We start from the raw sequence: 72,089 nt of genomic DNA, 5'->3' as shown, positions 1-72,089 counted from the left end.
TGCTTGAAGAATACCTAATAAAGCTTCATGTTTCTGAGTGTTTGATGACATTTTTATGTAAACAGTAATAATTTCTCTACAGAGATACAAAATGCAGTAAGTAGAATTGGGTCTTTTTAGTACATTAAAATAGCATGAGTGTTCTGGTTATGTTGCGTGTCCTGTACTCGGTAAATTAATTGCTACAGAATATTTCAGAAAAAAAAAAAAAAACCACCTGAAAGTTACTTCATTTTGCTTTAGTACTGCTTTAAAGACAAAAACACCGAGAAGAGCAGTGTTTCCAAAAAAATGTGTCTAATTACTCAAGTTCTGTTTTATAAACACATAGGGGAGGGCAGAGGGAGAAGGAGAGAATCCTCAAGCAGACTCCCTGCTGAGTGTGGAGCCTGCCCCAGTGCTCCACCCCAGGACCTGGACACCATGACCTAAGCTGAAATCAAGAGCCGGATGCTCTCCCAACTGAGCCACCAAAGTGACCCTAAATTTACCAGTTTCTTCTTCTTTTTTTTTTTTTTTTTTAAGATTTTATTTATTTGACAGAGAGATCACAAGCAGGCAGAGAGGCAGGCAGAGAGAGGGGGGAAGCAGGCTCCCTGCTGAGCAGAGAGCCCGATGCGGGACTTGATCCCAGGACCCTGAGATCATGACCTGAGCCAAAGGCAGAAGTTTAACCCACTGAGCCACCCAGGTGCCCAATTTACCAGTTTCTACAAGAATTTTATTTTGGGAGACAAAGTTAATGATAATGAAAGTGGATATTTAACCATTTTGGCTGAACAGACAAATTTTTACTATACCATTTTTTGACACAAAAGCAATTTAAAAACCTAACTATAGATATATTATTTAATCTTTGACTATATATTTGTATTAAATCATCCTGTCGTACAACTTACTTTGTTAAATGTCCATTATATCAAAAAGGTTGGGATTAAAGAATTTTTTTAAAAATTGGGCTAAGGGGTGCTTAGATGGCTAAGTCAGTTGAGAGACCAATTCTTGATTTCAGCTCAGGTCATGATCTCAGATTCATGCGATCAAGCCCCAAGTTGGGCTCTGAGCGCAGCGGGGACTCTGCTTGAGATTCTCTCTCTCCCTCCTTCATTTCCCCTTCCCGTCTATATATACTCTCTCTCTTAAACAAATAAAAAACTTTAAAAAAAAATAAAAAGGGTAAATTTATAAATTACTTATAATGATGTGTTACATTTCTCAGAGATTCTAGGAAAGTCATCTTCTAGTCAATATTTGGGGAAAATTTTATGGAATTTCAATTATTGGAGCACTTCATCATTCTGTGTGACAGAACAAAGTATAATCATGAAGTATCAATGTCCACATGGCATTTCTCATTTGCTTGTCATACTTTCAAAGATTCTAGAATATTTTCTTCATGATAATACAGAAAAAGGGACACAAAGAAAAATTAGAAATTTGTAAAATGAAACTAACACACACCATCACTATACTTAAAATGTTTAGCTACCAGAATTTTGCAATTTCTCTTTGGTATCAAATAAGCCAACTTCCCTATCACAATGAATGGTAAAATCCTGCATAAGAATTATATCTCCCCCTTAGTCAAAGGTTACAAAGTTGTGGAACAGCCCAATATCTGTAAATGTGTACAGTATTCAAATATGTTTGAAGAAATACATCAATCTCAGATTGATGTCGTTAGTTGATTGGGTAATTTTTGACCAAGTGACAGATAATAGAAATTTTGTTATAAAATTAGGTCCAGAAATGTGCCCAAAATGTAATACTAAATTTATGTATGTTAGCATAGATTTGAAAACCAAGCTTCTACCTCTTGATCTGGCCCTTTTGGTCTGATGACTAGTAGCCTTTCACCATTAATTAGATCAAGTAGAATTCTTGAAACATGCCTACATCCAGACCTTAATTACTTTAGAGAACTGATCCTGACCTGCTCCACTTCCCTCCTACTCCTGGAATGCTCATCGTATCTCACCAGTCCTGCTGCCCATGAAACCGGAAGAGAGTCTTTTACTATCTAAGGAAGTTTAACAGGTGTGCTTTTTGTAGACCTTTCCCATCTCAGATTACCACAAATTTCAGATGTAATTTTCAAATTTTACTTGTCTCATTCTTCCTTGTACTCCTTCTGTTCGATTTACTTGCATTTATTGTAAAATTTCTAACCTTTTTCACACGCTCTCTTTACATGCCTGCAACACCTTCTAACCTGTAAAATCTCTCAAAGGCAGGTAGCATATTTGTGATTACAGGTAACAAGTGTTTACTTAGCACAAGAAACAGTGCTTTGTATAGGTTCAGCACCCAACGACTTAAATGTCTTAAAGCTTAAATGTCTTAAAAGCTTAAAAACTTTTAAGAGCCACCTAGAACATGACTGGCTGGGTGGAATAAGGTCTTCTGAGGGTTTCTGCAGATTGCAGCAGATCTCTAGAACTTGCTCTCTTCTCAAATCTAGTAGCTAATAAACAGAACTCTGGAGGTTGGAATAGAAATAACATTTTCTTCAAATACATAATGAGTATTTTCTGAATACATCTGAACATACTCTGAATTTGAGTATAGACTCACCCATTGTAACCACCACCAAATATTCAAGGATCTCCCACCTCTTCTCCCCCACAAAGTAGGCCTAAATCATCCCGTCAAAAGGTTTTTCATGTAAATTCAACTATAAAACTATGGATAGAATTGTTAGGCTTATAACTCCTTATAACAAATGCAAACAAAATGAAGCAGATGGACTCCTTCCTGTCCATTATTGGATTTCTTACTTTCCTTTTCTCTGTCCAGAGCCACGCAATACTCCACATGATCCATAAGGGGATCTTGGAAGACAGGTCTCGGACTTGATATTATCAAGGGAGAGCAAGTGAGAAATCCACTGTCTTTTATCAAGCAAAGACTGGGAGTCCTGCAACATAAGATAAACTCAATTTTCATAAAAGGAGTGTAAAATGAAAACACACATGCGCGCGCGCGCACACACACACACACACACACACACACACACAGAGCAGTGGCTCTGAAAGTGATGTGAACCAAAATTTAGTCCATCAGAAGACCTATAGGTGTCAACATCCTTTTTATATTATCCAGGGATGTATTTGTTGACATTTTCTGGTGAAATAAAGTAACAGACTCTGTTATGTTGAGAAAGGAAGGCCTAGCCCCAACTCCTCCTGATGGCAGTTAGACCAGAGATGTGCCCTTGGAGAAAGAAAACAGCCAAAGGTACAGAAAGAAAAGCAAAATACACATACAAAACATAATGACAAGCCAACCTTTTCTGTTGCTTCTGACTTAAAAAAAACTATAAAAAAAAAAGTCAACAAAACTTTCAGATACCTTTTCTACTTAAATTCCAAAAAATAATGACCTAGAATGAAAATAACCACATAGAATTGTGTTTTCAGTGCTTTACCATGATTTGTGCCACAACCTCCCCCCAGAAATTCCTGTTTTGAAGTCTTAACCCCAATATAGCTATGTTTGAAAATAGAGCCTATAAGATTTAGTTCACATTAAATGAGGTTATAAGAGTGGGGCCCTGATAAGATAGAATTAGTGCCTTTATAAAAAAAGACATGAGACTTTTCTTTCACTCTTAGTCCTGTTTTTTTGTGATCAACTGTGAACTTTCTAAATTTAACTGACCTATTATTCTCAAATGTACAATATAATGATTTGACATTGGTATATTAGTAAAATATCACCCTAGTAAGTCCAGTTAATATCCATTATCATAGATAGTTACACACATGGTCCACTCAAATAGAAAATACAGTATTATTAACTATGGTCCCCATGCTATACTTTATATCACCATGACTTACCCATTTCATAACTGGAAAATTGAATCTTTGACCCTTTTACTGTTTCACTCACTCCATACCCCCTGCTTCTAGCAACCGCAGTCTGTTCTCTATATTCATAAGCTCAGATTTTGATTTCATTTTTCTGGATTCCAAAGAAAAGGGAGATGGTATGGCATGTCTTTTTCTGTATGACTTATTTCACTTAACCTAATGCTTTCAAGGTCCATACATATTATTCATAACTGAATATTTTATTGTATCTACACACTACACTTTTTTAAATCCATTCATCTGTCAACACTAAGGTATTGTTATGTCTCTGCTATTGTAAAGAATGCTTCAGAGAACATGGGGCTCATAGATCTATCTCAGTGTTTTCATTTTTTTAAATGAATACTCATAAGTGGAATGGTAATTTAATTTTTAATTTTTTGAGGAAACTCCATACTGTTTTCCATAGTGACTATAGTGATTTACATTTCTACTTTGCATGAGAGTTCCATTTTATCCATATCACTTGTTTTGTTGAGCATGTGTTTATTGGTTGGTTTTGTTTGTTTTGGTAAAGGCTATTCTAGGAGGTTTAAGGTGATAACTCATCACAAGTGTGACTTGTATTTCCCTGATGGTTAGTGATGGTAAAGATCATCTTATGAAACTGTTGGCCATCTGCATATCGTATTTTTTTAATACAATTTTATTTTTTTCAGTGTTCTAAATTCATTGTTCATGTACCACACACAGTGCTCCATGAAATATGTGCCCTCCATAATCCCATGCAATATGTGCCCTCCATAACCCATCACCAGGCTCACCCCTCCCCCCACCCCCCAAAACCCTTAAGTTTGTTTCTGAGTCCACAGTCTCTCATGGTTCATCTCCCCCTCTGATTTCCCCCGATTCAATTTTCCTTCCCTTCTCCTAATGTTCTCCGTGTTATACCTTATATTCCACAAGTAAGTGAAACCATATGATAATTAATTCTCTCTGCTTGACTTATTTCACTCATCATAATCTCTCCCAGTCCCATCCATGTTCATACAAAAGTTGGGTATTCATCCTTTCCGATGGTGACATAATACTCCATTGTATACATGGGATCATATCTTCTTTATCCATTCGTCCATTGAAAGGCATCTTGGCTCTTTACACAGTTTGGTGACTGCGGCCATTGCTGTTATGAACACTGGGGTATACATGGCCCTTTTCACTACATCTGTATCTTTGGGATAAATACTCAGTAGTGCAATTGCTGGGTCATAGGGTAGGTCTATTTTTAATTTCTTAAGGAATCTCCACACTGTTTCCCAAAGTGGCTGCATCAACCTGCATTCCCACCAACAGTGTAAGAGGGTTCCACTTTCTCCACATCCTCTCCAACACTTGTTCTTTACTGTCTTGTTGATTTTGGCCATTCTCATTAGTGTAAGGTGGAATCTCAATGTGGTTTTGATTTGAATCTCCCTGATGGCTAATGATGATGAACATTTTTTTCATCTGTCTGTTAGCCATTTGTATGTCTTCTTTGGAGAAGTGTCTGTTCATGTCTTCTGCCCATTTTTTGGACATGATTATCTGTTTTCTGTGTGTTGAGTTTGAGGAGTTCTTTACTGCTCTAGGCAGTATAGACATTTTAACAATGTTTATTCTTTTGATCCATGAGCATGGGATGCTCCTCTATCATTTTGTGTCTTCTTCAATTTCTTTCATCAGTGTTCTGTAGTTCTTTGGGTACAGATCCTTTACCTCTTTGGTTAGGTTTATTCCCAGGTACCTTATGGTCTTTGCTATAATAAATGGAATCTATTCTCTAATTTCCCTTTCTACTTTTTCGTTGTTAGTGTATAAGAAAGCAACTGATTTCTGTTCATTGATTTTATATCCTGCTACATTACTGAATTGCTGTTTGAGTTCTAGTAGTTTGGGGGTGGAGTCTTTTGGGTTTTCCATATAAAGTATCATGTCATCTGCAAAGAGAGAGAGTTTGACTTCTTCTTTGCCAATTTGAATACATTTTATTTTTTTGTTGTCTGATTGCTGTTGCTAGGACTCCTAGTACTATGTTGAACAACAGTGGTGAGAGTGGATATCCTTGTTGTGTTCTTGATCTCAAAGGGAAGGCTGTCGGCTTTTCCCCATTGAGGATGATATTTGCTGTGGGTTTTTCATAGATAGAGCTTATGAAGTTGAGGAATGTCCCCTCTATCCCTATACTTTGAAGGTTTTTATCAGGAACGGATGCTATATCTTGTCAAATGCTTTTTCCCGCATCAATTGAGAGGACCATGTGGTTCTTCTCTCTTCTCTTATTGATTTGTTCTATCACATTGATTTGTGAATGTTGAACTACCCTTGCATCCCTTGGTTAAATCCCACCTGGTCATGGTGGATAATCTTTTTAATGTACTGTTGGATCCTATTAGCTAGGATCTTGTTGAGAATCTTGGCATCCATATTCATCAGGGATACTGGTCTGAAATTCTCCTTTTTGGTGGGGTCTTTGGTTTGGGATCAAGATAATGCTGGCTTCATAAAAAGAGTCTGGAAGTTTTACTTCTGTTTCTGTTTTTTGAAACAGCTTCAGGAGACAGGTATTGTTTCTTCTTTGAATGTTTGGTAGACTTCTCCAGGGAATCCTTCAGGCCCTGGGCTCTTGTTTTTTGGGAGGTTTTTGATCACTGCTTCAATCTCATTACTGGATATTGGTCTATTCAGGTTGTCAATTTCTTTCTGTTTCAGTCTTGGAAGTTTATAGGTTTCCAGGAATGCATCCATTTCATCTAGGTTGCTTAATTTATTGGCATATAACTGTTGATAATTTCTGATGATTATTTCTATTTCCTTGCTATTAGTCATGATCTCTCCCTTTTCATTCATAACTTTACTAATTTAGGTCCTTTCTCTTTTCTTTTGGAGTAGTTTGGCCAGTGGTTTATCCATCTTATTGATTCTTTCAAAAAACCAGCTTCTAGTTTCATTGATGTGTTCTATCATATCCCTAGTTTTCTAGTTCATTGATCTCTGCTCTAATCTTGATTATTTCCCTTCTTGTATGTGGGGTTGGCTTAATTTGTTGTTGATTCTCCAGTTATTTAAGGTGTAAAGAGAGTTTACATATTCGGGATTTAAAAATTTTTTTTGAGTGAGGCTTGGATGACTATGTATTTCCCTGTTAGAACTGCCTTTGCCATATCCCATAGGTTTTGGACTGATGTGTCTTCATTCTCATTGGTTTCCATGAATTTTTTAAGTTCTTCTTTGATTTCCTGGTTAATTCAAACATTCTTAAGCAGGATGGTCTTTAGCTTCCAAGTGTTTGAATTCCTTCCAAATTTTTTCTTGTGATTGAGTTCCAGTTTCAAAGCATTGTGGTCTGAGCATATGCAGGGAATAATCTCAATCTTTTTTATATCGGTTGAGCCCTGTTTTGTGACCCAGTGTGTGGTCTATTCTGGAGAAAATTCCATGTGCACTCCAGAAGAATAAGTATTCTGTTGTTTTAGGGTGGAATGTCTGTATATATCTATGAGGTCCATCTGGTCCAATGTGTCATTCAATACTCTTGTTTCTTTATTGATTTTCTCTTTGGATGATCTGTCCATTACTGAGAGTGCCGTGTTAAGATCCCCTACTATTAATGCATGCATATCAGTATGACCCTTTATCTTGATTAACGGTTGGCTTATGTAGTTGCCTGCTCCTATACTGGGGGCATAAATATTTACAATTGTTAGATCTTCTTGGTGGATAGACCCTTTAAGAATAATATAGTGTCCTTCTTTATCTCTGACTACAGTCGTCAGTTTAAAATCTAACTTATCTGATATGAGAATTGCTACCCCGGCTTTCTTTTGAGGCCCATTGGCATGAAAGATGCTTCTCCATCCCCTCACTTACAGTCTAGAGGTATCTTTACATTCCAAATGGGTCTACTGTAGACAAATATGGAAAGGTCCTGTCCTTTTATGCAATATGCAACCCTTTGTCATTTTATGGGAGTATCTAGGCCATTCACATTGAGAGTGGTTATTAAGATATGTTTTTATTGACATGATGTTGCCTGTGAAATCCTTGTCTCTGTAAATTTCTGTTCTATGACACTCTTGGATTCTTTCTTCTTTTATAGAAACCCCCCCCCCTTAATATTTCTTGTAGTGCTGGCTTGGTGGTCACATGCTCTCTTAAAACTTGCTGGTCTTGGAAGCTCTTTATTTCTCCATCCATTCTGACTGTCAGCCTTGCCAGATAAAATATTCTTGGTTGCATGTTCTTCTCATTTAGTGCCATGAAAATGTATTGCCAGCCCTTTCTGGCTTGCCAGGTTTCTGTAGACAGATCTGACGTTATCCTGATGGTCCTCTCTCTGTATGTAGGGAATCTCTTCTCCCCCCCGCCCCAGGTGCCCTTAAGACATCTTCTCTGAATTTATGATTCATGAATTTCATAATCACATGTCTGGGGGGTCTTTCTACCCTCTTGATCTTGGATCTACCCTCTTGATCTTGGAGGGTATCACATGTCTGGGGGGTCTTTCTACCCTCTTGATCTTGGAGGGTGTCCTTTCTGCCTCTAGGACACAAACAGTTGTTCCATTCCCCAGATCAGGGAAGTTTTTATGTAGGATTTGTTCAACTATATCTTCTGATCCTCTCTTTCTCTCCACCCTCTCAGGGATCCCAATAATTCTGGCATTGGGATGTTTCATAGTGTCATTTATTTCCCTAATTCTGTTTTCATGGCTTGTAAGCTGTTTGCTCCAGGCCTCCTCTTGATCCTTCTTTTTTATCAGTTTGTCTTCTAGATCACTAATTTGATCTTCTTCCTCATTTACTCTAGCTGTTAGAATATGTCGATTAAATTGGATCTCATTAATAGCATTTGTAAGTTCTGCCAGATCAGCTCTCATTCCTGCCATTAGAGATTCTATGTTGCCACTAATGGTCTTCTCCAACCTAGGCATTTCTGGATAATTGTTACCATGAATTTTATTTCCAACATACTATTTATGTCCATTCTGTGGCAGAGGTCACGGTCTCTGAATCCTTCCTCTCTTGGGTGTTCCTCCTCCTAGTCATTTTGGTGAGAGGTGGTTGAGGGGATGTATAGCTGAATGTATCAACCATGATCCAAGCAAGGTGCACCCTCTGCAGTGATGATTCTCTGGCCCTGTAGAGATCCAGAAGTGTATAATCTTACATCTCAGGCTGATTTCGTGGGTGTTTAGAGTGCTCTGGTAGATATTTATCTCAATTCAGGGCACTGGTTGAAATATGGTCTCTTAATCCCCCACCATCTTGTCCCTCCCATCTTAAATAATATTTAAAGAAATCTTTTGCAGGAGCAAAAGTTGCTTGGTTATATGTATACAACCAGGTTGTAAAATTTATTTCTTAAACCTGGCACTTGGAGTGAGGAACTTAGATTAATAATGAAACTTAAGCTGTGTTCTCCTTTGAAAATTAAAAATGTAAACTTAGCCCTTAATTTAGAAGGACACTGCCATAGGAAATGCTGTCAGATATATCTAGTTAATAAAGGCAAATATTTAAGTCAGATTACTCTGATACAGGAAAATCTGTATGGAAATAGCTTGTAAATTAATTCGGTAAAAATGTGTGCAGTATTATATAATCAGTAGATACCTTTATGGAACCCATGGATTCCTATGGCATGTTCAATTTAGAGAGAACCCTTCTCAGCATTATCATCTGTCATTATGAATACAGTGGAAAAACTCACAAAATAGAATGCCAAGGTTATTTATTAGCTATTGGACTTAAATTTGCTTAACACTATGTGATTTTATCATTGTCTTTCCTTTGATGGTACTATACAAGGTAAATGTAATACTTTTAAAAATACTATTTGAGTTGCTCTATGCTTGAAACATTTTTCCCCCAACAAAAATTGCTACATTATGTAGTCTTGATACTAAAGTACAAACATTCTGGCCATATCATCAGGATTATTGACATGAGTTCCATGCATGTGGAGTTAATAGAAAGTTATAAAATCTAATCCTTTTAATCTAGGAGTATAAAAATAAAAAGATGGGGATCCATAAATAAAGAATTGTTGTAAGTTTCCAAAGCTTTGTAAGGCGGGGGGTGGGGGGGTGGGAAGCATTACCTGCAAAAACGTTGGTCTCTTTGAAAAAAAAAAGATACTATACAGTAATAAGTTGAAGTTATTGTAATCTCCTTCCTTCCTCAAAGTGTTATAAATCATAATGTCGATGAACCAGAGCTTCACTCTTCTCTCAACATAAATAATGAGTTCTGGATGAGTAGGCAAGGGGCTATTTATTAGCCTATTGAAGTGCATTGATTTAGAGTAGTCAGTGAGCTCATAAAAATAAAGAAGACAACTGAAGGTAAACAGCATGAAACAGATACAATAATTTAACACTGGGTTATTCCTTTGATGCTTGAATGATATGCACAGTATATGGGTGAGGAAACAACACTGCCTCAAGAAAAGGAGGTGGTATTAGTCAAAGGCTTCAGTAAGACAAGATGAATAAGTCTTAGAGATCTGCTGTATAGAATAGTGCCTCTAGTTAACATAAGAGCTACTCTTCGAGCTAATTTTTCAGTGTACAATATTAAGTGTTATCACAAATACTAACAATAATAATACCAGCAGGAAGAAACTTTTAGAGGTGATGGATATGTTTATGGCATAGATTACGGTGATAGTTTCACAGGTGGATATTTATCTCCAAACTCAGAGTTATATGCATTAAATATGTACAGCTTTTTGTAAATCAGTAATACTTAAATACAGTGATTTTTTTTAAAGTATGAATAAATGCTGAGTAGGCTAATACAAAAGTCCATGTCATGCAGTATATTAAATGACCTGATGAATTAAACCTAAACAGGATAATTAATTTTCTTACAGATATATTTTATATATACATGAGAGCAAGAGTAATTTAAATGTTTTTCAAATATACATCATACTTTTAGTCTTTTTGTAATTTCTTTCCAGATAAAGACCTATTTTTGCATTAACATTTTTTCATTTGACATAATATTTGTGAATTCAGGATTATAATTTTTATCTATAACTTGTAGCTGCATATTTTTTTTGAGATGAGAAACAGTGAACTAATAAATACATCATTGTTTTAAAAAAAAGGCTTTGAAAAGAAACCAAGCATGGTATACATGATATACAATCATTGTATTAATAGTATTTAAATATATATGATCAGAATTATCCTGTTGACTAGTTTAATGCATAGGTAAAATATAATAGAGAAAGCTCATCTTAATAACTTAAAGTAAAACATTTTTAAACATGTGTATAATTATGAAATTAATACCTCTCACCCTATAGAGAACTCAGCAATAAAGTTCTTAGAATCTTATGCCACATTGGCCTCTGAGAACACTAAGTTGCTGGAACCACACATAATTCACTAAAAAGTCATATAACAATGAAAGGATAATCCTTTTTTTTTTTCTTTTTTTAACCCAGAAGGAATCAAAAGGCTGGAAGAGTATTAACATTGTGGAAAACATCTCCTTAGGTGTGATAAACCAAAACTTTTTTGTTAATTAATTAATGAAAGGAGTCAAAAGAAAGAGAAACACAAAAAACAGTGAATCAAAATGAAAGCATTTTTTTCATGATTTTCTATTATGAAGCAAATTTATAGTCAGATTATTATATCTAGAACCAAATTATTGAGATATTTATTAAGAGGTTTGTATTGGTTTCCTATTGATCCTAGAACAAACTACCATAAATGTAGTGGCTTAAAGGAACATAATTTGTTATCTGGTAATTCTGGAGGTCAGAAGTTTGAAATGGGTTACACTGGGCTAAGATCAGTGTCAGCTCGTGTATGTTCTTTCTGAAGTCTCCAAGGAAGAACCCATTTTCTTGCCTTTTTCAGCTTCTAGAGGCCACCTGTATTCCTGACTCGTGGTCCCATTCAGGACGATCTCTGTTTCCATTTGATAAATCTGATTGTGACTCCACTTCCTCTTTTTTCTTAGAAGAACACTTGTGATCACACTAGATTTACTGAGATAATCCAGGATAATCTCCCATCTCGAGATCCTAAATGCAGTCAAATTAAAAATTTGTGTGCGTGTGTGTGTGTGTGCCATGCAAGATAACATACTCCCAAGATCTAAAGACCAGAAGTGGACACCTCTGATAAACCATTATTCAGCCTACCACAAGCTTACAGCACTGTTTATTATGGAAAACAATGTGCTACCCTAGAGTGTTGTACATGGGAAAAATGCTGGCTCTAACCTCTGGCTCTGCTAGCATCTATCTAGCAGACACCAAGTGACACCTGCTATAAATCACTAATTCTGTGTATGTCTCCTTTTTCTAAACAATATAAACAAGTAAGAATGCCTCCTTTGATGAATTTCCAGGTAGGTCGTAACAGTCAAATGAGGTAACCTAGGTGAAAGCATTCTAAAAAGTAGAACCTAATTTATTTTAAAAAGAAAAAAAAGGAGGGCTTTATTCTGAGCTACATCATACATCGGGGCCTCTTCTCATTTTCAAATGCAGTTTGGGACTAGAATTAATAGATAATTAAGCAATCCATCCAGATGTGAAGTTCTCTTTTAAAATACATGAATGAGGAAGGACCTTATTGATACATTCTACGTATTTAAAGCAATTGGCAGTATTTCCAGTCCAGATTCTTGTTGCTGCTATGATGGTACCCCCAGAGGTATCTTTCTATCCTTTTCTTCTCATTCTCTTTCTCTTTTTCTTTTCTGACATGCTTGCCAGTGAAGAAAGGAATATTTTTAATAAACAGTACTGGAAAAACCAGATGAATATACACACAAAAAAAAAAAAGCCCTTAATTCTTATCTCATGCCAAATACAAAGAAACTTGAGTTACAATCTTTAGGTCTATGATCCATTTGGAATAAACCTTCAAACTTCTAGAATAAAAATAGGTGGGAAATTTACCTTTTACCTCCTAATATAAATTACAGGTACTAAGCTCAAAATATAAAATACTAGAAAATGTTCAAAACTAAAGGAGGAAGACCCATTTAACAAGCTACAATATGAAGGAATCCTAAGAGAACTACTGAATTTAATTACATTATGTTAAACTTTTTTTAATAAAAGTATGTCATAAACAAGTTTTTTTCTTAAAATAGAAACCGACTGGGGAAAATATGTAAAGCTTATGTAAGAGAAAAAAATTATGACTGAAAAAATCCCAATAATTGGGAGAGTTTGTAAATACACAAACCACAAAAAAATACATTAAAATTACTTTTAAATATAAGCAAATACTTAAACTAACATGCTTTCTGGGAAGTAAAAAGGACAACGATTTTTCCTTCACCACTCTATGCAGTAAAAATGAAGGAAAACATACACATCTAAGATATTTGGTAATGCTAAGAATTGGCCTAATTGTTGGAAAAGTTTCATGGATATTTCAACAGAATATTAATTGGTGCAACATTTTTGGAAAACAATAGCATGATAACTACTTACATTTAAAATGTCCTGTGATTTATAGATTTCAGAACTGGAAGCCTGTATCTACACTCCCCATCACCCCTTTTTCCTTTTTTTCTCTTCACCCATTTTGCCTGTGACTCTACCCTCCTTCCCCTGGCAACCCATCAGTTTATCTTAATCTAAATGGATAATTTGTTTTTTCATTTGTTCTTTAGATTCCACATATGAATGACATCCTATATATTTGTTTTTCTCAGCCTGACAGAATTCTCTTATATACTCTAGGTCCATCCATCTCATCACAAATGGCAATATCTCATCCTTTCTATGGCATTGTAATAACGCATGACCTATATACCACATCTTCCTTACCCATTCATCTATTGCTGGATAGTAAGTTCCTTCCTTTTCTTGGCCACCATAAATGCTGCTGAAATAAACATAGGGGTGCATGTATCTTTTTGAATTGGTGCTTACATTATCTTTGAGTAAATATCCCGTAGTAGAATTATTGTATCACATTGTATTTCTACGCTTAATATTTTAAGAAAACTCCATACTATTTATCATAATAGTTGTATCACTTTATATTCCCACCACCAGTACATGAGGGCTCCTTTTTCTCCATATTCTCACCAAAAGTTGTGAATTGTCTTTGATTTTAACCATTCTGACTGTGTAAATTGATAGCTCATTGTGGTTTTGATTTGCGTTTTCATAATGTTAAGTGGTGCTAAGCATCTTTTCATGTATCTGGTGGCCATCTCTGTGTCATCTCTGGAACACTGTTATTCAGGTCCTTTGTCCATTTTTTAATTAGATTGTATTTTGGTGTTAAGTGTAGAAGTTCTTAGTGTATTTTGGATATTAAGTCCTCATGAGGTATATCATTTACATAGATGTTCTCCCATTTAATAAGTTGTTGCTTTGTTTTGTTGGTTTTCTCGCTGTGTCAAATCTTATTTCAATGTAGTAATAATATTGTAGTAAACCAATAATTTAGTTTTGCTTTTGTTTCCTTTGCTACAAGAGACATACCTAGAAAAATGTTTCCACAGTCCAAGTCCCAGAAATTACTCCTAGCTTCTCATCTAAGGTTTTCATGGTTTCAGGCTTTATATTTAGGTTTTTAATGCATTTGAGTTTATTTTTGTGTATGGTATAAGAAAGTGTTTAATTTGTCCAGTATTCTCAGCACCATTTGTGGAAGAGACTGTTTTTTTCCCATTGCATATTCTTAACTTCTTTGTCAAAGATTAACTGAGCATATAAGGATGGGTTTATTTCTTACTTTAGTCTTCTTAATCTTTGTTTTGTGGCGTGTATTTGGAGTTTGTTCCATGCACATTGAAACAATGTGCATTGTTATTGGACAGAATATTATGTATCTATTAATTCATTCTGGTCTAGTGTCTCAGTCAGGGACACTGTTTTGTTGATTTTTCTACCTGAATGATCTATCCATTTATAAAAGTGGGTGTTAAAGTTCCCAACCATTAATGTATTTTCAATTTCTGTCAAATTCTTTTGTTTAATCCCTTTATAATTATATAATGCCCTTCTTTGTCTCTTGTTACAATCTTTGTTTTAAAGTCTATTGTGTCTAAAGTACTGCTACCCTTTGTTTCTTTTTGTGGGCATTCAAAATGGCTAACTAGATAAGATTTAATAAACACATGCCTCCCTAGATGAGACGAATTGAAAAGCAAAGAAGGAAGGTCCAGAAAACTGGGCCTCCTTTAAAGTGTCTGGGCTGCAAACAGCTGGATCCTTATTGTGGCTCAACACACTCACCCAGGGAACAAATGCTTAGGGGAAGCGTTTATCTTCGGTGGTCACGCACTCCCTGTCTGCATGCGTGTTGTGAGAACAGCTTATTCTAATCACATGATGCTCCCTATGTCACAGTTGTGATTATTAAGGCTTCTCATTCCTTGTATTGATAACATTCACAAAAAAAGTAGAGGCAGAAGTTTGGCTTGGAAACTTTTGCCACTAGAGCACCTGGCCCCCTTGCTCTCTCGTTCTCCTACTAAAGTGTCTGGAGTAATCTTTCATCTGCTGCCTCAGGTTTGCTCGCCAAACCCAACATTATTTTTGCTTCCATTTGTGTGGTAAATGTCTTTCCATCCTTCACTGCTATTCTGTATGTGTCTCTATATCTGAGATAAATGTCTTATAAGCAGCATATAGAAGGGTCTGGTTTTTAATCCATTCTGCCACCCTCTAGCTTTTGAATGAAGCACTTGGTACGTTTCTATTTAAAGAAATTACTGACAGATACATACATAATGCCATATTGTCCACTGCTTTCTGGTTGTTGTGGTAGTTCTCTGTTCCTTTCTTCTTCTCTTGCTCTTTTTGTGATTGATGGGGTTTCATAGTGTTATGTTGGACTTTCTTCTTTTGTGTATTCCTTAAGGTTTTGGATTTGTGGTTACTATGAGGTTTATATATAACATCTTAAATATATGGTAGTCTTTATATATATATTTTTTACTTCTGCACATTTTTTAAAAGATCTTATTTATTTGACAGAGATCACAAGTAGGCAGAGAGGCAGGCAGAGAAAGAGGCGAGGAAGCAGGCTTCCCGCTGAGCAGAGAGCCCAATGTGGGGCTCCATCCCAGGACCCTGGGATCATGACCCAAGCTGAAGGCAGAGGCTTTAACCTACTGAGCCACGCATGTGCCCCTTACTTCTCCACATTTTATGTGTATACTGTCATATTTTATATCTTTTTGGTAATAATTTTCTTATATGTAATGATGGCATTTTCTTTTCTACTTTAAGATGTACCTTAACATCTCTTGTAAGGCTGGTTTAGTGGTGACAAACTCCTTCAGTTTCTCCATCAGTTCTAAATAATAAACATGCAGTTTATAGGTCATGCTTCACTTTTCTGACCTACCCATTTTCTGCTGAAAAAGCAGTTAATAATCCTACAGGGCTTCCAGTGTACATAATAATGTACATAATTGACACCTTAATTATATGTGGTGGGGGAGACCTCCTCGGGTTTGTTTGGAACTCTCAGTGCTTCTTAAACTTGGATATCTATTTCCTCCCTCGGGATAGGGAAGTTTTCAGGCATTATTTCTTCAAATAAGTTTGATCCCTCTTTCTCACTTCTTTTGGTGGAACTGCATAATGTCAATGTGTGTTCGCTTCATGTTTAAGAGATCCCTCAACCTATTTTATTGTTTAAAAATCTTTTCTCTTTTTGCTGTTTAGATTGGGTGCTTTCCATTGCCCTACCAGATGACTGTTACATTTTGGTGCACCTGCTAATCTCCTGTTGATTCTGTCTAGTGTACATTGCTGCTATGAACATTGGGGTACATATGGCCCTCTAGTGTATTTTTTTTTCATTTATTGCATTCTTTTTTTTTTTAAAGATTTTATTTATTTGACAGATCACAAGTAGGCAGAGAGGCAGGCAGAGAGAGAGGGGGAAGCAGGCTCCATGCTGAGCAGAGAGCCTGATGTGGGGCTCGATCCCAGGACCCTGGGGTCATGACCTGAGCTGAAGGCAGAGACTTTAACCCACTGAGCCACCCAGGCACCCCCATTTATTGCATTCTTTAACCTCTGCTTGGTTCTTTTTTAAATTCTCTGTCTCTTTATTGAAAGCCTCGCTGAGTTCTTTAACTCTTCTTTCCGGCCTGGTGAGCATCTTTACAATCCTTATTTTATTATTATTATTAAATAAAGTTAGTCACCGTACAGTACATCATTAGTTTTCTTCCCCCAAGATTTTATTTATTTGATAGGGATCACAAGTAGTCAGAGAGGCAGGCAGGGAGAGAGGAGGAAGCAGGCTCCTCACTGAGCAGAGAGCCCGATGCGGGGCTCGATCCCAGGACCCCGCGACCATGACCCAAGCCAAAGGCAAAGGTCTTACCCCACTGAGCCACCCAGGCGCCCCACATCATTAGTCTTTGATGCAGTGTTCCAAGATTCATTTTTTACATATAACACCCAGTGTTCCATGCAATCCATGCCCTCCTTAATAACCACCACTATGTTCATCCAGCCCCCTACCCCCTCCCCTCCAAAACCCTGTGTTTCTCAGAGTCCACAGTCTCTCAGAGTTCATCTACAATCATTACTTTAATTCTTTACCAGACATACTACTTATCTCCACTTAATTTAGTTCTTTTTTTCTGAGGCTTGGTCTTACTCTATCTTTAGAAACAAATTCTGTGTGTGTTTCTATGGATTTGTGGAACAGCTAGTTCTACACTTGAAGGAATGTTCTCATGTAGGGTTGTCCTCTATGAAGACTCTAGGTACTTGGTGAATTTTTTACTGGTTGGTTGGAGCCGTGGCTGTCCTGGGGCTCCACACACATTGGGCAGACTGGTAGGATAGCTAACGCTGAGTGGGTGCAGTCCAGGGAGGTCCCCGGATTCTGTATGCTGAAAGCACTCTTGGCAGAACAGCTGAAATGAAAGTGGAGTCACATGGGGGTTTCTTGGTGGGGGCAGCCGCAACCATGGCAGGCAAGGATTGGGGGTTCCTAGGGCAGTCACGGCTGGATCCAAAGACTATTTCAGCCAGGAGATACCTGAGCACTCTGTACCAGCGGTGCTTTAGCAACCCCCTAAATCCAAAATGGTAGGGCCTGTTCTGTGGTGCTTTGCATTTGTGCCACCTTGGCACAAAGTCTGGAGCTATGGCAAATCCTACCCCGGACTGTCCCTGTGTCCATGGCCCTGCGACAGCTTAGGTCAGACAGCTGGTGTTGCTGTGGCTAAGGACACAGGAATCACTGAGGTGGCAGGCTGCTTATGGTGCCGGCACTGTGCACTGGTCTATGGTTTCAAGGTAGAGAAGTGCAGACTGTCAGCCCCTCCCACCAAGTGAGAGTTTCAGCAGCTCCCTGTTTTTGCAGAGTTCTAGGACTGGCTCCTTCATATTCTAGTTGTTCTTTTAAATTGTAGCACTTTGTGTGTGTGTCTGTGCCCCTGGGCAGAGGTGGACTAGGGGAACTGGAACTTGCTGAGGCCACATATACATTATGGTGCCCAGATTCTGCTCCTTTTCGTGTTATTAAGGTGGTTGGGGGATAGGGGAGCTTAAATTTACCTTGATGTTCAACTAAATGTCCACTAACGGAAATGTTCTTTAAATCATGGGACAAAAAGACAGCATACTGTTAAAAAATCATATACAATGAAATAGATTAATATGTACAACCGAGGCAAGTTCTCCAAATCCTATAAGAAAAAACACACATAATTCATAGAAAATCACCCAAATCACAAAACTACAAGCTCTTTCATCAATGCTCACTCAGAGTCCCATTAAAATTCTGTATAGCTTACATGTGGTTAAATGTATTGACCACGTTTGGAAAATAGATATACATACGCCATCCTGTAACACTGGCTTTTTGAGAAGTAAAATGACAGTGCTGAAAAGGAAAACGTTTTTCATACTAATCACTGTCAATCCATTATAACTCTTAGGAGATAAAAACATACTGCATGAATGTTTACCAACTCCGGACTCCTATCAACCTATCCTAACCCCTAAGAACCTATCAACATTTTAACAATATATTGTAAAAAGACTTGATATGTGATGGGACAAGCATGTTTAAATGTGAAAGACAATAACAAATTAGAATTTAAAGGAATGCGAACTTCACATCCACTATTGTGTTTCATTCAGAATACCAGCTTGCATGATAAAGCATTTTCAAATATGTGAGGCTTTCAATACACAACAGGAATTTGATTTTACTACTCATCTTGCTTATCATCTCTCTGCCTGGAGGTTACAAAAAGCATTCTACTTTAGATTCTTGAATAAAAATGATAAATGTAAGATATTAAAACTCAGATGAGAAGTTTCTATATAATTGACTCTAATCAAAAGGGAAAGTATCCTTCCATCAGCTTACTGGGGGAGTCCTAAACTTGGGAACAAGCATTAGCAGGTTTCATAATGTCAAAGCTTTTCATGTTGCTACCCGATAGAGAAGAAATGGCCATAAAAAGCTTCTAGAAAGGAAGTCAAACAGATGCTCAACTCCTGAATTTAAGAAAATGCTTAAATTAAAAGTGTATTTAACACCTTTTAATTTTCATTGGTAAAAAGCATAACTTTAAAAAATCTTTTTCTTTTATTAGCACCTGCTGCCTCGGTGTTCCCTAGGAAAAGGAAAGCTTAATGAGATATTCTTATGTAACAATAGAGGTTCTTAAAAGAAAATTAGAATGCTTTCTCCTGAAGGGATTTACAGATTAATTTGCACAATCTCCTCAATATAAGGGAGGAAATGAAAGAAAACATTTTAGAAACGGGAAGAATTGCTTTTTCTTTCTTCCCCCTATGTGTTAATTATATAGAGAGCCTTGGCTGCCTTCTCCCAGTGTGCTATATTCTTAGGTTTTCGTGCAGGTGGCTCACTGCTCAGTCATGAAGGACGGGTAAGCATCCACAGTGGAATGTTATAGGCTGGTCAACATGCAGGTCATACTCGAGGTGTAGAATATAAGTCTTCAGCTCTCCCTATTGTATTTTTTACTTTTGTTTGGTCTTTGCTAAGGAGTGAGGGGGGGAAAAAAAGTATAAGATATTTAGAATTTATCTGTCATTAGTATCCCCTCCTGGTATACATACAGGCTGTGGACAGCTTGCCCCAAATCTAGGAACACACTCCCCTCACACTACGCCCACAGCTAGTGACAGGGGAGAACACAAAAAAGAAGAAAACAGAATCCCTGATTCACAAATGACCTCAATAATCTCTATTCTATTATACATTAAACTGCATCCATTATACTGGATTCTCTGTGGTTATGAAACTGTTTTCTCCTTGGCCTCATTAAGCCTTTTTGGTTTCTCACTCAATTTTAGGCTCTGTGGTTACCAATATTTATGTCCAAGAATGTCATTTGAAAAGCCACACTGTTTTAACATTATCATAAGCCGTCTTGGTTATGACTTGGGCTGTAATAATTGTCGATCCCTGTGACTCTTGCTCTAATCAGCCATGATACAGATCCCTGGGAAATTGTCTTTGGTGAGATACAGCAATGCTTTGGTGCAGCTGACATCACAGAAAAAAAAGGCAACTAAATATGCTATGTGAGAGACCCAGTAGTCAGCTACCAGCCAAATTTCCTATACACTGGAAAATTGGGAGTTTGAGAAAGCCACTGGAGAGCTCTATTAATAAAAATAAAAGGAAAAAGTTCTCTGAAAAGGAACATAATAGGTACAGAAGGGGTACCGAAAAGGAACCGAACAGGTAGCGTAAGTAAAACTTTTTGCTATATACCTGTTCATCAATAAGTGCTACTTAGTCTAAGGTAAGTTTTTTACCAAAAGGGTTTTATAAAGAACTCATTTTGAGAAAGCCCAGCAAACTCATGAAGTCATTCAAACAGAATCATCTAGGAATATTATTGTATTTTCCATTACTCTGACCAAATTAGAATACAAGTACATTTTCTCAATGCCTGCACTGATAGTATTAAATCATTAACTGTACTTGTAACAAAATTTCCAGTTCACCCCTTCTGAAAGTAGCAACACCACCAACTGTCTTCAGTTTAAACAGCATCTATCTATATTCATATCGTAAGAAAAAGTGAGAGAACACTGCCAGGGCACTTATTTTATCTTCCTAGTATTTAAAAGTAGAAAAAATGCCTGTTTCAAAAGATAATGTCTATGTTTTAGACACTCAAGATGTGTTCCATTATAACCTAAATTATATTCTTACCTCCTGTACAATTGTTGTGAGGCATTTTGACTCAAATTAATGTTCTAGATATAAGAAACCATTCACACTACAAAGCCAAGGGGCTAAAGGATACTTAAAACAGACAGCTTTCCAGTAATAGGTGAGATCCTTGAGAGCTTCCGTCTGCAGGCATCAGGATGGCACTCGCTTATTTGTCCTATAAGAACCGCAGGTCCGACTACTACACATTTACTGTGTTAGTTTTGTGGGTAAGTGGAGGGATAGGTCTTTTGAGAATCAAGATGGTGACAAAGACAAATCTTTGTCAATAATTAAACCCTGACCAAATGTGAATAAAATAGAGGTACTGCAGCTCTGAAATATTTTTCTCTTGTTTTTAGGACATAGATCTCATTTTACAATATCCATGAATATTGTACAATTACTAGGTTCCAGGGGAAAAGATCACATGTCCCTGCAGAAACTATTCTGGACAGGACCTTGTAAAGAATTCTCAGCACTGACCCAAAGTCTGGATAAAAACATGTGGCAAGGGGTGCCTGGGGGGCTCAGTGGGTTAAGCCTCTGCCTTCGGCTCAGGTTGTGATCTCAGGGTCCTGGGACTGAGCCCCACATCTGGCTCTCTGGTCAGCAGTGAGTCTGCTTCCCACCCCCCCCACCCCCCGTCTGCCTCTCTGCCTCTTTGTCTCTGTGTCAAATAAATAAATAAAAACTTTTAAAAAAAAATGTGGCAAGATGGGGCCTGTTCTAGGAAAGAGAAGTCAAATGTCATTATACCTGGTGGTGTGCCACAAGTCTCTTAAAAAGAATTTAAGTATTAAGATGAGGATATGTCTGTAGGTAGATGTGTATACATATGGATTTTTTTTTTTTTAGCTCTTCTCCTAGGTGATTACTACTGTTGCATATCCTCTAATTGGCTGTTTGTTCCCTCTACTGTATTTTTCATGTCATTTATTGTATTCTTCAGGTCTGATTGGTTCTTTGTGAGATCTGTGAGCATCCTTATGATCATTACTTTTAACTCATTACCAAATAAACTACTTCCAATTCATTAGGATTTCTTTTTGTGTGTGGCATTTTATCTTCTACATTTGTTTAGAAGTGAATCCTCTGTCTCTTCCTTTTGTTTGCCTTTCTGTGTTGGCCTTAGGCAGAACAGTTACCTACCTCTCTCTCTGTCTTGAAGCTATTGTCTTGTGTCAATCTTGGGCCACTGCTACTGCAGCGTTGGCCGGCCTACCGGGGCATGCTGCATTGGGGCCGCCGCAGCATCTGGCTAGAGTTCAAGCAGACATGAGCTGGGGCTACCTGACATCAGTTCAAGTCTCAGGGCACATGGGCCTAGCCCTAGTAGGCTGGCTCGAATGCCTGGATCCTGTCTCTGTTGACAGTACTGAGTGCCAGCATCTCCCAGCCGATTTGGCAGACAGTCCAAGATTAATGAGTAGATTTCCTTCAATTACAGTCTAGTTGCCCTTCTAGCTGTTGGTTTCTTGTGCTGTCCCAGTGTAAGGGAGTCTGGGTGTGGGCCCCTCACTAATAACCCTCCCTACTGCAGGTTTCTGCATTGGGGATGGTGTTCCAGTTGCTACCATGTCTCTCCTACTTTTCTCTACGTGGCCCCTCTGTTGCTGCTGTATAGACAGATGATGGTTTGTTCAGATCTCAGTTCTACTTCAAGAGGAATTGCTCTAAATGTAGGTGTAGATTGAGTGTGTCTGGGGGTGGACATGAATTCAGGGTTTTCCTCCACTGCCATCTTGGACTGCCCCTGTATCTGGACCCTTTAAAAGCTTCCTTCTGGAGGTGCCCCACCCATTGACTCCAGGAAAGGAGGAGACTGGAAGGATCCTCAGGTAAAGCCAAAAGCAGATCCACGTGGTGGGACTGAGGCTGCAGTCAAGGCACCTGAGTGCCATCTGCATGCCTCTACTTCATATGCCCTCACCCTCTCCCTACTCCCAAGGAGGAGACGGAGCAGATACAGAAGGTTGAGGTGGCCAGGTAGGATGAACACTACAATGACACAGCCACCTCCTTGAAGGCAGGGATAAAATAAGGCTGTCCAGCAGGAACGGTCACATGCTCCCAGTAGCCTACATGAACATGGTGGGGATAGAGGACCCATTCAGTGCTTTTTCTCCAGCAAGGACCAGAAAACAGATCCTCCTACAAAAAGTTGCCACTGATAAAGGACTGTCAGGACCCAGTGGAGTCCATATGCCTCATGGTGTTTGAATTGTTGGATAAGTATTTGAAGCCAATGCAACTGGTCCAGAGAGTAATGTCTTCTATCTGAAAATGGAGGGATATTATTCCTAGTACGACTTGTTGAAGCTGCAAAGGGTAATGATCAGAAACAAATAAGTTTCCAGGAGCATACCAAGTGGCTTTTCTTAAAAGCAAAAAAGAAAGGCAGTCTACACACACAATCCGCCCGGGGCTGGCTCTTAACTTTCCTGTATTTTACTATAAGATCCCTAATAACCCAGAGGTTGTCTGCACACAGGCTAAAATGACTTCTGATGAGGCCATTGCAGAACTTGATAATCTGAACAAAAACTCCTACAGAGACAGTGGTATCATCAGTTGCTTAGAAACAACATGTGGACAACAGACTGCAGGAAAGGAATATGAACGTGGCAAAGGGAAAGAAAACTGAGTGCATAAAGGGTATCATCCTTCTTCCTCTCGAAGTATTTTTTTGTTTTTTGTTTTTTTTAAGATTTTATTTATTTGACAGAGAGAGAGATCACAGGTAGGCAGACAGAGAGGGGGAAGCAGTCTCCCCGCTGAGCAGAGAGCCCAGTGCGGGGCTCAATCCCAGGACTCTGAGAGCATGACCTGAGCTGAAGGCAGAGGCCTAACCCACTGAGCTGCCCAGGTGCCCTAAGAAAGTTTATTACATATCTCTATTCCTTTGGATCCTCTAGGAAAGAAACCCATTCATTTATATGGAATCAACTTTTCAGACTGCAGCTTTGGGAAAACTGTATTCATTTATTTGTGTTTGTCTTGGTCTTCCTAGTGTTCAGTTACCACTGTAACTACTAAGAACTTAGTTTTAGATATACAAAAGTAACATCCAAACACTTATGTGGAAGATTAAAAACGTATTTGGTATTTTAAAATCTGAACCAGGTGAGGTGCTGGGTTGTTCTGTTGGTTAAGCAACCTGCTTTTGATTTCAGCTCAAGTCATGATCTCAGTGTTGTGAGATGGAGCCCCACGTCAGGCTACATCCTCCGCAGGGAGAGTCTGCTTGAGATTCTCTCCCTCCCTGTCTCTGTCCCTCCCCTTGCTTGCATGCACCCTCCCTCTCTCAATAAAAATAAAAAATCTAAACCAGGTCTGCAAGGGACTGTGTTCTATGTTAGGGTGAGGATACGAAAATGTAATTAATTATGATGTAAAGATTATTCTACATAATTTACTAATTTTTACATTCCTGCCCTTATTCTTCTTCAGGAATGTAGTATATTATAGTAGGAATCCAGAAATAGTAGATTGAATAAAGAATTTCTGGCCTAGGGTTCACAAACTGAAATGCCTTCTATATCATATATGATGGAGGTCTTGTACATGTGTCACAATGAGTAGTTCCCTTATTCATTCTTTTGATATTCAAATTGATAAGTACTCTTCCCAATAAATATCCACTTAAACATCCCCTGTAACCCTAAAAAAGCAGGAGGCGGGGTGGGGTGGGGAGGTGGCTGCCACCAAGTCTGGCTTCCAGTGAGCATGAATCTTAGTGATTACTGAAATCCTATACTCTGGAACACAGCCAAGTCTTGGCACAATGTCAGCCATTACGAGCTATTAAAATTAAATAGGCTATTTCGACAATCACACAAATTTGAGAGATAACCAAGAGCCAGGGCACAGTTGACTGATAAGTTTTATCATACATAAGATTAACCCTTCAAGACTGGGAGAGATGGCTGTTTTGTCCAATACACAGACACAAAGGGTCAAGCAAAAGGAAAACAGAGGAGTATGTTCCAAACAAAAGAACAACATAAACCACAGGAAAAAAACCTTAAGTAGAGGTAAACAACCTGACAGAATTCAAATAATGGTCATAAAGATGTTCACCAAACTTCAGAATGATTAAACACAGTGAGCACTTCAACAAAGAGAAACTACAAGTACCAAACAGAAATCACTGAGCTGAAGCATATAACTACAATGGAAAATAAAAACCAAAGCAAAAACAACCCTAGAAGGGGTTTAACTGATTAGATGAAGCAGAAAAAACTGTCAGTCAACTTTAAGACATGACTGAGAAACTCCATCAGAGGAGCAAAAAGAAAAAAAAAATGGAAAGAAAGTGAAAATAGATAAAAAGACATCAAGCAGATGAACACTGGCATTACAGTTTTCTCAGAAGGAAAAGAGAGATGGGCTGAAAACTTAATTGAAGATATAATGACTGAGGTGGACACCAGAATGAGAGAACACAGGAGGCTGCCACCCCCCCGCCACTAGTACATGCCAGGATCTGTGTTCCTTAGCCGTATGTGAGGGGAGTTGTTGGAGCAGCCAATGTAGCAAAGGCAGAATATAGTGACAGCACTTGGATAGGAAAACAGGTCCGGGGTCTTAGGGGGCATTCATGGCAGGGGAAGTACCACTCCTGACTATATTTCTGAGCCTGAAGGAGCTGCCACCACAGCCAAGTCACTGAGGTTTCGGATGACTGGCAGGACAAAGTGGTGAGCCCAGTTAAAGGAAAAAAGAAAAGAATGGCTGAAAACTACCCTAACCTGTGGAGAGAAACAGAGATAGAGTTCCCGGAAGCTCAGATTCCAAATAAGAGGAACCTAAAGAGACCCAAACTCAAACACATAGAGAAAAGGTGGGTCTGTTAAAAAGAGCAATGGAAAATAATTTATGTACAAAAGAACCCTCAATAAACTATCCAATTTTTCAGGGGAGATTGTAGGCCAGAAGGGAAGGTTATGATATATTCAACGTATTGAAAGAAAAGAATTTCCAACCAAGAATACTATGTCCAGTAAAGTTATTATTCAGAATTAAGGAGAAAGACTTTTCCAGATGAGCAAAAGTGAACAGAGTTCATTACTAAATCAGTCTTAGAAAAAATGTTGAGAGTTGTGAAAGGGTGCTAATTAAGTAACAAGAAAACATATAAAAGCATAAATCATACTGATGAAGTATAAAATAATAGATTAATTACTTACAAAGCTGTATGAAGGTTAAAAGACAAAAGTTGTAAAAGGTGACATAAAAAACGTGAAAATATAGCTTCAAAATATATTTGAACTTATCAAATTAAAAGAGACTGTTGTAAATAACAAATTTTTTATGTAAGCCGCATGGTAATAACAAAGCAGAACCTGTAATATATGCACAAAAGATAATGAGAAAGGACTCTAAAAATGCCACCAAGTCATCAAACCACAAAGGAAGACAATAAGAGGAAAAAAGAACACAGAGGACTACAAAAATGTCAGTAATTACATACCTAAGTTCTCCAATCAAAGGAGACTAGTTGAATAGATTTTTTAAAAAATAATCTATATGTTGTCTATAAGAACCTCCCTTCTGGGGGCACCTGGGTAGCTCAGTTGTTAAGCATCTGCCTTTGGCTCAGGTCATGATCCCAGGGTCTTGGGATCAAGCCCCACATCAGGTTCCTGTTCAGCAGGAAGCCTGTTTCTCTCTCTCCCACTCCCCCTCTTGTGTTCCTGTTCTCTCGCTCTCTGTCAAGTAAATAAATAAATAATCTTTTAAAAAAAATTTTTTTAAAAATCTCCCTTCTGATATAAAGATTTACATACAGAAACTGAAGGGAGGAAAAAACATACTTCATCAGAACAGAAATCAAAAGAAAGCTGAGGTAGCTATATTTATATCAGACAAAAGGGACCTTAAAACAAAAATTGTAATAAAAATAAAGGGTTCATGTATTGATAAAAATGTCAATCCAAGAAAAAAATATAACAAATATTTATGAACCCAACATAAAAGCAATCAAATATACAAAGTAATATTAAAACATGTAAAAAGGGAGAAATAGTAAGAGACCTTAATATCCCACTTAAATAGATCATCTAAATAGAAAATCAATTAAAAAAAAAAAAAACAAAAACATTGTTCTCGGGACACCTGAGCACCTAGTAGGTTAGGCAGCTGCCTTCAGCTCAGGTCACGATCCCAGGATCCTAGCATCGAGTCCCGCATCAGGCTCCTTGCTCAGTGGGGAGCAAGCTTCTCCTCTGTCTGCTGCTTCCCTTGTGTGTGTTCTAACAAATGAATAAATAAAATCTTAAAAAAAAAACATTGTTCTTAAATGACATGTTAGACCAGATGGACTTAATAAATGAATATAGAACATTCTATCCCAAAACAACTTTCTTTTCAAGAGCACAGGGAAGATTCTCCAGGATAGATCATATCTTTAGGTTTCCAAACAAACCTTAACAAATTTCAGTTTAAAATCATATGAAGCATCTTTTAGGAAAATAGTGTGAGGCTAGAAGTCAATTATGAAAAGAAAACTGGGAATTCATACATGAGGAGATTAAAGAAGAAATCAAAAGAAAAATATTTGAGGCAAATGAAATTGTAAATAAAAGCTAAATTTACAGAATGCAGCAAACCAATTCCAAGAGAAATTTTGACAGTGCTAAAGTCCTACCTCAAGAAACAAAAACTCAACCTAAGTTTATACCTTAAGGAGCTAGGAAAATAATAACAAAGGAAGCCCAAGGTTAGTAGAAAGAAGAAAATATCACAGCAGAAACAAATGAAATGGACACTAAAAAGACAGGTAGAAGGTCAATGAAACTAAGAGCTGGGTTCTTTGAAAAGAAACAAAATTGACAAACCCTTAGCTAGACTCACCAAGAAAAAAACCCCCAATACCATCAGAAATCAAAAAAGAAGATTATAATACCACAGAAATACAAGGGAACATAAGTAAGAGACTATTTACAAGCAGTATACACCAACAAATTAGACAACCTGGAAGAAATGGATAAACTCCTAGAAACATAAAACCTTCCAAGACTAAATCATAAAAAAAGAAGAAAACCTGAATAGACCAGCTAATAGTAAGGTTGACTCAGTAATCAAAAACCTCTCTAAAAACAAAACTTCAGGAACAAACAGCTTCACTACTGAATTCTACCTAACACTGAAAGAACCCCTACCAATCCTTCTCAAATTCTTTTAAAAAATAAAAGAGCAGTGAACAATTTCTATTCATTTTATGAGGCCAGTATTACCCTGATATCACAACCTGAAAGGGATGCCATAAGAAAATTATAGAGCAATATTCCTGATGAACATAAATGTAGAAATTCTCAACAATGTATTAGCAAACAGGGCACCTGGGTGGCTTAGTCAGTTAAGTATCTGCCCTTCGCTAAAGTCATAATCACAGGGTTCTGGGACGGAGCCCCATGTTGGGCTCCCTGATCAGTGGGGAGCCTGCTGCTTTCTGTCTCTCTGCTTGTGCCCTATCAAATAAATAATCTTGAGAAAAAATATGTTAACAAACCCAATTAAACAGCACATTAAGAGGATCATACACCATATAAAGTATGATTTATTCCCGGGATAGAAGGATAGATCAACATGTGATAATTATCCATGTGATAAACCAGATTAGCAAAATTAATGATAAAATCATATCTCCATGCATGTGGAAAAAAAAATTGAAAGATATATACACTGAAAACTACATGACACTGATGACAGAAATTGAAGAACACAATTAAATAGAAAGATACTCCATGTTTGTAGACTGGAAGAATACTGTTAAACTGTCTATACTATCCAGAGCAATATCAAGATTCAAGGCAAACCCTATAATTCCAATGGCACAGTTTACAGAAATAAAATAAGGAGTTATTCATCATATTCATATGATTTTAAACAATGTGTATACAACCATAAGCAACCTTGAGGAGCCATAGAAATTTTGAGAAAGAAAAAGCTGGACATATCATGGTACCTGATTTCAAACTATACTGCAAAACTACAGTAATCAAAACCATATGGCATTGACCTAAAAACAGGCACAGAGATGAGTGGGAAACAATTAGAAAGCCTAAGAGGAAAAAACCTACATAGATGTATGGTCTGTTAATTTAGACAAAAGAGCCAAGAATATAAAACAGGGGAAGGTCAGTCTCTTCAACAAGTGGTACTGGAAACACTGGACAGCCACATACAAAATAAGGAACTATAGGACGAGTATCCTATGCCAAACACAAAAATTAACTCAGTTAATTAAAGAGTTGAATGTAAGACTTGAAACCACCAAACCCCTGGCAGAAAACATAGGCAGTAATCTCCTTGGCAAAGGTCTTCACAGTAATTTCTTGGATTTGACACCTAAAGCAAAGGCAACAAAAGCAAGTAAAGTGGGACTACAGCAAATGCGAAAGGTTTTGCCCAACGAAAGAACCCACTAACAAAATGAAAAGGCAAGCCCTTGAATGGCAGAAAATATTTGCACATCAGGTATGTGAAACTAGGTTAATATCAAAAATATATAAAGAACTTATGCAACATGACACCAAAACTACAAATAATCTGAATAAAATTGGGCAGAAGACACGAATAGATGTTTTTCTAAAGAAAACCTACAGATGGCCAACAGACACATGAAAAGATGTTCAACCTCGCTAATCATGAGGGAAATCCAAATCAAAACTACAATGAGATATCACTTCTCATCTGTTAAGATATCTATTAACAACCAGATAAGAAATATTACGTGTTACTCAGGATGAGGAGAAGAGGGAACCCTTTTTCATTGTTGGTCATAATGGAAATTGGTACAGCTAAGTGGAAACTGGTACAGCTACTATAGAAAACAGGTTGGAAGCTCATCAAAAAATTAGAACTACCATATAATCCAGCAATTCTCCTTCTGGGTCTTTTCTGGAGGGGGGGGGGGAAGGAAAACACGAACTATGAGATGTATGTACCTCAATGTTCACTGCAACTTATTTTCAATAGGCAAGATATGGAAATAAACTAAATGTCCATCAATTGACAAATAGATCAAGAAAGTTATACAAGCACACAGTGGAATACATCACTCACCATAAATTAAATGTAGCCATTTATGACAACTTGGATGGAACTTGAGGACATTATACTAAATAAAATAGATCAGAAAAAAGGCAGCATATGATTTCACTTATATGTGGAATCTGACAAAAAAAAAACTCAGTAAAGAGAATAGATGGATGACAGGCGGGGGTGATGGGGTGGACTGGGCAAAACTGGTGAAGGGGCAGTCAAAAGGTACAAATTTCCAGTTATAAAAAAAATCTTGAAGACATAACATATAGCATGTTGACTATAGTTAGCAACTTTCAGATGTGAAACATAATATTAACAGGGTAATGATTAAATGTTACCAAAAAGTAACTATATGTGGTATTACCTAATTGTGATGATCATTTCACAATATGTACAAATATGCAATCATAGTGTATACTTGAAACTAACATAATGTATGTCAATTATACCCTAACAAAGAAAATGTGAGCCATACTAAGAGCATGACCCATGAAAGAAAAAACTTAGAAGTTGGAGTTTATAAAATTGAATTATCTTGTGTTGTGCAAAAGATACTGTTCAGAGACCAACCACAGACTAGGAGGAAATTTTGGGAAATCATATCTGTTAATGAACTTCCACCCAAAATATACAAAAACTCTTGAAACTCAACTGTAAGAAAAAAACACATTTAAAAATTGGTCTAGAGACCTAAACAGATACCTCATCAAAGAAGTCAGTAGATGTGAAATACACAAATTACAAATGATGTTAAACCTTTTGTCATAAGGAAGTACACATTAAAACAATGAAGGAGTATTACATCCAGAGCAGATAAAATCCAAAAAAATGGACAGTAACAAAAGCTAACAAGTATATATAGAAAGAGGAATTTTCATTCATTGCTGGTAAAAATGCAAAATGGCACAACTACTCTGGAAAACAATTTGGCCATTTCCTAGAAATTTAAACTTTATCTTACCATATAATTCATCAATCATACTCCTAGTTATTGACTTGAAAACCCAAGTCCACACCAAGACATAATGGCCTATTTATATTCTCATGACATGAAACAATGATGATGTACATCATTAAGCAAACAGAGAAACTATAGTACGTCCATTCAGTAGAATACTATTCAGTGATTTTAAAAAATGAGTTATTAAGCCATGAGAAGACATCTTAAACGCATATTTTGAAGTGAACAAAACCAGTCTGAACTGGCTACATAATGAATGGTGTCAACTACATGACATTCTAGGACAGAAAAATGTACAAAAATAGTACAATGCTCAGAGTTTTCCAGAAATTTGAGGGCAAGAAGGAAACAAATAGGTTATTTTTTTTAGAGGGGCAAAACTATACTATGTGGTACATTATGCTTTATCAAAATCCTTAGAACTTTGCAACATAAAACTCAAATCTTAATGTATACAATTTTTTTGAAAATTTAAGAAAACAGATTCTGAAAATGGAATAGAAACCATGACAAAAGAATCTTTCCACATTACAAACATTATATAGCATTAAAGAAGATGGCTGAGGAGATAAAGGTGCTGACCTTACTAATTTCACATAGGAATTGCTTCTGTGGGACTAAGAGCAAAAGGAACTGAACATTCTAATTCATAAAGTGGTGTCCCATGTGAGGACAAGGTAAAAATTGTGGTACTGCTCTACATGGGTATGCATGTGTACTAGAACTGAGCAGTTAAATGGATTATAGAAGGTAAAAGCTAAGTTGCTTACTATCCAAGTAGAAACAGATGAGTGAGAGTAGTCCAGAATGATTGATATGGTAATGAACTTGAGTTGAAGACATCAATAAATACCTCAATATAAATACTAATAGATATTCACCTATCTATATATGTGTGCATGTACATAGGTTACTATTCAGGCACGTATTCCTTGCTTTCTCAGCTGAGTAATCTAGAAGTAATGATAACCCAGTATCAATAAGCATACCCAACACTGAGACTGATTTCCAATATGCTTTTCTAATAAAAGAAGCATAGTTTTTTTTTGGAAAATGACTGACTGTAAGCCTCACTAGATTTACAAGACAAGCCTGGAGGATCTTGTTGTGCCAGAAAATAAGAATATACTAAAAAAAAAAAAAAAAAAAGCATACAAAGAAATACACATACTTGATATCCATATGTTAAAGGAACACAGGAGCCAACTTAAAGAGCCCCCAAGGGCCAAAGCAGAAAAATTTAAGGAAAAAAAGAAGTAGTGTTAGCTTATAACTCTCAGTGTAAATAAATCATGAATTCATACTAGTATGAATAAATTATGGAATAATAAAAATGGAATAAAAGATAAATCTGCTTTGCAGAAAAATTCCAAGTAAATTATATAGGTACTATGCTTTTAGGAGGGGGAGGATTACTCCCCATTTCCTAAGACTGGGCTGTACATAGTGACTTTTTCAAAAGAGTAGAGTACAGAGTGTGGAAAGGGTCAGATGGGAATAACTACAGCAGAGAAACCGAACAAATGCTACCTTAGTTAGGTGATTAAGGTCAACATCAACAATAATAAATCACATTAATAATGCATACCCTTGGTATGATGTCAATTTACTTCTGTGATTCTCCTTCTTAACAGTCTGCTCAGGAGGGAAACATTAGAACATTCCAGCAGATCAGCATCCTTGAAAATACCTGACTCGTGCTCTTCAAAACTGCCAAGGTCATACAAAAAAAAAAAAAATCTGAGAAAACGTCACAGCCCAGAGAAGCCTAAGGAGATATGACTAAATGGAATGAATGACATCCTACACACTGGGTAAAAAATAATATAAATCAACTGTCAACTTTAATAATGATTATATTTGATCATTATAGAAGGTGTATCATGTAAGAGGTTAATTGGAGAAACGGTGTGGAGTATATCGGACCTCAAGCATTTTTTCAATGTGTATGAAAACCTAAAACCATTTCAAAAAAGTAACAAAAGATAGATTTAGGAGAGGAAAACAAGAAAATTTAGAGAAATATTCACTGACAAAAAGGTGTTGAAAAATTTTTAGTCCTTTAAAGATGAGGATATTGAGCTACAAAGAGTATTAGGCAAATGACATAATCAAATGTAAAGAATATACATTTTATGTTGCACAGAATGGTTCATATTAATAACCAATACATTCACTCAAATGATATTCTGTCAAGTCTTTTTCAAAAATAGTACAATAGACAATGGAACAGATTGTTCTATTATATATTTCATATATTTCTAGTAAATGAAAATTTTTATTACTCAAAATAATTCCATGGCCATTAGAATTAAGAACAGCTTACTGAAATGATATGTTCAAAGTTAAAAACTATTTAGGATTGTATTAAATAATATTTATGCCGAATCACCTTTTATTTCTTCTATGTATTGAGGAAATGGGATAATTTTAGATTTTGCATACAATTTACATAGTTGATCAAAATTACATGTCTGCAACATGTAGGCTAATTTTCTTTAGAAAGTTCTGAGAAATGTGAGAAAACAAAGGAGACAGAACAGCTCCTCACATTCAGAAGCCAATCTGATATATGCAAGCCATTTATTCTCCCATTTGATAAACCCTCTCACAATATACCAATTTAAGGTCACTCTGAGACACAGTTGAGAAAGAAACGACACTTTGTAATTTTGTCTAAGTACAGATAAAAAGGTCACTGTATCGTTACAAGAAAATTAATGTTCTTTTTTACTAAATGACTATCTTTTACTCCTTTATCCAATCATAGATTGGATAAAGCCCCTGCTTTCTGACAGGGTCCATTCAAGAGAGCCACACTCTTCCTTAGACCAAAACTAAATCCTGAGACAGATTCTAATACTCTTATGAGATACTCCAGGCTCCCCGATGGTGTGTATGCTCCCCCTCACTGACATGTACCCAACTTGTTCACTTCTAATGACTCCCTGGATGTATCTGGCTAAAAGTCAGTGACAGAAATCAGGATACTGTCATCACAAAAATAGAAAACCTTTACACTTAAGAAATTCTTATCAGTAAATTCTGCAAATTAACTACACTTGGGAAAAAATTACTTTGGCTAGCATACTAGTTCTTGCAGGACATTAAATGACTTCTTAGTGCTCAATTTCTTACTGCTTGATAGTGATTAAAAACCATCTTTTCAGTAATTGAAGGGAGGAATGCCATTTCTCTCATCCCCTTAGCCAAGATCTTCCCAACTACTCTGTTTGTCCTATTGTCCCCTCTATCCTGCTTCTTGCTGTTAATTGCTCTATGTTTGACTTCTCAGTTTATAATCTTTGAACAGTACTGGTACAGAACAGGCTATTATATAGAGGTTGACTTAGTTCTTTATAAAATCAAAGATTTCTGAACTATAAAAAGGGATCAGATCTACAGTATGAGACTTCCAGAATATAAATATAAAACCTATATGAGCTTTAAATTTTTTTTTTTTTATTTGACAGATCACAAGTAGGCAGAGAGGCAGGCAGAGAGAGAGAGGAGGAAGCAGGCTCCCTGCAGAGCAGAGAGCCCGATGCGGGACTCGATCCCAGGACCCTGAGATCATGACCTGAGCCGAAGGCAGAGGCTTAACCCACTGAGCCACCCAGGCGCCCTAAACCTATATGAGCTTTAAAGGTTGCTGTCATTATTAGAGTATAATGTAAAAGTATTCTGCAAACTTTATATTCTTATCCTGGAAGTATCAAATTCAGGGACATAATTTTCTCCAATTTTACTTCTGTATCTAACTCGGATGCAAACACTTGGTTTAATACTGGGCAGCTACATCCATGGTTAGTTACTCAGTTTCTATTTTAAGCTTCCACTGCTTTAGACATCAAACTAGACTGAACAATGTTCTTGGAAGGAATAACTAAGTAATTGGGAATCTAGTAATCAAATTTTCCATCTACTTATCTATTTATATAACCATTCACCATCCATCGATCAATTCATTAATCTAATTGACTGCCTGTCACTTATCTCTTGAAGTCCTTGCTTTGTCCGGTTATCTGTATCATGTGATTTGGAGCAAGTTACCTCTCTAACCTTATCTCACACCACTGCTCTATATATGGGGTCTGTCTATGGTGGCAAAATCCTATTTGGGGGGACTTTGTATTTGCTCTTTATGTTGGGAAAGCTCTTCCAAAGATAAATATTTGACTTTCATTCTGATTTCCTTCTTCAGTCCTATTTTACTTTCTTCATGAGAATTTTCTGGAACCCTTTGTAAAATTATGCCCTCTCCATCATACTTACTATCCTAACTCCCTTTTCCGTTTAAAACAAATACTAATATTTTTAAATTTACATAATTATTTTAATCTCTTTCATCAACTAAAATTTAAGCTCTGCTAAGGCAGAGATTATTGTCTGTCAATTTAGTATTACATTTCCAGTATCTAAAATGGAACCTGTCCATAGAAATCCTTATGAAAAATTTTTCCAATTCATGGAATTTTAGGGAAGATAAAAAGACACACTGCTTACCCCTGAACCTTGTACAGACCATAAACTAAAGAGATGGCACACTCAGACTCGTAATACTTTATAGAACACTTTCAACCACGAAACTTAAGTACTCATCACTCTCTTAAAAGATATTGCTTGTTATTAGATAACTTAGTAAGTTCTAATGATAAATAATACTTACATATATACAAAAATCCACTTATACTCTATAATATTACATTTTTATAAGACAATATATTTTGAGTAACTACTGTGATTATGAGGTTATAATTTAATTCATGAAAATGAATTTAAATGACACTTGCATAAATTCTTTATCAAGTCAGTCATTGTAGGTTAAGTATAACTTTAACGAATGTAGTAATTAACTTTAATTTGCAAATGTGTGCATTTAAATAATAATTTAGAATTTTCACCTAATAGAGAAAAGCAGCACCTTAGTCTCTAACAATTTTAAATGAAATATGGCTTCTCATAGTATTAACTTGGTCACTTTTTCTTAGTGTTGGAGTGTTAAATAAGATACATATGATTATCTAATGTGATACAAATAGTGACATCTATGTTAATTAGCCATATGACTGAGTGAACCTTTTAAGATTCACTAACAGATTCTAACTGTTACAGATTCTAACTGTAACCTAAGCTTACAGTTAGAAAACATTACACATTTAGAAAGCATCACCTAATGAAATATAAAATTATGAGTTATAGTACAATTTTAATTTATTGGAAAATGGGTATAGTATATACATAAAAACAGTGCATAATAACTTCTAGTATCTGGTTCATATCAAGGACAGTATTATGAAATAACTACATAATTGTGTTTAAATAAAAAAATCTTTACATAAGTTGTGTAAAGTGCAATAGCTTCCTCATTATAATTTTCCAAAAATGTGGATTCATAAGTCAGAATGCTCTGTTTAACCCTGAAAGTATGACATTGAGTAAATTACCTCCCCCCTCCAAAACACCTGTCAAAATAGCAATAGTATAACCCAAGTAATCTTTATACATATAATATCCATGTAAATCATTTCAAACTTAAGCATTTAATAAATATTAGTAATAGTAGTAGTTGTAGTCAGTTGTCCTATTTGCAACAAAGGAACAGTCATGCTTACTAGGTAATCCCTGATTTTTCTTCCCCTCACATTCATGAGTCATGTGCCTACTGATGGGGAGAACCCGTATGCAGGTTAAGTACAGACTCTTCTCAGCAGCGTCCCCAGGAAGCAGCACTGCACCAGCCAAATGGCTTACCATCCACAAGACCAGCATGAAATCCATTCTGTTGGCCCCAGATTACAATATAGCCTTCAGAAGAATCTAATGAAGATGCAGTCTGTAGCACCTACCATGTTTTTACTCTGCCCATGAGGTTACCTGATTTCTCTAAATCTTGTAAATTGTGTAACTTACAAATTAGAAATCTTGCAATTTGTAACTCTTGTAAATTTAACTTTGGTGAGACTTTACCATTGACCAGCCTATTATACAATTCACAACACCTACAGAAGGAGGTAACAGTTTGCCGTACTACCTGGAAAACAAAGTACTTTAAAATCCAACACTATGTCCTTTATTCTGGGGAAGGAAGCTTTCTCCTACAGGTATGCAAATAAGCTAGTATCCAAATTAAATAGGACTTAAAACAAACTCATATTGAGAATCATTATCTCTTTTGCAAGGAATTTAGATTATGATTTTATATTTCTGTTCTATTTTAAAACATATTCTGAACATAGCTATTTCTACCCTCGGTATCATCAAAAACAGTTTCAAATCAATTTATCAATTCCAGGTATGCCAACAACTTCCTCAGAGATATAGGGCACATTTAATTAAGTATATTGTGTAAATGAACACATGGAAGAATGCAGATGAGGACAGAACAGAAAGCTGAATTATAGCAAATGATGAACCCGACTGTTTTGGGATCACGAGAGATCACTACCAAACACTCAGTATTTCTTTGTGGATGTCTGGCTGTTCTCCGCTATACTGAAAGTTCCATCTTCAGTTACTGTCCTCATCCAGGGTATGACAGTAAAAGCTGACAAAGCCCAGAAATATCTGACTTAAAATGGACCCCAACACTGAACTCCCACTCTTAATTCTACTAATATGTCTCCAGGTTATCTATTTCTTAATTAAATTTCTAGTGTTATTTTTATATTTTAAACCATTCAAAATCTGCACCAAAATCTGAGCAAAGTCTTTGGGCAAAAGAGAGGACAGTAAGCCCTCACATCAGTTTTACAGTGTTTTGGTTTTAAATTAGATTATTTGGGGGAGCATGTAAAGATACATACTGTTGTTTTATGTAATAACCTAAAGCTTTTCCCCACATATTTAAGTTTTTGATACATAAAATGTTTTGATTTTATGATTATAGAAAATACACAGCTTTATCAACTTTACGGACATTGCTTTTTAAGCATTTTTAAATAGACTATGCTATTTTAGTTTTCCTCAGGATATTTATTTTGGCTTTGTTTTGATTAATGTTACATTCTTACATAAAATAGCATTTGACATGTGCATTTTCACAATAAACCACAACAGACAGTATTTCCTATTTTCTTTTAAACAACTTGAAACTCACCATGGTTTCTAAATGGTGTGTCCTTCTCCATTCATCCTGTGCATTTACTGCTTGTCATCTACCTACTGTCCAGGTGATAGACACCTACTTTGACTCCAGTTTGCCTCCCAAGATCAGGGTACAAAGAGATTAGGGTGACGCAGGCAGCGCAACTAGGGTACGAATTTTAAGGAGGCTCTCATTCTCAGAGCGAGTACCCTACCCTGTACATCAGGCTCTCTGCTCCTCTCTCTGCCTGCCTCCCTGCCTACTTGTGATCTCTCTCTGTCAAATAAATAAATAAAATCTTTAAAAAAATTAAAAAATAAAAGGGGTGCCTGGGTGGCTCAGTGGGTTAAAAGCCTCTGCTTTCAGACAGGTCATGATCTCAGGGTCCTGGGTTCGAGCCCCGCATCGGACTCTCTGCTCAGCAGGGAGCCTGCTTCCTCCTCTCACTCTCTGCCTGCCTCTCTGCCTACTTGTGATCTCTGTCAAATAAATAAATAAAATCCTTAAAAAAAAAAAAAAGTTCTTCCTACTACCCTAGATGGTCTCCTAAATTAACTTTATATTTTTTACCTTTATATTTAGACATTAGTGCATCTGGAGTCCACAATCATATGCAGGGTTAGCCAGTGTGACTAAAAGAATTCTGTTCACTGCTATTCCATTCTCCCCTGATAATAGAATTAAATGTCTACAACTGTGAGACCTCACAATAGAGAAGGACTATACACTTCTACTCCACTAACTTTGGGTGTTGCCCACATGACTTGCTTTGACCAAAGTAACAAGAGAAGATATGAAATGGTGCAATGTCAAGCAGAGACTCTGAGAGGCATCATATATTTTCCATTTGCCCCTCTTGCCTTCCTACTACCTGCCATGAAAAAAGCAGGCCCCCAGTGACTGCCATTCCTTTCACTTACATTTCATAAGGAGAGCTATAGGAAGTGAGCCTGAATCCAAGCCTAGCCAATTTCAGCCAAAGCAAAGATTGATTATCCAATCCAAGGACACGAAATTTGGGTTGCCACAGCAAAACCTGATTGACAGATACATGAACCCTTTCTTACTTTTCTTCATATAAGGGCACTATTTTTCTGTCAGGGTGACATGAAAAGCATAACAAATTAAAAAGTTTCTAAAAGATCTAACTAGATATATTAAAAAAATTCACTCTATCCATGTTAAAGAGCAATTTTCCAGATGTCAAGCTAATCATAAGCATTTTAAGAGAAACTCTGGTTTACATTCATTACTAAAGCATACTGCTATATTCTTATAACAGGAGCGTACCTTGAGGATGTCAAATCCACGCACAGTGATGGGGGTATTGAAACCATAACTGTATAATGCATGAAGTTCACCTAAGAAAACCGAGTCCTACTTACAAATTTAAGTTGATCTGTTAACTGACATAATCTGTTTAATTCTAGGATCTGTGTGCAGTCATTTTTCCTAGATCTCCCAAAATTCCAAAAATATAGGTGGCCAAACCATGATGGATGATACCAACCTTGACACTTAAAAGTGTGTTATTCATCATTCACCTTCTTTATTATTTGAGCCATTTAATACACTTAGTGATTTCAGTGATTTGAGCTCCCCTAGTTAGTAGTTTTGAAAACACACATGAGCTATCATAGTAGCCTACTGAGGTAGGGGATATAATTACACAGAAAATTTTTTTTCTTTCTTCTTTTTTTCTGTTTTTTTTTCCCCATTTCTCTCCCTTTCCTTCTAAAACTATTTTCTTAGCTATTAGGCCATAGTTCAGAAATTTATACTATAAATACTGCTGCTTTTGTGAGATTACCTAAATAAAAAGACATTATATAGTTAAAATGATTCCATCGCTCTCATCCTTAAATATACCACAAAGTGAACCAAAGGAACTTAATTCATTTCCCATCATATTTGGCCAATATGTCTTAATTTCATTTTCACAGATTATTAGTGAAAGAATAATAACTACTTCACCTCCCACTGGGTTCACATACTACTATAATAATAATAATTATCATTTAATGGACAGTATGTACCACCATAGTGTATTAAAAGTAATTGTTAGGATCAGGTAGGTTTTGCTACAGTAACAAATCCTGAAATATCAGGGCCTTACTACTGTAAAAATTTCTCATTTATGAAAAACTCTATGCAGCTAGTCAGGGATTTCCCTTCATTTCCTGATGTCTGCCTTCCAAGATTTCTAGGATTGCTAAGGCATAGCAGGAAAGAGAATAAAGAAAGAAATGCAATAACCCTTAAATGCCTCAGATGGATGTGACACATCACTCCCTCTCACAGTCCCATGGTCCCACACTAACTCTGAATTAGGCTTATGAATGTTGTTATCCTGTCTTTCCAGAAAGTGAACATAGACTGTTGGACAACCAGAACTGTCTCAACTAAATGAATAAAATGTTTGGATTTCTTTTGTAATCCATTTCTATTTCCATGTACTCTTAGAGCTCCTATTTACAATCAGCCTCAGACTTCTATTCCAAAATCAGGACTCCTTTCACTACGTGTCACCAAGTGAATAATCATGGGGTTATGGCACAGTTTTAAATGATAATCTGTTCCCAGAAATAGATTAGCTAACTGGCTATCATCACGTGACACTTAGCTCGAATTCAACATTTGCTCTCAGACAAGGACTCCAGGAAACTCCTTTTCTTGGGGCAGGGCTGCCATGTCCAGATTTAGAAAGGGGACCGTGTCCACAGAATCCTTAGCCTTAACCATCTGGTGGACCCCGGAATGAATGGAAAGGTTCTAGCAGTCACTATTATAACTGTTAAGTGTAACATGAGGGTTCTTGTAACAATGAAAATTTAAAAAGGCCACTGAGAAGACAGGAATGAACAGGGACAGCAAAAGAAAGACGTGAACACATGAATTGACTTGCAAAAGAACAGAGAGAACCTGCCCTCCCAGTCTCTAATAATACGGAAGCCCAAGGAAGACTTTTCACTCTCCTATTTCTCTTCTCTCTCTCTCCTTTTATCCTGCTTTGTTTGTTCTTCTTGGGCTTTGGTCTTTTTCACCGTTACATGAAAACAGAATTGAACATTCTCTTGCTTTTGTAAAGCTTAAAAGGATGACTTCAGTCATCGAATTTAGGAAACGTACTAGATTAATCTTTGTGGAGATAAAAGTAATGTAAAATAAACAAAAGTATGCAAGTGTTTCCCTAATTTCTCCCTCATTCCTCTACCCTGACCTGCTTTCTTTCAGACATTCTCTTTGTCACCTCCGTAAAAGCAAATGAATGAATAGGAGTCAATAACCTTTCCTCAGTGTGAGGGATGAAACTACAAAGGCTGGCCTTTAATCTGAACCTCAAAAGAAAGCGTCACTCAGGCGGGCATATGCTGAACTACTGCACTCTGAAAGCCTGACACGCCCATCTATCTCACTATTTTTAGCGACAATATCCACTATTTTTAGTGACAACGTTTAATTTCAGCAGTTGATAAAAACCAAATGACTTCACACAACATTACCATTTGAGCATTTTATGTTACCATAAAAGAGGCACTAATTACCACAGGAAGTCAGGGACAGCTTTATAGTTTTCTCTATAAATGACATAAAAACACTGGAAGCTCTATAGTTGGCATCATTTCGTCACAGGTTCTTTTTCAGATTTAAATATAGACCATTTCCAAGCTCATGTTTCAAAGCTCATGTTTGAAGAATCACGAATGACCTATTTACACTACAAGGATTTCTTTTAAAATTGATAAAAGGAGTTTATTTCAGTCCCCAAACAAAAATGTTCACTTGTGCTCAATCACCAGAGTTTCTTATCCAAGCCTCCAATTTTCAACTTGATTCTTGATCACCAACAGCTCTCTTGCAAGTAGAAAGAATCTAAACCTGGTAACTTTCAATGGCAATGCTACAAAAAGAATCTTCCTCTTGTAGGTACGAAACCTGAATAGATGAGGAGAAAAGAGTTTTATTTCACTAGATCACTACAAATGGTTGCCTTGAGATCATAGTACTTCTGGGGTAAAATAAGATTAAGCGTTTTAAGGTCTATTTTTACTATGCTGTAGTTTAAAAATTAAAAATTCTATGCGGCCCTTTGCAGGAGAATACTTTTAATAATAAGATCAGAAGGAAAACAAATGAACATCACACACATTACGTGTTATGTTAAGGGCAACACTGGACAAAACGCAGTTACGTCAAATATGGACTAAACGCGATCATACTTTGCATGGAGTCTGCTGGTTTTTTTCCGATGTTTACCTCTATTCTAGGCACTTTGAAATCCATTTTTTTCTATCTCAAAGCCAAGCTACAACTTGTAAGGTTGTATTTTCGCCCAGAGCTCCGTTACCAGAGGTAGTCCATGAATACTAGTACATCACTACTAACACAAAAACAATTTTGTGCTGCAATGTGTAGAAGTTCAGGAAATGCAACAAAATTGCAAGTGAAAATATCTTCTCATAGGTTTCTAACTTAATGAAATACAATTCTGAGCTCAGAGTCATGAAGCACCCCCTTAATATCATATGCAGTTGACTCCTAAAGAACAGGGGTTTGAACTGCATGAGACCACTTATACCCAGATTGTGTTTGATATGGTACAGTGCTATAAATGTATTTTCTCTTCCTTATGATTTTCTTAGTAACAATTTCTTTTCTCTCACGTACTTTATGGTAATACAGTATGTAATACATTATAAAATACATGAGAACTATTTATGTTACTGTATTGGGAAGGCTTCTGGTCAACAGTAGGTTATTAGTGGTTAAGTTTTTGAGGAGTCAAGGTTATACATGGATTTTCTACTGCTCAGGAGGTCAAAGCCCCTAACCCTCATGTTGTTCAAGGATCAACTGTAATTAGTAATGACCGGCAGAACTCGACACTATTTTCTCACTCAAAGTCTGGGAGTAGAATAGAAAAAAAAGAAAAGAAAAAAAGTAAAGTAAAGTAAAAGAGCCTGGGCATTAAAAACTTAACTGTTAGAAACAGTATTGTGAGATGTAATTTTTATAAAAGTATGCTGCCAAGTTGTAGTAGTCTTAGAAAGAAATGGGTGAGTACAGAAAATAGTCCTTCTATGTTTGTCTCATTAGAAAGAATCTACATGTTGCTCTTTCAAAATTTATACCTCAGATCTTTCACACTAGTATTCCCTAAGGAAGTTGGAAGGGGAGACAAACCATGAGAGACTGTGGACTCAGAGATAAACTGAGGGTTTTGGAGGGGGGATTGGGGGTGGGTGGTGGGGTCAGCCTGGTGGTGGGTATTAAGGAGGGCACGTATTGCATGGAGCACTAGGTGTGGTGCATAAACAATGAATTTTGGAACACTGAAAAAAATAAAAATTTTGAAAAAAACAGTGAAAAATAAGGAGTATTATGCATTCATTAGATGCAGACTATATGGCACTGTGCTTTTTGCTTGGAATTCAAGTATGAAATGCATTTTCCTTGCCTTTAAGGATAGTGTTTGGGAGCAAGCAGAAAAACAGACAACATAATTCCAATTCAGCATAGTAATTATTAAGAAGGTATGTAAGAAATGTAGAAGTGCCTAAATACTTCTCTCTCAGGGCTTCCACTTATCCTATTTCATAGCAGTTTATTTTTATTGCTTTTGAAGGTATGCAGATTACAACAAAAGTTATAACTTTCCTATGACTTATTTTTCTTTTTGCAAACCAGCCATGAGTTATAAGCAAGGTTTGGGGACAAATACCAAAAGGAGCGTATCTTTATCCCATTCGGTATAATTATATTCCCAACCTTTTCTATTTGGCTTGGAGTTGAATAAAAGTAGAATTAGCAGGGATTCTACCCAGAGTATTTTTTAGGTTGTACACTCTACCCTACTTCCTAGAAAAATGAGTATATAAAGGTAAAATCCAGTTCACATGCCACATGCAGACCCAGGAATCTTGGCTTCGGTTCTTGTCCATAAGTTTGTTGAATTCAGGTAAAGACTTCTTATGGACTTAAGCTTTAGGGTCTCCAGTATTGGGCATGCTGTAAGAAGACTGCCTCTGTAAGGGATTCCTAGTTTGCTTTGGCAGCACATACACAAAATTGAAATGATACAGAGAGATTAGCACGGTCCTTATGCTAGAAGGACATGCAAAATTGTGAAAAACTCCATATTTTTATATCCCTTGTTCATGGACAAGAAGAGGTAATTTGTAAAAGTGGCCATACTACCCAAAGCCATCTACAGATTCAATACAATCCCTATCAAAATGTCAAAGGCATTCTTCACAGAAATGGAAGAAATAGTTTTTTCTTTTTTTAAAGATTTTATTTATTTATTTATTTGACAGACAAAGATCACAAGTAGGCAGAGAACCAGGCACAGAGAGGGGGAAGCAGGCTCCCTGCCGAGCAGAGAGCCCGATGCGGGGCTCGATCCCAGGACCCTGGGATCATGACCTGAGCCGAAGGCAGAGGCTTTAGTCCACTGAGCCACCCAGGCGCCCCGAAGAAATAGTTCTTAATTTTGTTTGGAACCAGAGAAGACCCTGAATAGTCAAAACAGTCCTACAGGGGGAAAAAGAGTTGTAGATATCACAGTTCCTGATTTCAAACTATATTATAAAGTAATAGTAGGGTCCTGGCACAAAAACAGACACATAGATTAACAGAACAGAATCAAAGTCCAGAATTAATTTCTAGCATATATGGTCCACTCATATGTGACAAGGGAGCCAATGAGGAAAGGATGGCCTCCTCTACAAATGGTGCTGAGAAAACTGAAAAAAGATATACAGAACAATGCAATGGGACTCCTATCTCACACCACTCATAAGCATTAACTTGAGAAGGATCAAGGATTGATACAGTAGAACTTCTAGAAGAAAACACAAGAGAATCATCAGTACTGGTCTTGGCAATGATTATTTTTGGACATGACACCAAAAGTACAAACAATGAAAGCAAAAATCAGCAAAAGGGTCTACATCAAACTCAAAAACTTCTGCAGAAAAATAAACAAAATGGAAAGCCTACAGAATAAAAGAAAACTTCCCCAAACTATTTCTCAGACTAGGGGTTAATGTGCAAAATACATAACAAATGCACAGAACTTAATAATAAAAAGTATCTGATTTAAAAATTGGCGGAATGAAAACATCTTTCCAAGGAGGACATCAGAAAGTCCAACAGGCACATGAACAGATGCTCAGCATCCCTAATCGTCAGGGAAATGCCCACCAAAACCACAATGAGATTTTCACCTGATACCAGCGAGACTATCTATCATCAAGAAGTCAAGAACGACAGGCACTGACCAGGATATGGTGAAAAGAAACCCTTATACACTCTTAGTGCATACTGATCTAAACACCATGGAAAACAATATGCACTGTCTTCAAAACATTAAAAATAGGTCTACCATATGATCTGGCAAATCCAGATATATACTGAGTATATATCTAAAGAAAATGAAAACAGGATTTCAAAGAGATAGATGTACTCCCATGTTTATCACAGCATTATTCACAGTAGCTGAGAAATGGAAACAATACATCAGTGCATCAAAAAGATATGGCGTGTGTGTGTATAACATATATATATAAATAATATTACTCAGCCATGAGAAGGGTGCATATCTTGCCCATTTGCCATGACATGATTGGGACTTGAGTACATTATGCTGAGCTAGGTAAGTCAAACAGAGAAAGGCAAGTACTATGAGTACTATATATTCCGTATATAAGTACTATCACTTATATATGGAATCTGAAAAAAATCAAACCTGTAAAAAAAATACAGGGTAAAATGGTGAGGTAAAAAGAAGATGGGGGCTAGGGAGATAAGACTGATAATGTTTAAAGTTATAAGCTTGTAATGAGTGGTAAATATGCCAGAGAGATATATCATACAGTATAATGAACAATACTATAATATATATAATACTACATGTATATATAACTATTATGTACAATACTATTATACCATAATCATGTAATCTGATGAATAGTACAATGTCAATCATATCATAATATATAATAAATCAAAGTAGCACATGGTATTCCTTAAATTGAAACAATGTTACATGTGAAATTTATTCAATAAAAGAAGACACATTTATTAACAAGAGTGCCCAGAAATAAAATCACATATACACGGTTGATTAACTTATGACAAAAGGAGACAAAAAAATACTATGGGGAAAGGAAACTCTCTTCAATAAATGGTGTTTGGAAAACTGGACACTTATCTTGATACAGAACCTGGACTGGATCCTCATGGAAGAACCGAGCAGTACTCAGGGACTTTGGAGGATGGGAGGTTTATGTAGCACTGATGGGCTCAGAGGAGAGTGATCTCCACAAGTCTGAGCCCCAAGCACAAGCTGGGAGAGTAATTTATGCCCTTCTACGTCCTTGGTTCTTTCGGCACGTGTGGGAAACAGGTAGGGAAGAAGAACCCAGAAGGGCTTTGAGATAGGGACTGGAATTCCCTTGCTGATTTGGCCAGGCCATGTTAGAGTACAGTTTTTCCCTCATCAATCTTCTACCAAACATATAAACATCAACTCAAACTGGATTAAAAGCTTTACATATCGACTTCGTCTGATTAGACTTAATATCACACCACTTCATGCAAAATATAAGAACCACAAACAGTGTCATTCTTTCATACTCTAACCCATTTTGTATGCAAAATACCTTCTCCTGGGGGCACCTGGGTGGCTCAGTGGGTTAAGCCTCTGGCTTCCGCTCAGGTCATGATCTCAGGGTCCTGGGATCAAGCCCCACATCGGGCTCTCTGCTCAGCAGGGAGCCTGCTTCCCCCTCTCTCTGCCTGCCTCTCTGCCTACTTGTGATCTTTCTGTCAAATAAATAAAATCTTAAAAAAAAAAAAAAAACCTTCTACCGATTCCCTTGGTATGATCAGACATATTGGAAGGCTTAAAAATTAAGTGCAGAGAAGAGAACTGTTAGACAGTGACTTGCTTTAAAACTACCCTAACCCAGAGTATAAAGACCATGTTCTATACTGGATAGTCTTAAGATAGCCAAACACTGGACTCAAAAGATTGGCAGGTCCCCAGAAGTAACATGTCTGGGTTTCTTATTTCCCTTCCTTCTCTTTGCCAACCTCTTCCCACAGGACACTATTTCATATTCTACCATCAAGTTATCCTTATATTAATAAAAAATACTCTGAAGCCTCAAGAAGATCAAGAGAAACAAATTTTCATTCTACATTCCACCAAGGGCTTCCCTAATTTCCAGTTTCTAATGTGAGAAATGCTCCCAGTTTTCCCCAGCCCTTTGAGGTAACTGTGGTAGTGCTGACCTTCTCTCTTAACCTTCTGAATAGATGTATTGCAGGGGCCTGACTTTGCTAGTCCCACAAGAACTGATTCCATCTCTATTAAGGGGATTCAGGAAGAATATAATTCATAAGGTTTTCTTCAGAATCCAACTCTGAATGGAACTAATTATGGAAAACCCAAATTATCCATGGGTCAAAAAGAAAGCTAATACTCTTAAGGATCTTTCTCACTAGAGCACCTGGCTGGCTCAGTTAGTTAAGCTACTGCCTTTGATTCAGGTCAAGATCCCAGAGCCCTGGGATCTAGCCCCACACTGGGCTCCGTGCTCAGCAGGGAGCCTGCTTCTCCTCTCCTGCTCCCCTGCTTGTGCTGTCAGATGAATGAATAAAATCTTAAAAAATAATAATAATAATATTTCTCACCAAAGTCTAGAAATATCTTTAGAACAGTCTCAGGTTTTTGTGTTACTGGCCTATTCTCAGAGCTCCAGCCCTGACCTGTTTGCTAATCCTCTCTAGGCCCTTCCTCAGAACGCAGTTTGATCTCATATTTCCCTGAGAAACTGATTGGTTTTTCCTTTTTTCTTTTATATGATTTTATTTATTTATTTGAGAGAAAGAGGAAAAGCAGGAAGAATGGCAGGCAGAGGGAGAAGCAGGCTCCCCTCTGAGCAGGGAGCTTGATATAGGACTTGATCCCAGGACACTGGGATCATGACCTGAGCCAAAGGTAGATGCTCAACCGCCTGAGCCACCCAGGTGGCTTGTTGGTTGGTTTCTCAGCAATATCATCAGCTTGACCAAAATCAATCTGTGGACAACAGAAAACAACATGCTAAAGGCTAATTTATGCGGTTAGAAAGTATTTTTTTTTTTTAAGATTTTATTTATTTGTCAGAGAGAGAGGGAGAGAGAGTGAGCACAGGCAGACAGAATGGCAGGCAGAGGCAGAGGGAGAAGCAGGCTCCCTGCCGAGCAAGGAGCCCGATGTGGGACTCGATCCCAGGACGCTGGGATCATGACCCGAGCCGAAGGCAGCTGCTCAACCAACTGAGCCACCCAGGCGTCCCGTATGCGGTTAGAAAGTATTATGTGATGAGTCCTGGGAACAGTCATAAGTAAGTATTGGATAATAGATCATTTTAGGCAGTGAGATTGTCTTGAGTTGAGTAGAGAATTGTTAGCGAGGTGTGGATTCAGTTTTAAGCAACTCAGCTTTAATGCTTAGGGTAAGGGACTTGGCATGAAATAACAAAATGTGCACCCATAGAGGAGTGATGCATTAGTAAAAGGAAAAAAGTAAAATAAAACAGTGATTTTAATTAAATTACAGAGCTCAGTGATTACTGCTTAAATACTCATGGAACAAACAGTTTGTAAGCAAATGTACTAAAAGTATTATATGTAGGATAAGAATGAATAAATTAAAAAAAAATACATTCCCAGAGAAACTAAGAGATAGAGGTGCTTATCTTTCTTAAATGTTTACATTCTGAAAAGCTAATTCTCCAGTCCTTGAAAAATCCATTTCTGGACTATTAAGCTGACAAGAAGTTTATTTTGCTTCTGAAAAAATACATACATACATCTCCAAAAGACAGAGAAAGAGCTTACAATTATAGGTTTTTAAAGTAAATGCTCTGAGAAAAGGGAAGGGAGAGACATTGCTCCCCTTCTTTTCTTTCTTTATGTTTTTTAGAGATGGGCAGAGGGAAAGGAAGAGAGAATCTGAAGCAGGCTCGGACACAGTGCTTGATCGCACAATCTTGAGATGATGACCGGAACGGAAATCAAGATTTGGACGCTTAAGACACTGAGCCACCCAGGCGCCCCTCCCCTTATTTTCAAAAAGAAAAACTAATCCTTTTATTTTTAATTTACATTTGCCATTACACTACTAAGTCCTACTGGAAGTTCGAAGGCTCCACAAACAACATAAGATCCTTGGTCTTAAGGAATTCATGTTGCCGCAGAATAACGTGTTCATCTGGTGACTGTGTTCTTTGAGACCCTAACATAGGAAGATGTTAGTAGAGACTGGCAAATATGAATGCAGTGGAGGTGGTAGGGCATTCAACATCCTTTTCAATTTCCTTTGGACTACCTTCCTGCACTAAAGAATCTGTAAGGCTAAGAACCAACCGTGCCCACCCGATTGTGGCTACATTTAGAAGGCAGATATGAAGCAAGGATCATCTTCTCTCTTTGGTGATTACTGCTCCCAATGGACATTAGAGAAGCATCACTGTGGTTTGGAATGATTCATACTTGCCTGTGTGGGGGCATTATGATTATTTTTTTTTTACTTTTATTTTTTCAGTGTTCCAAGATTCATTGTATGAGTTTTAAGAGGCAGATGCAGTAGAGCAGGCAGGGTTGGAAGATGAGATTTCTGATCCTGGATGGAAACAAGGACAGTGAGTTCTGGGATCTAACAATTTCCAAGGGAATGCCCGGATTCTCCCTCTTGGCAGAGGCGGCATTTTGCCTTAAGCAAAATGATCTGTGTTCAGTGATCTTGTTCAAAAAGCTGCATGTCATGGGGGTGCATCATCTTATTGTTGGTCCCCCATGTGTGAGGTGATCTTGTTCAGTGATCTTGTTGAAAAAGACATTCCTGGTGTCCAGAGCCATTTCCACAGCCCCTTCAATAATTTTGTAAGACGTTAATTCTCCCTTTGCTAAATCTGCTTCTATTTAAAAGCTCTAGGGGAACTCCTGTTTCCTACAACATAGTTTCTGGTCTTAAGGTATTTTATGGGGTTTTAATTGGTCTTTTGTATACTGAAAGCACTAATACAGAAATGTAATAATTATATGGAGAAAAAGAGTATCAGTCTAACCAGATTTTATTATTAATCTAGGATGTAAGAGCCAAAACCATGAACGTTCTTAAATAGCATGTATAATCAGACATTTGTTATCTTAATATATGCAGTTATATTTTAGCCTCATTAAAGCCAATAGTTATTTTCTCTTTACAGTGTTTTACATATGACTTACATGCAAGAGCAAAGATAAATGTGAATAGAGTAGGTATAAATTCAGAGTTGTTTACTCTTTGAAAAATTATTGTTTTTAAATAAGGCAGACAGTAAAATACAAGTTGGTCAAAGATTTCAGAGTTAATTATACTGTCCTCTTACAAATTCCATGATTTGCAAAGGAATAAAAGTTGCATCACAAGACGATTTTGTCAACTAAAAAGCTTATGGCTGTAGCTCATGACCTGGTTTAAGCAACAAACCAAAACATTTTTAAGTTCAATATACAGTGTACCAAAATTAGTTTTAAACACAAAGAATAAAGGGCAACTATAGATTTTGAGAATGTACTTTTTCATTCATATTTCATGCATATTCAATTTACTAAGTATGGATGCTTATGGAATAGAAGCGTAATACAGATAAATATTCTTCATGTATAAAGCATTTTTTAGCAAAGGCCAGTAATGAGCATTAAGAATCCTGATAAATATTTCATCTCTGGACTTCCTGGGAAGAGGGCAGAACAGCAGGATCCTAAGCTCACCTCTTCCGATGGATACACCCGGATAACACCTACATCCATGTGAATGACCCAGAAAACAACCTGGCAGGACAGACTATCTACAACTAAATATAGAGAAGAGGCCGCACTGAAAATGGTAAGAAGAACGGTGAAGCCAGCCAGAACCAAACCGACCCAAAAGACTGTCCAGGAAGGGAGGTGGACCACTGCTAGCACAGAAGAAGAGAGCAGCAGACCCCAGCCCAGGCACCTCACACATGGGCGGCCAACAAGATGCACCCCCACGACATGCAGCTTTGAAAACCAGAAGACCTTAATTTTGCAAGTTTTTACAATCAGTGGGGCTTAACACCTGGAACTTTAAAAATCAATGGCTCTGTTCTGGGAAATGCAGAGGACAACAGAAAATGGAGTCCCTGCCCTTAAAAAAAGACAGTATAACAAGCAAGGTAGCTGAGATACAGCTTGGACTCAATAGTTTGAAAAGTTCCTGTGGTGTACAAGAAGGACATTTATTTCCTAACCTCAAACAGTGCTGGAGGGGCAGGGTGACTTCTCCCAAAACAAAAGAGCCGGTGGCACCATTTCCCTCCACCCCGCACCCCAGCCTACAGGCCCGGACACCTGCAGAACCAGCAAGAACACTCCACACCCAGCTTGTCAACAGTGCGCCCTTTCCCACACCTTCCTGTGGATCGCTCCCCCATCCCAGCTCCAAGCAGGCTGCACAGGAATTCTACAAAGCAGTGACAGGTGTTCTCCCAGGGCAGAGCATCACATATGTTACTAACTCCATGTGCCCCCCAAACCCTGTGCACCCGCCCCCTCCAACACTCCCTCAGCCGGAGTCGATCCACAGCACCACAGCATCCCAAGTTTGGCAGCATCCAAGCAGCCCTGACAGAGGCTTGCACCCCACCAAACTGACTCCTGCACTGGGGGGAGGGGAGGAAAACCACACACACCAATAACACTGCAGCCGCAGAAGTCTGCTGGGGATAGACATCTGGCCCCACTGCAGGACCCACTCACCAACAAAAGCCGCTCAGAGGACAACACAGAGAGAGTGCCCCGTGGTGCAGTGTGACTGCAGCTCTGGCAAATGCCTGATCGGATCTAAGGCAGCCCCAGACTAGCCCATGAACAATACAGGGGCCAAACCTTCCCCACTATAGGCAAATAAGGCCATTGCAGATGACTGGGTTGAAGGCAATCTGGAGAGAGCCCTGATGTGCCGGGTTCTGGAGAATGGGGGACCCTGCAAGGCCGGGCACCACGAGACCTCTTCTTCATATGACCACTACTTTCAAGAGCAGGAGGCATAGCTGACTTTCCGAACACACAGAAATAGGCACAGAGAGTTAGACAAAATAGGAGACAGAGGAACATGTCCCAGATGGAAGAAGAGGACAAAATCTCAGCAAGAAACGGACACAAGAAATATGCCTGATAAAGTAATGGTCATAAAGCTGCTCATTGGGCTTGAGAAAAAAGTGGAGGACCCCAGTGTGACCTAAAACAAAGAAATAGAATATATAAGAAAGAACCAAGCAGAGGTGAAGAAACCAAGCAGAGGTAAAGAACTTAGTAACTGAAATACGAAACACACGAGAGGGAATCAATAGTAACCCAGGAAGCAGAGGAATGGATCAGCGACCAGGAGGACAGAGAAATGGAAAGCGTTCACATTAAACAGGAGAAAATAAAAGAATAATAAAACATGAGGACAAATTAAGGGAACTCCACAACACCATGACGCCTAATTATATTCACACTATAAAGATTACAAAAGGAGAAAAGGAGGCAGAAAATTGATTTGACGAAATAATAGCTTAATACTTCCTTATTCTGGGGAAGGAAGCAGACCAGATCCAGAAGGCAGAGAACCTCCATAAAATCAGTGCTGGGAGGTCCACACCAAGACACACAGTAATTAAAAATGGCAAAAAACTAGTGATAAAGAGAGAACTTTAAAGGCAGCAACAGGAAAAAAACAAAAAACAAACAAACAAAAAAAACCTGTTAGGGTCCGTGATCAAAGGAGCGAGACTGATACAAAGCAAAGGTCAAGCAAAGCTTTATTTCCGCCAAGCATCGAGAATCAAACCGACCCGTCAGGCCTGCCTCTTACAGAGAAGGCGACCCCTCCCAGCCTTACAGACTAACTTTTAAAGGGCAAAGGCCATGTGGTTGAGCCTGGCCGCACACAGGTGACCAATGAGATGGTAACACACAGAGAAAGTTGCATAGTCATGCTAGGTCACACACAGGTGGCCAATTGAATTACAATTCACCCCACAATAGCTTTTTGAACTAGCCTATCACCTTGGTCAGAATTGGCACCCAAAAGGCGGGGCCCACACTCCTTGGTAGCTAGGGAGACAGTATGCACTCCACTGATTGGATGTCTCCACCTGGCCTGACTCATCCTTGTTTCCCAGACTTGCTTCTAAGTAAGTTCCCCTGGTGGGGGGGGGGGGGGAGTAGGGTCAATTTAAGTTTTACTGCATAAACAACAAAATCACTGTTTAACGGAGATGGAATCGCTCTGGCCAAATAGGCCCTTACAAAAACAGGACCTGAAAGTAGAGATATTTGCTAGTATCAACTAATAGTCAATGATCATAAAATATTTAACCTATTATTAAATATGACTTTTGTATTCCTTATCAGCAGCAAACAAAATAGTACAGTGATTAAATATTACCATACTCTTAATGTCAGTGCTTTTTAGGAAGTGAGGGAGGGAGTTTAAAAAGGGAGCAAAGTATAAGGAGAGATTACAGATGATAGAAGTCAATAAAACAAAACACCTCACAGCCATGGATATCTACCTGGCATTATACATTTGTTCTCTCTGTATTATTTTTCTATCTTCCATATATTTGAGCCAATCAACTACTCCTGCACAAATAATGTTAATTCCTATAACATATATGAAATTTTAAGAAAATAATGCTTACTTTTCTTGAAAATTCATGATTATTATAACTTCCCTAGGAGATAATGTAGAATATGGTACCATTTTATAAATATAGATAGAAGAAAAACCAGCCTCCTGATTTTGCAACTGCAATAAGAGTTAGCCAAATATTAATATTTGTACTATATTCCCTTGGTATTCTCTGAAGTTTTTCCATATGCATGTATCAGATTTGAGAATAATTTTGATCATTTAAGAAATTCATACGTAACGATTCTTGATGCCACTGTTCAAACTTGGGACTCATAGAACCGCAGGTTGAAGGTTTCTATCACACACTTTTCAGTTCACCTGACTGCCTGCACCTAATTTGATGGAGGAGGCTCATTTTTACTATCTTTCCAGAGATAGATATGTGTATTATCTATTGCTTTGCTACACAAATATTCTAATAGGATTTAGACAGGGAAACTGAAGGACTCTATAAAAACTTGTTTTTTGCTCCTTTTTCTGCTTCTGTTCTTACTAGGAACTGTACTTCCACCAGACTTTACACGTGCTTTGCAACACAAATAGCATAGGTCTTCCTTGTAGGGGACAAAAAGTTAATGATTTCTCTAGAACAAATACCATTTAAGGAAGGACCTGGTAAGAATGACCTGAAGAAGCTATCACAAATGTCTTCTAGACCAAGGCCCTCTGGCTCCAAGGAATAACACCAGGTCTTGTATTTATTCTAACTGGTTCCTGGATGCCTAAGGGGACATGTATATCAGACCATCATCCTCAATAAAAACCCCAGAGGCCCGAACAAAGACCAGACTCATGTTCCTTTCCAAGTCTTCGGAACACTCCATCTGTATCTTCAATAAACTGCTTTCATCCTCTGCTGGCTCACCTTTGATTTCCCTTGCATTCCATTGCATTCCATTCCAGCCAAAGACCCTTTTGGCCGCTGCTGTGGGATTTCCTTCTGGGTCCCTGGACCCTGCTCCCCTTCTCTGAGCCTGCCTGTATCACTAGGAGTTCTGTTCTGTATCTTTGCATACTTAGTATATCTCAAAAAGTACTACTACATTCCAGTATAAAGAGAGCTACTTCATTCAAATACCTGCTAAGTATCCTATCCATTATATAGACCTTAGTTTTTACAAAAGAATTCTAGACTCAATTTTGCAGGGAACCGAGAGATACCAGGAAAATATGATTAATGTGTCATGTCAATTCCACTAATTAATATGCAGTCTCTAGAAGAGTTATGTGGTATTTTTATGTCACCTCGAGTGAGGACATGCAAATTATGGCTAAGATTAAGGAACACAAACCCATTAGTCTGTCCTGATTCCTGCATGCTCAATGGACTGCATGCGGGGCCAAAGGTAGAAGGTTTCCTTAGCTGACAACTGAGATTTAAAGAAAACCAACAAAAGGAAACAAGCCCCAAGGGGCACTGTGCTTTGCCAGCTCTTGGTGCTCTTTTAGGCCTACCTGGTTTTGTGAGCGATGTGGAGAAAAGGCTTTATTACATTGGCTTTATTCTGCCTTATTATCAGCCTCTGAACAACACTGAGCAGTGGGTAATGCCCCAATCTTCCCTCCTTGTCACCTATGAGAAAGCTGGAATTTTAATCTTCTCTCCTCCATGAGGCTCTCAAATATCTTTTTGTGTTGACAGCTTGATCTTCTGGTCCTGCTCTCAGCATGGCTTTCTGTTTCATTCCATACTCAGAGACTTTGTACCAAAAACCAGAAAAGGACTCAACTGAGGAGTTGGAGCTGGATATTGGTGTTAGTTTCAAAACTAAATTGCATTTCTATAGATATGTGTGTTCCTTTGTGGTTAAGGTAAGATGTGTTTAAATGCCCATGGTTCATAAATGTCGGTACCATTCTGGAGGAAATAAAAAACAGTGTCTTACTTCACTGTTCATAATGCTCCAGAACACTACAATTCTCTCCTAAAGACTAGCAGGGACTAAATATTTTACAAATTATTACCAATAATTTGCCTATGCGGTTTATGAGAACCAGTGCCCTTTCTTATAACTCCCACCCTAAAACACTAAAATATACAATGACTTGTTTTGGTACTCCATTTTTTAGGGCCACCAAAAAAGCTAAAAAAAAAAAAAAAAAAAAAAAAAAGGTAGAACTATTTGATCTAATTAAAGATGAGATAAAGATTCTGTGCCCTGTGATTACAAAATTTTATTTATTGAAATGTCCTATTTAACTTGAACGTAAGAAACTAAATCACCCAACTAAATGCCATCAAACAGCCAAGTCGTTGTTTTGGACAATGTTTTGGATTGGCCTTCTCTGCTAGAGTCAAAATGATCAATGATTCTACACATGTCTCCTCTAGGTAGTTTCCAGCCTGGAAAGCAAAATAAAGCCTTGGAGTGACTCCAGTCCCACAATGTAGACCATTCAGGCCCTCCAAGGCCCTAGCCTCAAGGTTCAGAGATCATTTATCTCAATCTCCTTACAGACTGAATCTTTGCCTTGAATAATACCCTTTTGAGTAGGACAGGCAGGGCTAGGTAGGGAGAAATAGAGAGGGAGCTATGTATGTAATCAGACTCACAGAAATCCCCAAAATGTGGAGGTGTATAGAAACCAGAGATCAGGGATTGCACCAGACCACCCTGCCATAGATGTCTGGGGTTGGGGGAGGGGTCTTTTTTAATGACAGTCACTTGTGATCAACAAAGAATAACCAGACCCTAAAAAAAAGTAAGCCATTAAAGATGTTATCACCAGTCCTTACTCAAACCAAGATGTCCCAAGAATGTTAAGGCCACAAGCTCCCTGGTCAGCTCTCAGTAGAACATGGTCAGTGGAGACCCACATTGGCAACACTGTTGGGACCTCTCTCACTGCTGAGCGTTTCTTCTGTATCCTCACTTAACGAAACTCTATCATTTTACTCACTCTCCTTTATCCACAAGATTTGTTCTTTGACTCCAGGAGACAAGGACCTTGCTCTCCCGCTTCACTTTCTTCTCTCCTGGTGATCCAAACACATTTCAGCTCAAATGGGGACATGTCTTCCCTCTTCGGCCAAACTCTTGACAGTTCTAGTCATGAAGCCTCCCTCCATTATTCATTCTCTAAACTCATTTTGAACCTATTATCTCACACAATTTAACATTCAAATACTTATTACTGAATTTCCCAAATTGTACAAATTTTCTCCAAATACTACATTTCAATAGAACATAGGAATCATAACCTTGTTTTCTGATATACACCAAAATGACCATCCTAAGGCTAAGCATATAGTGAGAACTCAGCAAATGCTCCTAAAGCTGGTGAAGAAATACTGGCTCTGTTATCAGTAACTGAATAGTCAAGGACCAAGCGTTGCTTTTAAAATTCCAGTTTAATCTTTAAATAGAACACTCTTTATCTAGACCTACCCAAGAATCCTGCCATATATTCAAATCTATTTTTATGAATAATTGTAGATGAAATTGTTGATAAATGGTTTTGCACTCAGTTGTTCTGGGAAATGCTTAACATTTTTGAATAATGCAATTTACTTTTCTAATGCATAACAGGCTTTTAAAAGGCTACGGCTAAAAACTGTTTACCTAAACTGCTTTGTCCTTAAAGAAATCTGATGTTCAACTAGAAACACACATTTTATTTGATCTCTGGTTAGTTCTCAACCCAAAAATGTTCATTTTGATTCCTTAAGAGGAGTTAGGCTGATAATACTCTTTTGGTAAATCAGATATTTTTAACTGAACATTTGACTTTTTTTTTCCCTATATTATTTCATATTCCAAAAAAAGAGGATTCAATGAGCTTAATACTCATTAAAAAATATCTTAATAAATCCAGAAATTAAATTGTCTCTTCTCTCATCTAATTGCTGCTTTAAAAAAAAAAAAAAAACAACCTATAGATACATATAGGTATCTTATAATTATGGCAACTCAGTAACTTAATTTGATTTTCTTGATATTCTAGCAAACCTGCTGTGTAGGTTACCTTAATATGCACTCTCATAGCATCCCTTGTTTTTCCTTCATTACATTTATCTCTGTTTTTATTGTCATAAAGATTGTTTAGCTATGTAAGTATTTATTTAATGTCTTTTTTTTATGCTAGGGTCCATACAGGTACAATTGTTTACTTTTACATCCTCAGTGCTAAAAAGTTTCATGCACAAAATAGGTTCTTAAAATATATTTATTGAAAAAAGGAATAAAAAGAAAAGTTCTAGTTTCAGTCCAATTGTAAAGAGTTTGGAATTATTACTCCCATACTTAAATCAAAAAAGAAGCTACAGAAGGTCACCTGGGTGGCTCAGTTGGTTAAGTGTCTGCCTTTGGCTCAGGTCATGATCCCAGGGTCCTGGGCTTGAGCCCCATGTTGGGCTCCCTGCTCAGTGGGGAGCCAGCTTCTCCCTCTCCCTCTGCTGCTCCCCCTGCATGTGCTCTCCCCACCCCCTCTGTCAAATAAATAAAAATCTTAAGGAAAAAAAAAAAAGCTGCAGAAACTGAAAATCAACAATTTTATGGATCCCTGAGAAAACCAAGATCACAAAGCATTCTGCCACCCCCATCCAGAGAGACATGCACACCCAGAAAGATGCATGTCCAACCACGATCTGCTCAGTAGAAGACACTCAAGCCAAAAACTGGTAGGGATATTTAAATTATAATTTTGGCAAGTTACGAGAAGCTCAGTGAAACATTTCTAGGGGCTGCATTCTTATTGGGAGTGAGAGGATGTGTTCACAGTTAACCTGGGCTTTCTTTTTAGGACCTCACCATGGTTTCATAGCAAAGATTCAAGAAATATCACCTCTTGGCCCAGGCAGGGGTAGAGGAAGCTTAACTACTGTGAAACACAAGCAGATTTGTCTAGAACACAATTCTGAAACCTATCCCAGGTACAGAATGGTACATCTTCCGCACCCAACCCCCTCCAGACTTCCTGTCTTACTTACTTAAGAGGGTTAAAAAAATGAAAACAAAAAGAAAAAAGAGCATAGGGCTTCAAAAAAAAAATACATCTAGAAACTAGGAGACAAAAGTTATGGATCACTGGAGGAGTAAGAGAAAAACTTGGGAAGGCTACAGCTGCAACACAGAGGCACACTAATCCCAAGGACTTTGTGAATGTTGAGCCTCATCCACATCCTACCACTGTGCCAGTGAGCCTCCAGGATAGTAACAGTATATTACAAATTACAGAGCTGCAGAACAGGTAACTCCTCTAGTGACAGTGCACAGCAAAGTCTCAAAGACAAGAGGGGAGGCCAGAACAAGGACAATGAAGCAATTTGAAGACTGTATCTATAGATGCTCTATAGAGTATCTGTATCTAAAGTGAACATTAAACACAGCCTGACTCTCAACCAGATCTTGATCCATGGAAGAAAAAAGCTGACAAGTTGGACTTTATGAATATTTAAAAAGAAATAGTTGGGGCACCTGGGTGGCTCAGTGGGTTAAGCCTCTACCTTTGGCTCAGGTCATGATCTCAGGGTCCTGGGACTGAGCCCCGCATCAGGCTCTGCTTGGTGGGGAACCTGCTTCCCCCTCTCTCTCTGCCTGCCTTCCTGCCTACTTGTGATCTCTCTGTCAAATAAATAAAAATTAAAATTAAAAAAAAAGAAATGGTTATATAAAAGACAATATTAAGAGAATGAAAAGATAAGCCACATGCAGGGAGAAAATATATGCAAATCACATATTAGAGTAACGACTGATATCCAAAATACTCAAAGAACTCTTGAAACTCAACAATAAAAAAAAAAAAAACCTACTGAAAAATGGCCAAGAGAACTGAAAAGACCCTTCACCAAAAGAAGATACATAGATGGCAAATACGAATATGAAATAAGGATATGAAGAGATGTTCACCACTTTTTCATTAGGAAATTTCAAATTAAAGACATTATGAATACCACTACACACCTCTAAGTGTGACTAAAATCCAAAAGAATAAAAATGGAGTGGTGGGAATTCTCATTCTTTGCTAGCTGGAATACAAAATGGCATGGTCACTCTGGAAGACAGTTTGGCAGTTTCTGACAAAGATAAACATAATCCTAACATATAATCCAACAATTGTGCTCTCAGATATTTATCCAACTTTTTGAAAATTTAAGTCTACAGAAAAATATGCACTGTAAAAATATATATAACTTTTATTCATCATCACCAAAAGTTGGAAACAACCAAGATATCCTTCAATAGGTATATGAGAAAAGAAACAATATTATTTAATAGTAAAGTCAACAAACTATCAAGCTATGCATAAACATAGATAAATCTTAAATGCATATTTAAGTGAAATCATAAGTTACAGAAGTTAAAGGCTCTATGTTGTCAAATCCATTTGTATGTTATCCTGGAAAAGCTAAAACTATAGTGACAATAAATAGTTTTTGCCAGGGGTTTTGGGAGAGGGGAGGTTGAAGAAACAAAAGAGGACTTTTTGGAGTGGCAAAACTATTCTGTATCCTACTCTAATGATAGATACATGACACTTTCTTTGTGAAACCCCATGGAACTTTACAGCAAAAAAAGAAAAAAAAAGAAAGAAGAAAAACAAAAATGAATTATGAGAAGTTTAAACATCATTCAGGAGATTGGAGAGTCTCGGGATGGAATTCAGGCTATGACAATACAATCTATTAATATTGCAAGTCTATGAAATGCTTCACTGATGGGTTGGGGGGAAGGTTCTGACCTAAGAAACTTCAAAAATAATTGGTGACTGCAAGACCAAAGACAAATGAACTGTATAAAAGCAATATCCTACAGTATGTGAAATTTTTCCCTGCAATATGGTTTAACAAACTCTGAAGATACTAAACATGTACATGGTATATGAATTGAAAATTAATTTAGAGAATAGTGGGAGCCAGGCTCCCACTGTTATGGGAGGTTACAGACAATGGAAAAAGGAAAGAACAGTAGTTAGAAACATCAGATAAACTATATTTAACTGAATGTAGGTACAAATGAAAACATGAAGAAATACACACACAGGTTAATATACACACATATTTCTTTGCTCTGTGAGCTGAAAGGTATAGAACCAATGATACACGAGTAGCTCTAAGCATAGCCCTAATGCTCATATCTTGGTCTTGAATACTATTCTCCAATAAAAGAAACCATGATAATCTGGAGAAATAGCTCAGTCTAGAACTGAGACAGTGAATGTGTAAGATATATATAGTGGCATAAAATATGGAAGTGCCCCCCAAAAAAGCAAACACTGCAATAATGGGGGTGTGTCAAAGAGCAGGAGCCAATGAGCTCCCAGTAGCCAAAGCCGAAACAATTTGAGCAGCAAAATTAATAAAGTAGTATTAGATTATGACCCAATGCATAGAATAGGTATCCATGAGTCAAAACCAAAATAAAAGATTGAATAAACAAGTAAGTGGGGAGAGCAGACCTGGAAAATTATTCCAAATAATTTATGAGGATATTCACCTCGGACTATAACTCCTCATTCCTTAAGTGGGCCTGCACACAGTGACTTTCTTGAAAAGATTATAGAAAGGAAGAGGAAAGGTCTGGGTAACTTTACATTGGAGAAACATGATACATATTATCTCAGCTAGATAATGAATTTTAACATTAAACAGTGAAAAAGCACGTTATTAGTATGTACTCTTCTCAGGATATGGTTGAAAATGGCACTTTACCTCTCTAACCTTTCTCATAAAAACCCATAACCTCATTCTAATCATAAAAAACATCAACAAATCCCAAACGAAGGCATTCTGTAATACCTGACCAGTGCTCCGGAAACCTGCCAAGGTCATAAAAAATAAGGACAGTCTGGAACTAGTTAACAGTCTAGAGGAGATTAAGGAGACGCAAGTACTAAAGGGAATGTGATATCCTGGATGGAACTCTCATTTAAAATGATTATTAGGTAAAAATTAAAGAAACCTAAATAATGTATGGATTTTAGTTAATAATAATTTATCAGTATTGGTTCGTTAGGTCTGACATTTATATGAACATAACATGTTAACAAGAGGAAGTCTGAGTGTAGGGTTTATCAGAACCTGGTGTTATCTTCTCAATTTTCACATAAGTCTAAAATGTTCTAAAATAAAAGTTAATTTAAAAATGAAATTTATAATACAGTATGGTTAACTATAGTAATATTGTTGTACACTAGATTTCCAAGGATTTGCTGCAAGTCTTCTGACTTATGAAAATGGTATTATCATTCCATCAATTAAGATCTTTAATTCTTTCAGCAATGTTTTGTAGTACTCAGGATACAGTTGTTTTGCTGTTTTTTGTAGATTCATCTATTTTCTGATGCTATTTTAAATATATTTTGTTTCAATTTCTCGTTATTCCTTGCTAGCCTACAGAAATACATTTGATTTCTGTAAATTGAAACCTCAAACTTGCTAATTAACTTACTGAACACTTTTCAGGTTTTTTATTGTTGTTTGCTTGTTTGAAAAATTCTTTTTGTATATAGATGAATATATGTGAGAGAAAAATACTTTACTTTCCAAACTAAATGACTTTTTTCTTGCTTTATTGCACTGGATGAAAACTTCAATACAGTGTTTAAAATAAATAGTGTAATCAGATATCTTTTTTTTTTTTTAAAGATTTTATCTGTTTGACAGAGATCACAAGTAGGCTGAGAGGCAGGCAGAGAGAGAGGAGGAAGCAGACTCCCCGCTGAGCAGAGAGCCCAATGCGGGACTCGATTCCAGGACTCTGGGATCATGACCCGAGCCGAAGGCAGAGGCTTTTAACCCACTGAGCCACCCAGGTGCCCCTGTAATCAGATATCTTTGTCTCTTTCCTGATCTTAGGGAGAAAGCGTTCAGTTTTTTACTAATAAGTGAGATGGTCATTCTAGGATTTTTGCAGATGTTCTTCATCAAAATAGAAAAGTTTCCCTTTATTCCTCATTTGCTGACAGATTTGTCAGGCATTGATGTTATATTTGATCAAATGGTTTTTCAATTCTACTGAGTCAATCATATGATTTTTCTTTTTTGGTATTTTGACATAGTAATTTCCATTGTTAGTGTGTGTGTGAGCTCTGTGTCCAATGTAGGGCTCAAACTCATGACACCAAGATCAAGAGTCACATGCTCTAGTGATTGAGGAAACCAGGCACCCTGCAATTTACATTGATTTTTCAAGTGTTAAATCAAACTTGCTTACCAAGGATAAATCCCATTTGCCACCATGTCTTACTCTTTTTTTTTTATCTTTAAAAAAAAAACATTTTTTTGATTTGCTAAAATTTTATTAGCATTTTAGCAAAATTTGCTAAATTTTATTTGCTAAATTTTAATGATTTGCTAAAATCATTGATTTGATTTGCTAAAATTTTATTAGAATTTTTCCATTTATGTTCATAAGATTTACTACCTTTTTCTTGTAAAAGCTTTGACAGGCTTTGGTCCTGGGGTAATGCCAGCCTCATGGAATAATCTGAAAATTCTCTCTCCTGAGGCACAAGTTTAAACAGTATTAGAACCACAAGTTCCATCAAGATTTAAGAAAACTATAGTCATGAATGTACCCGCTCAAAAAGAACATTTTCAATTATCTTCAGGAGAAGGTGAAAATTGCACTTTTCCAAATATTTGTAAGTTTTATCTCCATTACTATAGGATAGCACTTCTCCAGAAATTTTACTTTTATCTAGTAATTATACTTTGTTTTTAATGGCCAATTACATACAAAATGGTAATAAAAGCATCACACTATTACAGAACTAGATAGAATTGGGAACTTTTTAAAAAACCCTTCTAGGTATTTCTAAAGCAGGACCCATTCACTGAGTCTAACAGGAAACTCAAGAGTTCAGTCAAGAGAAAACTCTGAAGTTAATTAATGCCTCATGTATATTTTTTATTCAATTTACTGAACTTCAAATTTCAATAGGTCAGAGAAATTTTCTTCAGAAGTTAACCTTTAAAAGTTTCCTGCAAAATTTCTTAGAAGATGCTGTAGTACATATGTTTTTGTTAAAACAGTTAATGGTACCCTGCTAGAAACACGTTAGTTACAGGCTGTGTTCGCGGAATTTGCGCGTCAGACCGGAGGAGACAGCCCGTGGTTCTCTGTTCCCCATTCTACACACTCAGGGATGTGCTTCCTATTCTGATAAGTTCTTCTATGAGTGTTCCAAACTCTTTACTTCTTCCTTTCCCAGTGTCTTACACATGCCATCAAATACTCTATCCATTAGATATCATTTTAAAAAAAAACCCTCAAATGCACATTACGGTATCAAGAGTTGCAACAGGTAGGCTTTTGCAACCCAATAACTGTGTAATGAAGTCCTAGAAGTGAAAAATTCTGCATCAACAGTAGACAGATAACACTTTCATGTTCTTTTCATTAATAAAATTACATGATTTATTTATAAACCAGTTCAGTTACTTATTATTTTTTTTCCTTTATTCAACAATTGTATGCCTCTCAGTATGCTCTGCTGATACTATGTTGATGAAGAAAAAAAGAAACTGAAGTGCTACCAGGAGCCGAAAACAAACGTGTAGAAATAGACAATAAATAAGTAAATACATAGAATGTAATACTCTGTAAATGTGGTGAGTCTCTAGTAAAGTAAGAGAGATAGGAGAGGAAGCTGGAATGTAATGATTAAGATAGATTGGTCAAGGAAGTTAATATCTGAGAATGATCTGAGAATGTGATGGTTGAGTTTAAACAAGTGAGCTCTTCTAATGTCTTCCCATGAGGTTCCCTTCTTTTTTATTTGTTATAAATTCTACCCAGTACATTTCTCCTCCTTCATTAAGTCATTTATCTATTAAAAAGCACCCTAAACAGGATACAGTATTGATTTGGGCCACATAAGAGAGGATGGAAATTTAATCAAACGCTACTTTTCTGATACTTAATAACATGCCAAAACAGATGACCCCTGAGTCCTTTGTCTCATTGTCTCGGTGAATGGGCTTTTCAAGGCTCTATCTCCTCTTGAGAAACAGATGGAATATCCTGTTTTCAGACACTTCTCCTGTCTCTTATACAATTTATTTATTTATTTGAATTATTTACTTATTCAAATTGTTCATTTATTCAGATCATTTATTTATTCAAATTATTAATGCCCTTTTGTAGGTAATGGCTGCTGTTCTCAACTTAGGATACCCCTCCAGGTTTTCTAAGGACTTTGTCAAAAAAGAAAATTTTCAGAACTCACCAAGAGATTCTAATTTAGTAGGTTTTCAGTATAGCCCAAGAAGATACAGTTGCAACAAACTACACCAGTAATTCCGATGCAGGGCCTCCTCAAAAACTACACTGACCTATAGCTATAGGTCTATACCATTGAGCTATACCATTCCCCACCCCCCACAGGAATATACACCATAATTATGCTTTTGCCATTTTAATTTAGCAGACACCACAATTTTAAAGGACTTTTGTGGAAAGACAATCTAAACCTTTGTTTTTGTTTCTCTGCTATAAACCTTAAGGCCATGCTTCACTTCTAAGTACTTGGGAGAGAGCGTAAATCTCCAAGTGTACACAGTGAATTTCCTACGTGAGCACCTGAAACCTCTCAGGTGAACATACTTCTGGACTCTACATGTCTGGGCGTTAGTGTCAGATTCCTCTCAATTCTCTTCTTCAGACTTTTGCCTTTTCGAATATGCACTGTAACTTTCTATTCACTCACAAAGTTTTTCTGACTACTGTGGCCTAATGTAACCTTTCATGCAAACCCTGTAATTCTAGAGATTAGAAATATCATATTATTTTTTTTAAGATTGTATTTATTTATTTGACAGAGGGAGAGATCACAAGTAGGCAGAGAGGCAGGCAGAGAGAGGGGGGTGAGCAGGCTCCCCAATGAGCAGAGAGTCCGATGCAGGGCTCGATCCCAGGACCCCAGGATCACGACCTGAGCCAAAGGCAGAGGCTTTAACCCACTGAGCCACCCAGGCGCCCCTAGAAATATATTAGATGGAGTCATAGAACCATTTAGTTTAACCCAAACATCTAAGAAAATTAACACTAGGGAAATTAAATTGTCCCATGTAACCCACTTTTTAGAGGTCCATATAAGTTATCTGCTAATTTGTGATATGGTGCCTTCTTGAGCAAACCATACTTACAAAGAATAGCTCATATGGAGTACTAAACAGAGTATTTTATGCTTCTGTAATTTTTTTGCTTTATGATTTATATCCTAAATGAGTTCATAAACTACTTCAGACCCTGCCCAAAATTTCCATTGTATTACCTTCAAATTAACCAGCATATAGTGGTTACTCCAAAAAGGTATACGATGCATTTTTTTTCTTCCTTAATAGACCTTATGTAAATCCATGTGCATAAAATGGGAAAACCAGTTCTTTGGATAGAGGAGCGAAAGAGAAGGAGGGGGGAAAGGAACACAAGTTACCAGACCGAGCTAGGCAGGTTGCCTTGGTAACACTAGGTTCAAGACCTGTACTTGTAGAGTCAGATATTTCTCTGGTATTCGTGATACAGAGCACCATCTAGTGGTTTTATTTCAAATTCAAACAATCCAGACTCCTCAATTTCCAATAAAAAATGGACATTGGGGAGGGTATGTGCAATGGTGAAAATAAATAAATTAGTTAATTTAATTTAAAATACGATAGTTTTTGGTAGGATACAACATTTTGGTTATGTATTGCATATATAAAGACTCAGTAACCGAGTCAGAATCGGTTTTGTGTACATTTACAAAGTGCATTACTTAAGAGATTTGTATTAAAATGTACTTCCACAGTTTAAAATATGGTTATTTTTCATAAAGAACTAATTATGGCACTTGTTTAAAGCTAGGGGAGAATATGATCATTACATATGAAACAATAAGTTGATATATAAAATAAACAAAATTTTAAGTATATCTCATCCACGGAGCTCCATTCATGAAAAGCATCCATTTAGGTCAATTCATATTACAGAGAAGGGTAAGAAGAAAAAAAAAAGAAAAGTCAGAGAAAAATCTTCTACTTCATAGGAAATATGGCTGGTTTGCAAGGGAGACAGTTTTGTAATTACTTGCTTTTTTGTTCATGCCAGTAAAACAGCCTGGTTTAGGTATCAGCTACCCAACCATATGTATAAATGGAAAAATTATATTCATAGTAAAATTATTATATTTTACAGATAAGCTCACAATAAAAACTTGGATAAGATTATTCATTTAGTACATAGGATTTAAAGATAACAACACCTATTTTTGTGAAGCCTATGTAAATTATATATATATATATATCAACAGAGTAAAACTTCCTTAAAGCAATGTAGTAAATATTTTCAGGTTTTATATTTTGGATTCTTATATTTTCGGGAATATTTGTTTCGGGAATATTTCCCCCCCAAACCTGTGCAATAGTCACGTGCCCCTGTATCCAGGCTAGAGAAATACTAACAAGAGGTAGAATGAAAGAGGTTTAAAAAGTTCCTTCACACAAATATCAAGATTTCAAGTAAGCCAATGAGTCTACAACAGTTTTTCATGCCATTTTCTTCCCTCAGAGTGTCGATGCCAGCATTTCACCTACCCTGTCCCAGACAACTCTCACCCATTCCACGAGAGTTAGCTCCAACATAACCTTAAAAAAAACAAAAAACAAAAAAACCTTCCATATTTTTCTCATGTTCCTATTAGCATATTAGCAACTGAATACTTCTCAGTCTTAGCTGCACACTGAAATCACCTGCGGGGGCTTTGAAAAGCACCAAAGATTTTTATTTAATTGGTCAGTATGAAGCATGGATATTGATATTTTTAAAAAGCTCTCTAGAAATTCCAAAGCATAGACAAAATTAGTAACAACCACTCTGTATTTTCCCTTTCACTTTAAATTAAAACTGTATTTATGTATGTATTTATTTATGTATATTATGTATTTATGTATCGGCCTCCACTTTCAAAGAGGAAATGTTATCTTATGTGGTGTTTTTATCTGAACCCTGCCTTTGGAGAACGTTTGGTACGTATTAGGCACCCAATAAATAAGGATAGTGTTGAACTGAAAGAACATTCCTGAAAGGACCAAAAGTTTATGTAGTAGATAAAGATTCTGGAATCCATGAGTCTTGGGGATGCCATTAGGGAAATGCGGAGGGAGTCCTAGGGTCAGGCATCCTTGAGGGGATACTGGTGAGCTGAGACAAAGATCAGGTATACCCCAGCAAGAACCAAAGACAAAGCACGAGTAGTACGGAGGCAATTTGTTACTTTGTGTAAACATCAAGTGCAGAGGTGGGGGAGGGGGGATGGATGTTAGATGTTTATCTGTCTCTTTGCCCCCAAACGCTAATGTGCCAAGGGACACCTGGCGCCTGCCTCTGCACATTTCTTCTGAGTTCTTTCATCACAAAGCCCTAAGGGACAGAGAAGAAAATTAAATGGATCAGGACTATGGATCCAATAGCCATTCCCTCACCAGCATTTGAGATACCAAACATGAGGAACAAAATGTTCAGAATGAGGTTTTTGTTGGCTTTTTTCATTTCGTTTTATTTGTTTGTGGTTGCTGTCCTGAGAGAGAGAGAGAGAGAGAGCCAACGAGGATGCAAGCAGAAGAGAGGGACAGAGAAATCTTAAGCAGGCTCCACGCCCATCACAAAGCCTGACACAGGGCTCAGTTTCATGCCCCTGAGATCATGACCTGAGCCGAAATCAAGAGTCAGACACTTAACTGACTGAGCCACCCAGGCGCCCCCAGAATAAGACGTTTTTAATAACACTTAATAATAGGAACGTGAACATGAAATTCAGTGCTTTACTAAGATGCCTAATCACTTGACATTTACATAGACATAGCTAGGTTATACTACTTTTGAAACTTAATGACATCAAATTAATTCTTTTTATATATTTTTAAGTGAGAGTTTCCTAAACTATATTATATATGTTTTTCTCTTGGCATGTTTTCTTTATCACAAAGGATATTAATATAATGCAGAGCTGTTCTTTGATCTCATAGTGTTTACTTATTGTGGATACCTGCCTTTTTTACCCTCGTTGATTTCAGCTTCTTATGAACAAAGTGTCAGTTTTATATTTCTTTGGTAAATTTCGGTCACATCCACCTGCTAATCCCATAGCCTTAAAAATACTGACATTAGGAATGGTGTCCAAAGCTCCTGCTGTGATTAACAGGCACACCCTACGGGCTGTTCAACAACTATCTCCTGAAGCCATTAATTCAAAATGCAATCAAAAGTAAGAAAATAGTTAACATCACTGATTTTAAGAGTGACAGGAGTTCAAAGGGCACTGGCCTCAAGAAACTAATCCTAATTTTTAAACATTGAGAAGAAAACAGGATGCTAAAGCAAATCACTTTAAAATTATGGCGATCTATTTCCTCGTCTACTCAAGAAATGGAATTGGGGGAGGGGTTGTGAATTAAGATAAACGGAAGTATGAGAAGCCCTTTGAAAAGCTTACAATATACTATGAAATCTCCACTGAAATTTGAGAGATCACTGAAGATGAAGATCTTTCTTAAAGCTGGAAATGATGTACTAAGCCTGGTCTTTCAGAGAATGAGAATGATGAATGGTACCTCTATGGAGCCATCAGGTCATTTTAGAAAGAACTAACCTAGAGAAAACTGGTTCCATTCAGAGGCCAACCAGTCCCAGCATTCTTGATCTATTTGGCAACAACAGAGTAACAATGCTAACATTTTCTGAATTCCTAATATTTACCAGGTTTTGCTAAACTCTGTATGGCAATCAGATAATACCAGTAAGATCCCTGAAAGTGTAAGTACATTTTGCTGGCCTTTTTATTTGTGAAGAGTTTCTTCCTTTTTATAGTAAATAATAATAATTGAGAGACTACTACATCCTCTTGTTAGAAACCTGGAGATTTTACAGTGATTAACATGCAACAGCTTCCTTTCTCAGCACTTATTTTTTAGTAGGAGAGGACAGACAATATAAAGAAGCAAATATGCAAGCCAGGAAATGAAATAACAAAGACAAATTGTAGAGGGTTTAGCTAAGCTACTCCATGATGCTGTTGCTCCGCATCCCATCTTGTTTGGCCTGCAGAACCTTTAACCAGCACTACTGCCACCCCCCACGCAAACACACACCCTAGGTTAACAACCCACAGTCACAAGTCAACGTACATTTCTAATAGGACTTCCCCAATGGTCCCTGTGATAAAAAGTCTCCCCTGCCTCCTGGGGCCTTCCACTTGTCAGCCCCTTATATAAGAATTCCCCAGAACTTACCAAAACCCGGCTCCTTTTGGTTTGAATTGACCAATCCGGTCTTTGCCCAAGACTCCTAAAAACATTGCAACTAGAACCCTAAAAAGGCATGTGTCCCAGGGCCTGCCTCTCTCCGCCTATATTCTGCCTCAGCCTCCCTGTTGGAAGTGCAGGGCTGGGTGGTATATTTCCTCCGGGACCTGTGAGTAACAAACCTCTTTATCTCTGTTTCTCTTATGTCTTTTGTTGAACTGCGGTTCCCCATCCCACACCCTGGGGCTCTCCTTAACAAGGTCAATTTAAAGAGTCCTAGCACAAGTCCCATACAAAGAATCAAAATATGCAATTAACCTAATTGACCAAAGAGTGAGATTTCCTTGAGAAAGTGGCTTTTTAACTGGTATGTGATTGACCAGCCAAAGTAAGACCTGCCAAGAAATTGCCTTTCAGAAGGAGAAATGAGCAAAAGAAAAGGCTGTGAGGTGGGACTGACAAGGCTTTTTGAGGAAGAGAAGACAGGCCAGCATGGCTGGAGTGGGCAAAGAAAAGGAAGGGACAGGAGGAGGACAGAACAGTGAACAGATTAGTCAGGTAGGAATTAAAAACTCTGGGTAAAGGCTTAGATTTCATTTGAATTATAAAGGTTGAGAGGGATGTTATGAAGCAGATAGTGTCAGGTCCCCCCAAAATTGGGTACCCCAATAATGGGTCAGTGATTAAAAGAGCGAGACTGATACAAAGCGAAGGTCAAACAAAGCTTTATTTTGCGCCAAGCATCAGGAATCAGACCGACTGTCAAACAGACCGGTGGGGGCCGCCCCTACAGAGAGGACGACCCCTCCCTGCTTTCCAGACTAACTTTTATAGAGCAAAGGCCCTGTGGTTGGGCCTGGCCACACACAGGTGGTGAATTGAATTACAATTCACCCCACAGTAGCCATGGAAACTAGCCCATCACCTTGGTAGCTAGGAGACAGTATGAGCCCCCACTGATTGAACACCTCCACCTGGCCTGACCCACCCTTGTACTTGGACTTTGTTACCTGGGACTGGTTTCCCGGACTTGCTTTTAAATAAGTTGGGGGGGGGGGCAGAGTTAATTTAAGTTTTACAACAAAATGGCAGTTCAACTGGGGTGGGGCCACTCTGGCTGAATAGGCCCTTACAATAGCATACAATGATTTTTTAAATCACTGCACTATGGAGAACAGACTGTACAACAGCAAGGGTAGAAATGCAAAAAGCAATCGAAACACCATGGCAATCAGCTCAGAGAAATGTGCTCACGTCTTGGATGACAATGGCAGCAATGAAGATGAGCAATGAAGATATGCTTGGATTTAGAGCCAACAGGAATGTGGATGGATGGCACAGGTCGGGAGGTGCAAGGAAGGGTAAGGATGCTGCTAGAAACTGGGGCCTGACCCACTGGGTAGCTGGGTTTGCCCACTGAGTTGTGAAGACTAGGAAAAGGATGGGCTTAGGGACAGGAAGTACATCTTATAACTGGGACTTGAACTCTTCTCTACTAATGCCAGAGTTCACACCACTGATTAACAGGCCATTGAAGAGATTATGTTTCCATACTTAGGTAAATTTGGAGAATTTTTACACACATCAATGCTGTGTATATCTCTTCTTCTCCTGTCTGCATCCAGTTCATCATTCAAATTCTTTGAAGTACGCAAAATATCCCCGTGGTGGACTGAATGTGTCCTCCCACAATTCCTATGTCAAAACTCTAATCCGAAAGCAACTGTGATTATTCTGAGGCAGGGCCTTTTGGGGGTATTTGGGTCTTGAGGGTGGAGCCTTCTTGAGTGGGATTAGGGCCCTCCCTCATAAAGAAGAGGCCAGAGAGATAGCTAGTTCTCTTTCCACCATCTAAGGACACAGCAATTAAGATAGCCATCTGTAAACCAAGAAGAAGGCACTCACCAAGAACCCAACTATTCTGGCCCCTTGATCTCAGCCTTCTAGCTTCCAGAACTGTGAGAAATACATATTTCTTGTTTAAGCC

At 37.5% G+C, this 72,089-nt stretch overlaps 2 pseudogenes; both read left to right on the top strand.

The window, feature by feature from the left end:
- The first annotated feature begins 21,188 nt into the window (after positions 1–21,188).
- On the top strand, positions 21,189–23,677 carry LOC116863759 (annotated as a pseudogene).
- Positions 23,678–44,176: 20,499 nt separating this feature from the next.
- LOC116864036 lies at positions 44,177–44,277 on the top strand (annotated as a pseudogene).
- The last annotated feature ends 27,812 nt before the right edge of the window (positions 44,278–72,089 follow it).

Source organism: Lontra canadensis, unplaced genomic scaffold (genome assembly GCF_010015895.1).
Source record: "Lontra canadensis isolate GAN:19392208 unplaced genomic scaffold, GSC_riverotter_1.0 scaffold4, whole genome shotgun sequence".
NCBI classification, from domain to species: Eukaryota; Metazoa; Chordata; class Mammalia; order Carnivora; family Mustelidae; genus Lontra; species Lontra canadensis.
The sequence above is the reverse complement of the archived record's forward strand: the minus strand, read 5'-3'. Positions and strand labels throughout refer to the sequence as shown.